Source organism: Salmo salar, chromosome ssa03 (assembly GCF_905237065.1).
Source record: "Salmo salar chromosome ssa03, Ssal_v3.1, whole genome shotgun sequence".
In the NCBI taxonomy this organism is placed as follows: domain Eukaryota; kingdom Metazoa; phylum Chordata; class Actinopteri; order Salmoniformes; family Salmonidae; genus Salmo; species Salmo salar.
In genome coordinates, this window is record NC_059444.1 from 37347825 (window position 1) to 37419913 (window position 72089).

The 72089-nt window shown below is 43.7% G+C and overlaps 1 protein-coding gene across 1 annotated transcript; it reads left to right on the forward strand.

The window, feature by feature from the left end:
* Positions 1-20458: 20458 nt before the first annotated feature.
* On the forward strand, positions 20459-59381 carry LOC106600218 (protein-glutamine gamma-glutamyltransferase K). Its single transcript, XM_014191538.2, has 14 exons — positions 20459-20685; positions 28268-28548; positions 28712-28903; positions 43340-43591; positions 45867-45985; positions 46182-46289; positions 46558-46735; positions 54644-54782; positions 55044-55236; positions 55414-55567; positions 55838-56122; positions 56410-56570; positions 57372-57508; positions 59004-59381. The coding sequence occupies exons 2-14, from the start codon at positions 28281-28283 to the stop codon at positions 59146-59148; spliced, it is 2331 nt and encodes a 776-aa protein (XP_014047013.1). The 5' UTR covers positions 20459-20685; positions 28268-28280; the 3' UTR covers positions 59149-59381.
* The last annotated feature ends 12708 nt before the right edge of the window (positions 59382-72089 follow it).

Genomic DNA, 72089 nt, shown 5'->3' on the forward strand with positions numbered 1-72089 from the left:
TTAACAGTCAAATTATTTTGTGTAAATGTTGAGAAACTTTTGTTGTTTTCCAGCTGTGTTGTTGTATAGCCTACAGTGTGCTCTGTCCCAACTGTTGTATGGAATGTTGACAGATGCTCTCGAGCAAGCAGGCTGCTTGCGTGCAGAGATCAGATTCCAATCCAAGTTTTAGCTGGAACTGATATGCCTACCTCCTTATTTAGCTACTGAAATGAAAATACAATTACTGCCACATTATGTTAATTGCTTAACCTCTAAAGGTCTAAGCCATTTTCCCTCAATAACGTAGCTGTCAGTAGAGTCGGAGCTAGAAGGTGTATAGAGAGAAAAGGAGAGGGCCTAGAACTGAGCCCTGGGGGACACCAGTAGTGTGAGTACGTGGTGCATACACAGATTGTCTCTACGTCATCTGGTAGGAACAGCCTGCCAGGTAGCATGCAATCCAAGAGTGTGCATAGCCTGAGACGCCCAGCCCTGGAAGTGTGGAGAGAAGGATCTGATGGTTCATGGGGTCAAAGGCAGCGGATAGATCTAGGATGATGAAAACAGAGGAGAGAGAGTCAGCTTTGGCAGTGCATAGAGCCTCCGTAACACAGAGAAGAGCAGTCTCGGTTGAGAGACCCGTCTTGTAGAAGATTGTTTTGAGAGAGACAATGAGAAAGTTAATCAGAGACAGCATGCTCAAGTGTTTTGAAAAGAAAGAAGGGATTCAGGTCTATCGTTTTTTGACGTCAGATGAGTCGAGTGTTGGTTTCTTGAGGAAGAAAGCAACTCAGGCCATTTTAAAGTGAGAGGGGACAGAGCCAGTGGTCAGGGATGAGTTGATGAGGGAAGAGATGAATGAGAGAATGTCTCCAGAGATGGTCTGGAGAAAGGAGGAGGGGATAGGGTCGAGCGGGCTGGTTGTCAGGTGGCCAGACCTCTCTAGTCACAGGATGTCATCTGGAGAGAGAGGGGAGAAAGAGGTCAAGCCGTAGGGTAGTTCTGCTTGAGTGAGATCACTGGACTCAATAGGCTGAGTAGCAGATGTCGTCAACCTTTTTTACAAAGTGGTTGACAAAGTCGTCCGCAGAGAGGGAGGGGGGGTGGAGGAATAAGGAGGGAGGAGAAGGTGGAAAAGAGTTTCTAGGGTTAAAGGCAGAAACTTCAAATATCGAGTGGTAGATAGTGGCTTTAGCAGCGAATACAGAGGAAGAGAAGGTAGAGAGGAGGGAGTGAAAGGATGATAGGTGTCACGTCCTGACCAGTATAAGGGTTATTTGTTATTGTAGTTTGGTCAGGACGTGGCAGAGGGTATTTGTTTTATGTGGTTCGGGGTGGTGGTTTATTTAGTATGGTGTTTGATTTATTATTTCCGGGTTTTTGGGTACTGTTCTATGTTAGTGTATTTCTATGTTCTGTCTGGTCTTTTGTATTTCTATGTCTAGTTTATTGGGGTTGGACTCTCAATTGGAGGCAGGTGTTTTCTCGTTGCTTCTGATTGAGAGTCCTATATATGGGTATGTGTTTGGTTTAGTGTTTGTGGGAGATTGTTCCATGTATAGCTTATGGCCTTACAGGACTGTTTATTCGTCGGTGTGTTTCATTTGGTGTACGTGTTTATTTTGGTTTTCCCTTCTTTCCTTAATAAAAGAAGATGAGTACACATATACCCGCTGCGTTTTGGTCTCAATCCGACGACAACCGTTACAATAGGTCCTCCGGAAATGTAGTTTTCTTCCATTTTCACTCAAATGCCCGCAGCCCTGTTCTGTAAGCTCGCAATGAGTCACTCAACCTCGGAGCAGGAGGGGAGGGCCGAGTGGAAAGGGGGAAGTGCGAGTCATAGGATGCGGAAAGGAAGGAGAGTAGGGTCGAAGAGGCAGAATCAGGAGACAGAAGGGAGACGGATTTAGGAGAAGGGAGAGATGATAGGATAGAATAGCAGAGAGCAGTGGGAGAGAGAGAGCAAAGATTGCAACGGCGCACAACGATCTGGGTAGGGGTTGAGTGGTTAGGCTTGGAGGAAAGTGAGACAGAAAAGCAAAGAAAGTAGTGATCAAATCAAATCACATTTTATTTGTCACATGCGCTGAATACAACAGGTGTAGTAGACCTTACCGTGAAATGCTTACTAGCCCTTAACCAACAATGCAGTTAAAGAAATAGAGTCAAGAAAATAAACTAAAGTATAAAAATACAATCAAAAAGTAACAAGAAAATTACATAACAATAACGAGGCTATGTACAGGGGGTACTGGTACTGAGTCAATGTACTGGGGTACAGGTTAGTCGATGTAGTTTGAACATATAGGTTCAGAATGCAGATGCCATCACATGAAGCATCAGGGAGTATTGGCGTTCCGGGTGGTATGGTGGTATCGGCTCTGGGTCGCCACCGATGGAACCGGGGGTGCCTAGCCAGCTCGTCAGGCTTCCACGCCCTAGCTGGCTCAAGAGGTTTCCTTTCCCCGGTTGGCTCGGATGGCGCCCATCCCACGTCAGGGCTCAGGCGGATCGTCAGTTCTTGTTCGCCCAGCCGGTCCAGGAGTTTCCGCCGCCGATGGAACCGGGGGTGCCTAAGCCGGCTTTCACGCCCTGGCTGGCTCGAGAGGTTTCCTTGTCTCATTTGGCGCAGCGGCTTCGCATCCCACGTCACACTCCACCGGATCTTAGGGCTCCCTCTCTGCAGCGGGATCAATAGGTGTCTTGCCTCAGCTGGATCGTCGGGCTTCCATGCCTCTCACGCTCCTGCCGGTTCGTTGGGCTTCCACGCCCCAACCGTCTTGCCCAGCGCCCATGTCTCGGCCGGTTCGCCCAGGTGGGATGCCGGATGGCGCCCCTGGGAGGGGGAGGGGGGGGTTACTGTCATGTCTGCTCCCGCTCTCCCCCCCCTGGTGCTTGAGGATGACAGGCTGCCCTGCATCACGCACTCCTATCATCCATTACGCACACCTGCCTTCCCTCATCATGCGCATCAGTGATATTGGACTCACCTGGACTCACTCATCACCTGTTATTACCTCCCCTATATTTGTCAGTTCCCCAGCTCTGTTCTCTTCTGCATTGATTGCCTTTTGTTTGTGTTACCTGTTTGCTGACGCTGTTCCTGTCTCGTTCCATGTCCGTTGTTTATTAAATGTTTTACTCCCCGTACCTGCTTCGTCTCTCCAGCGTCATTCCATGTGACAGGTAGGGGTAAAGTGACTATGCGTAGATAATAAACAGTGAGTAGCGGCAGTGTAAATAGTCCAGTTGGCCATTTGATTAATTGCTCAGCATTCTTATGGCTTGGGGGTAGGAGCTGTTAAGGAGCCTTTTGGTCCTAGACTTGGCGCTGAGAACAGTCTATGACTTGGGTGACTGGAGTCTTTGACATTTTTTGGGGCCTTCTTTTTCATAATAATAAAAATTGTTTTAAAAAATATATATAATAATCTTCACATTTTCAAACATTCAATTTAGTAAGGCCCGAGTCCTTAGAGACACATACCAGCTCTACTGGTAGTATTGCTACTACCAGGAGTACTACACCTGCACCTGTCGACGACACAAGTTGTTCTGCTTCCACGAGCACATCCAATGCTAGCATCAGTAATTCTACATTTGTTGTTAGCCCAGCTAGCATGGACACTGACAGTTGCGAATCTGATGCAGCCGAAGAGCTACAGCCCCCTTACCCGGGAAAGCACTGAACAACAGACAGGGACGTTGGACCATCGAAGAGGCGCAAATAGGATGAGAACTACATTGATTTGGGGTTCACTTGTATTGGGAGTAGTGCCTTTCCTCAGCCACAGTGTGTTATATGTGCAAAAGTACTATCTCACAACTCGATGAAGCCTTCACTCTTACGCAGACCATTTAGAAACGAAACATGCCAATTTGAAAAATAAGCCACGGGAGTTTTTTGAGCCAGAATTAAGACGACTTTCGAGTAGTAAGACATGTATAAAAGCAACAGATACCATTAATAAGAAGGGGCTAGAAGCGTCTTATCTGGTGATCTACCAAGTGGCTAGGACAGGCAAGCCCCATACTATTGTGGAGGACTTAATTATTCCTGCTGCCGCAGATATGGCTGGGACAATGCTGGGGGGAAAGGCCAAAACAACTATACAGACAATTTCTTCATCAAACAACACTGTTTCACGATGCATCAGTGACATGGCAGGAGATGTTTTGAAACAATTACTGCTTCGCATAAAACCCAGTGAATTCTATGTGTTACAGCTGGATGAGTCAACAGATGTGGCGGGCCTGGCACAGCTCCTTGTATATGTCCGTTACGTTTATGGGGGGTCAATTAAGGAGGACATCCTCTTCTGCAAACCATTGAAAACCAGGACAACAGGAGAGTATATTTTTCAAGTACTGGACAGCTTTGTGACATAAAATGGACTTTGGTGGTCAAGATGTGTTGGTAACTGTACTGATGGCGCAAAAGCCATGACAGGGAGACACAGTGGAGTGGTAACGAGGGTGCAAGCAGTTGCTCCCAACGTCACTTGGGTACACTGCAGCATGGCTCTTTCTGCCAAGGGAATGCCTGACAGCTTGAAAAACGTTTTGGACACTACAGTGAAAATGGTTAAAGCAAGGCCCCTGAACTCTCGTGTATTTTATGCACTATGCAATGATATGGGCTGCAACCATGTAACACTTTTACAACATACAGAAATGTGCTGGTTATCAAGGGGAAAAGTATTGACACATTTTTTTTAATTGAGAGATGAGCTTAAAGTTTTCTTTACTGACCATAATTTTCACTTGTCTGAATGCTTGCATGAATAACGAGTTTCTCACACGACTGGCCTATTTGGGTGATGTTTTTTCTCGCCTGAATGATCTGAATCTAGGATTACAGGGACTCTCTGCAACTATATTCAATGTGTGGGACAAAATTGAGGCTATGATTAAGAAGTTGGAGCTCTTCGCTATCTGCATTAACAAGGACAACACACAGGTCTTTCCATCATTGTATGATTTTTTGTGTGGAAATGAACTCAAGCTTACTGACAATGTCAAATGTGATATAGCGAACCACAGGAGTGAGTTGGGTGTGCAATTACACAGGTACTTTCCCGAAACGGATGACACAAACAACTTCATTCATTATCCCTTTCATGCCCTGCCCTGCCTCCAGTCCAATTTATTTCTGGATTGGGCTGCGCTCAGAGTATCTTGCCTTGGCAATCACCCTGTTCAGACACTGATGCCATTTGCAACCACATACCTATGTGAGAGTGGATTCTCGGCCCTCACTAGCATGAAAACTAAATACAGGCACAGACTGTGTGTGGAAAACAATTTAAGACTGAGACTCTCTCCAATACAACCCACAATGCAGAGTTATGAGCATCCTCTCAAGCACACCCTTCTCGTTAACCTGTGATGAGTTATTCACCATTTTCGATGAACAAATAAGGTTTTATATGTAAGATGGTTAAATAAAGAGCAAAATTATATTATTATTATATTATTATTTGTGCCCTGGTCCTATAAGAGCTCTTTGTCACTTCCCACAAGCCAGGTTGTGACAAAAACTCACATTCATTCTTATGCTTAATGAATGTATCGTATACTGTGTGTGTGGCAGGCTTACAATGATGGAAAAAACAACATTTAATAGTGTGCTGACCCTGGTGCTCGAGGGGGTATGCAGCTGGAGGTTGAATGTTTGAAGGGGTACGGGACTATAAAAGGTTTGGGAACCACTGGCCTAGTATATAGGTGCTGGATGTCAGGATGCTTGGCCCAAGTGATGTACTGGGTCGTACCCACTACCCTCTTGTAGCGTCAGATGCTGGCCAGTTGCCATACCAAGCGGTGATGCAACCGGTCAGGATGCTCTCATTGGTGCAGCTGTAGAACTTTTTGAGGATCTGGGGACCCATGCCAAATCTTTTCAGTCTCCTGAGGGGGAAATGCAGGCACGGCGCCAGGATTTTTTGTCTTCCGGGGCTAAGGGGGGGCTTGACCAATACCTGGGGGTGCTAAGAAATGTGTTGATTTTCATGACTTCAGAGTTATAAGGAAGTTCTCATTTAAAAAAAAAAAGGTTTATAGATGTCCACGAAGGAGTCTTTGTAAGGTTTAAGCATGGACAGGAACTCCAGTGTGCTGCTAACTATTTTGGCCTGTTGTTTTTTTATTTCCAAGAGCCAGCGCACTTGGTGCATCTCGGCCAGCAGATTGTCCTCTCTTATTCCATAGTGCTGTGCCATGGGCACAAGACTCTCCTTTTGAAGGAATGTGGCATGCTTGGGGTTGAGGGCTGACGTTCCCATGAGAACTGCACCTGCTTCTGTGGAAAAGCGTTGGGTAATTTCATTCACTAGTCGGTCAATGACAGGGTAGAACGAGGACATTTGGAGTTCATCCGGAGAGGACATGGATGGATATTCGGTTTGAATTGGAGCTTCAACTATAAATTCCTGTAGATGGCGAGGCTGTTGCGATTGTCTCTTCTCTTGTGGGGGTGGCGGTAGTTCTTTGGCAACACCGACCTTTGCGCACAGGGCCTCTGCCTTGCTCCATATGGGTCTCCAAGAGTCCTCCATGCACTTTTATTTTACGCTCGTGATGACCGAGGGTGCAAGGTCAGTGGCAGTCTCGAGGAAACGATCAGGGGACTGACATGAACATTGTTGTGCAGAACAGATCCTCAAACAGGATAAGGTGGAGGATGAATTCAGCATCAATGAGTGTGAGTAGTGATCGTGCATCAGTCGATCTGCCTGAATTTGGCTGAGACTTAATGTCCTTTAAAGTTGCAATGATGGCTGGGAGGGTTTTGTGCACTGCCCACAGCGAGTAGTACTGGCAGGGCCATCGCGTATCAGACAGTTTCTTGAGTTCAATGAGCTGCTGTGAAGGCTCAAGTTCCCTTTGCATCTTAATGAAATGAGCATGGACAAATGAGCCTGAGAAAAACTTGTACATGTCTTGCACAATAACAAAAAAATTCCCCGCTGGCTTCTGACACAGTCCACCAAAACAAGATTGAGACGGTGTGCGTGGCAATGAATGTGGATTGCCTGAGGGACCTCTTCTCTGAATTTCTCCTGGACCCCGTTGTGAACCCAGGTCATGATGGCCGCACCATCATAACACTGAGCAATACGGGCAGTGTGATCAGTGTTACATTTACTAAGAGTCTCTTTGATCGAAGCAAGAAGCGATTCGGAATCTAATTCGTCAGCTGGAGTGAAATGAAGAAATCCCTCTACAACTTCATAATTTTTTTACAAAGCGCACCACCACAGACACTTGTTCCGTTTTACTGAGGTCCTTACTCTCATCTACCATCAATGCAAATAGCTCAGTATCTTTGTCACGTCCTGACCCTTGTAAGATGTCATTTTCTATCGTAGAGTAGGTTAGGGTGTGACAGAGGGTGTTTTTGGGTGGTTTTCTGGTTATCTGTTTCTATGTGGGTTTCTAGGTTTCTATTTCTATGTTGGGGTTGTTGGGATGATCTCCAATTAGAGGCAGCCGGTTCTCATTGTCTCTAATTGGAGATCATATTTATGTAGGGGTTTTTTCCACTTGTGTTTGTGGGTTGTTAATTTGTGAGTAGTGTGTATTCTCTCTGCGTCACGGTTTTGTTGTTTTGTTATTTCAAGTATTTGGTGTATTGCAACATTTCACGATAATAATAAATATGTGGAACTACAAACACGCTGCGCCTTGGTCCGATCCTTTAAACAGCCGTGACAATCTTGTATTTCACCACTTATCTGATCCCTAATCATATTTGCCATAATGTCTAGTATTTCATTCTGTATATCATGATGTGTGTACTTAGCATTTCTAGGATTATCTGAGATTTTCTGTGCAACTATTTTGTCGAATTTATGACCTGTAAAAGTTCAAGGAATTTTCCCTGGTTGACAGCTATGTCGTTTTCTATGTCTCCTCTCTATGAAAGTCCCTGGTATGCAGTGTAACGCAATGACTCCACAACTGCTCTCATATACTCTGTCATTGCATATTTATGCTCCACACTAGCATTGTGTGTCTTGAACGAACTTGTCGCCTTCTTCCAGTTCTGGTAGCCATCGTGGGTAAATGCTCCTTCTCTCCACCATGGTTTCCTGGACTTTGAAAGTGGTTGCATGTAAAGCAGAAAACAAGGTCCTTTGAAATAGAATATTCCAGCCATTTGTAATTCTCATACCATCTACGATTGAAGTAGCGATCCTGCTGTCCAACTTTTGTGGCTGGATAACGCCAAAGAAGAGGGCGCCTTGGTACTTCAACAGGTGACTGGCTTAATTCATTGTGAGCGATGGCTGTGCTGACAGTGCAGCTAATGGTGGCTGTGGAGCAGCTAGCAATGACTAACTGCTCTGGTGCTCCCTCACATCGTGGCTCACAAGTTTCTCTCTCTCCGACTCATCTTTCTTATCTCCCTCTTCTTCTTTGGCCCCCTCGGAGACAGGGTCTGGGTTTTGATTTTCAATTTCTACCCGCACTCTTCTCTTGATCAGAAAATGGTCCATTGCAATGGTGCAAGATGGGCGACTAGCTAGCTAGAAGTTAGCTCACAGAACTTAGCCTAACGTGCATGAGCACACACACACACACACACACACACACACACATACACACACACACACACACACACACACACACGACATAGGGTACACGCATGGCACAAGCATGCAGCCAGGGATCAGATTGGGGACAGAATGGCTGGTTATTAACTTTTACATATTTCTTTATTTAAAAATAAAAAAATACTAAAATGCTTGAGGGGGCTTAACTGGGGCTATGCAGATTTGTGACGGTGCTATAGCCCCCCTAGCCCCGGTGTAGCTCCGTGCATAGGGAAAGGTGTTGTCGTGCCCTCTTCACGACTGTCTTGGTGTGTTTGGACCATGATAGTTTGTTGGTGATGTGGACACCAAGGAACTTGAAACTCTCGACCCACTCCACTACAGCCCCTTCGATGTTAATGGGGGCCTGTTCAGCCCACCTTTTCCTGTAGTCCACGATCAGATCCTTTGTCTTGCTCACATTGAGGGAGAGGTTGTTCTCACAGCACAAGACTGCCAGGTGTACTTATCACTCCTGGAGATATCAAGAGTCCTCTAGTTATAGAATGAAGCACTTTAGGTATCCCCCAAAAATATTTTACAATTTGATAATAGTTTGAAATTGGCCTTTATAGCCCATAGAAAAATATTGAATAACACATTCATAAATGAAAAAAAATACAGTCCGTCCAAAAATAAATCATAAGAATAAGGTTTTTGAAGTCTCTTTCCTATATATAGGATATATAAGCGCAGGGAATATATATATATATATATATATATATATATATTTTGCACATATTTATCCCCTTACTTTTGTTGGCACAAAATGATCTCCATACTTCCATTCGTTTTTATGGGTTAAAGAACACCATTTGTAGGCCAGACCGTTTGGACACTACAGACGTTTTTGTGAGAAGACCGATTTTCGGAATGTCTGACAAACACCTCTGTAGCTCGACCACCTTCCACCGCAGATGTGGAAGGCCAACATAAACAGCTGCGGTCAATTGAGATGCAGACACTTCTCAACATCAACTGTTCAGAGGAGACTAGAAAGATGTGTCGGCATCGATTAATTGTCTCTGGCCCCCTCCCAGTTAGGGGGAGTGATGAGCTCTACAGCAGAGTCTCACAACTCAATCGCTGGTTGAAAACTGTTTTCTGCCCCTCCCAAAAGATAGAATTTGTAGATAATTGGCCCTCTTTCTGGGACTCACCCACAAACAGGACCAAGCCTGGCCTGTTGAGGAGTGACGGACTCCATCCTAGCTGGAGGGGTGCTCTCATCTTATCTACGAACATAGACAGGGCTCTAACTCCTCTAGCTCCACAATGAAATAGGGTGCAGGCCAGGCAGCAGGCTGTTAGCCAGCCTGCCAGCTTAGTGGAGTCTGCCACTAGCACAGTCAGCGTAGTCAGCTCAGCTTTCCCCATTGAGACCGTGTCTGTGCCTCGATCTAGGTTGGGCAAAATTAAAAATGGCGGTGTTCGCTTTAGCAATCTCACTAGTATAAAGACCTCCTCCATTCCTGCCATTATTGAAAGAGATTGTGATACCTCACATCTCAAAATTGGGTTACTTAATGTTAGATCCCTCACTTCCAAGGCAGTTATAGTCAATGAACTAATCACTGATAATAATCTTGATGTGATTGGCCTGACTGAAACATGGCTTAAGCCTGATGAATTTACTGTGTTAAATGAGGCCTCACCCCTGGTTACATTAGTGACCATACCCCCGTGCATCCGGCAAAGGCGGAGGTGTTGCTAACATTTACGATAGCAAATTTCAATTTACAAAAAAAAAACAACAATGACGTTTTCGTCTTTTGAGCTTCTAGTCATGAAATCTATGCAGCCTACTCACTCACTTTTTATAGCTACTGTTTATAGGCCTCCTGGGCCATATGCAGTGTTCCTCACTGAGTTCCCTGAATTCCTATTGGATCTTGTAGTCATAGCAGATAATATTGTAATTTTTGGTGACTTTAACATTCACATGGAAAAGTCCACAGACCCACTCCAAAAGGCTTTCGGAGCCATCATCGACTCAGTGGGTTTTGTCCAACATGTCTCTGGACCTACTCACTGCCACAGTCATACTCTGGACCTAGTTTTGTCCCATGGAATAAATGTTGTGGATCTAAATGTTTTTCCTCATAATCCTGGACTATCGGACCACCATTTTATTACGTTTGCAATTGCAACAAATAATCTGCTCAGACCCCAACCAAGGAGCATTAAAAGTCGTGCTATAAATTCTCAGACAACCCAAAGATTCCTTGATGCCCTTCCAGACTGCCTCTGCCTACCCAAGGACGTCAGAGGACAAAAATCAGTTAACCACCTAACCGAGGAACTCAATTTAACCTTGCGCAATACCCTAGATGCAGTTGCACCCCTAAAAACTAAAAACATCTGTCATAAGAAACTAGCTCCCTGGTATACAGAAAATACACGAGCTCTGAAGCAAGCTTCCAGAAAATTGGAACGGAAATGGCGCCACACCAAACTGGAAGTCTTCCGACTAGCTTGGAAAGACAGTACCGTGCAGTATCGAAGAGCCCTTACTGCTGCTCGATCATCCTATTTTTCCAACTTAATTGAGGAAAATAAGAACAATACGAAATTTCTTTTTGATACTGTCGCAAAGTTAACTAAAAAGCAGCCTTCGCAAATGGAGGATGGCTTTCACTTCAGCAGTAATAAATTTATGAACTTCTTTGAGGAAAAGATCATGATCATTAGAAAGCAAATTACAGACTCCTCTTTAAATCTGGGTATTCCTCCAAAGCTCCATTGTCCTGAGTCTGCACAACTCTGCCAGGACCTAGGATCAAGGGAGATACTAAAGTGTTTTATGGCCTCCAAACCCTCAAGCTGCATACTGGACCCTATTCCAACTAAACTACTGAAAGAGCTTCTTCCTGTGCTTGGCCCTCCTATGTTGAACATAATAAACGGCTCTCTATCCACCGGATGTGTACCAAGCTCACTAAAAGTGGCAGTAATAAAGCCTCTCTTGAAAAACCCGAATCTTGATCCAGAAATTATAAAAAACTATCGGCCTATATCGAATCTTCCATTCCTCTCAAAAATTTTAGAAAAAGCTGTTGCACAGCAACTCACTGCCTTCCTGAAGACAAACAATGTATACGAAACGCTTCAGTCTGGTTTTAGACCCCATCATAGCACTGAGACTGCACTTGTGAAGGTGGTAAATGACCTTTTAATGACGTCAGACCGAGGCTCTGCATCTGTCCTCGTGCTCCTAGATCTTAGTGCCGCTTTTGATACCATCGATCACCACATTCTTTTTGAGAGATTGGAAACCCAAATTGGTCTACATGGACAAGTTCTGGCCTGGTTTAGATCTTATCTGTCGGAAAGATATCAGTTTGTCTCTGTGAATGGTTTGTCCTCTGACAAATCAATTGTAAATTTCGGTGTTCCTCAAGGTTCCGTTTTAGGACCCCTATTGTTTTCACTATATATTTTACCTCTTGGGGGATGTCATTCGAAAACATAATGTTAAATTTCACTGCTATGCGGACGACACACAGCTGTACATTTCAATGAAACATGGTGAAGCCCCAAAATTGCCCTCGCTAGAAGCCTGTGTTTCAGACATAAAGAAGTGGATGGCTGCAAACTTTCTACTTTTAAACTCGGACAAAACAGAGATGCTTGTTCTAGGTCCCAAGAAACAAAGAGATCTTCTGTTGAATCTGACAATTAATCTGGATGGTTGTACAGTCGTCTCAAATAAAACTGTGAAGGACCTCGGCGTTACTCTGGTCCCTGATCTCTCTTTTGAAGAACATATCAAGACTGTTTCAAGGACAGCTTTTTTCCATCTACGTAACATTGCAAAAATCAGAAATTTTCTGTCCAAAAATGACGCAGAAAAATGTATCCATGCTTTTCTTACTTCTAGGCTGGACTACTGCAATGCTCTACTTTCCGGCTACCCGGATAAAGCACTAAATAAACTTCAGTTAGTGCTAAATACGGCTGCTAGAATCCTGACTAGAACGAAAAAATTTGATCATATTACTCCAGCCTCCCTACACTGGCTTCCTGTTAAGGCAAGGGCTGATTTCAAGGTTTTACTGCTAACCTACAAAGCATTACATGGGCTTGCTCCTACCTATCTTTCCGATTTGGTCCTGCCGTACATACCTACACGTACGCTACGGTCACAAGACGCAGGCCTCCTAATTGTCCCTAGAATTTCTAAGCAAACGGCTGGAGGTAGGGCTTTCTCCTATAGAGCTCCATTTTTATGGAATGGTCTGCCTACCAATGTGAGAGACGCAGACTCAGTCTCAACCTTTAAGTCTTTACTGAATACTTATCTCTTCAGTAGGTCCTATGATTAAGTATAGTCTGGCCCAGGAGTGTGAAGGTGAACGGAAAGGCTGGAGCAACGAACCGCCCTTGCTGTCTCTGCCTTGCCGGTTCCCCTCTTTCCACTGGGATTCTCTGCCTCTAACCCTTTTACAGGGGCTGAGTCACTGGCCTACTGGTGTTCTTCCATGCCGTCCATGGGAGGGGTGCGTCACTTGAGTGAGTTGAGTCACTGACGTGGTCTTCCTGTCTGGGTTGGCGCCCCCCCCTTGGGTTGTGCCATGGCGGAGATCGTTGTGGGCTATACTCGGCCTTGTCTTAGGACGGTAAGTTGGTGGTTGGAGACATCCCTCTAGTGGTGTGGGGGCTGTGCTTTGGCAAAGTGGGTGGGGTTATATCCTGCCTGTTTGGCCCTGTCCGGGGGTATCATCGGATGGGGCCACAGTGTCTTCTGATCCCTCCTGTCTCAGCCTCCAGTATTTATGCTGCAGTAGTTTATGTGTCGGGGGGCTAGGGTCAGTCTGTTACATCTGGAGTATTTCTCTTGTCTTATCCGGTGTCCTGTGTGTATTTAAATATGCTCTCTCTAATTCTCTCTTTCTCTCTTTCTGTCTTTCTCTCGGAGGACCTGAGCCCTAGGACCATGCCTCAGGACTACCTGGTATGATGACTCCTTGCTGTCCCCAGTCCACCTGGCCGTGCTGCTGCTCCAGTTTCAACTGTTCTGCCTGCGGCTATGGAACCCTGACCTGTTCACCGGACGTGCTTGTTGCACCCTCGACAACTACTATGATTATTATTATTTGACCATGCTGGTCATTTATGAACATTTTAACATTTTAACATTTTGACCATGTTCTGTTATAATATCCACCCTGCACAGCCAGAAGAGGACTGGCCACCCCTCATAGCCTGGTTCCTCTCTAGGTTTCTTCCTAGGTTTTTGGCCTTTCTAGGGAGTTTTTCCTAGGGAGTTTTTCCTAGCCACCGTGCTTCTTTCACATGCTTTGCTTGCTGTTTGGGGTTTTAGGCTGGGTTTCTGTACAGCACTTTGAGAATATCAGCTGATGTACGAAGGGCTATATAAAAATAAATTTGATTTGATTGATTTGAGACTGCGTGAATCAGGCCTTCATGGTCAAATTGCTGCAAAGAAACCACTACTAAAAGACAACAACAATAAGAAGAGACTTGCTTGGGCCAAGAAACACGAGCAATGGACATTAGACCGGTGGAAATCTGTCCTTTGGTCTGATGAGTCCAAATTTGAGATTTTTGGTCCCAACCACCGTGTCTTTGTGAGACGCAGAGTGGGTGATCTCGGATGATCTCTGCATGTGTAGTTCCCACCATGAAGCATGGAGGAGGAGGTGTGATGGTGTGGGGGTGCTTTGCTGGTGACACTGTCTGTGATTTATTTAGAATTCAAGGCATACTTAACCAGCATGGCTACCACAGCATTCTGCAGCAATATGCCATCCCATCTGGTTTGTGCTTAGTGGGACTATCATTTGTTTTTCAACAGGACAATGACCCAACACACCTCCAGACTGTGTAAGGGCTATTTGACCAAGAAGGAGAGTGATGGAGTGCTGCATCAGATGATCTGGCCTCTACAATCACCTGACCTCAACCCAATTGAGATGGTTTGGGATGACCGCAGAGTGAAGGAAAAGCAGCCAACAAGTGCTCAGCATATGTGGGAACTCCTTACTTTTGGAAAAGCATTCCAGGTGAAGCTGGTTGAGAGAATGCCAAGAGTGTGCAAAGCTGTCATCAAGGTAATGGGTGGCTACTTTGAAGAATCTAAAATCTAAAATATATTTTGATTTGTTTAACACTTTTTGGTTACTACATTATTCCATATGTGTTATTTAATAGTTGTGATGTCTTCACTATTATTCTACAATGTAGAAAATAGTAGAAAATATAGAAAAATCCTTGAATGAGTAGGTGTGTCCAAACTTCTGACTGGTACTGTATATATACATTTATGCCATAAATGTATGGCATAATTCTACTATTTGTATTCATTTGCATCACTGTCAATGCCATACTTTTATTTTGAAGGCAAACCACAAATTCCACTATTGTGCCTAATCCTTATTGTGGCTAGCTTCACAACACATGACCCGGTCCGGTCGAGCGTCACAAGCCAGATGAAGCTAGCTGGCTGCTTATAACTACACACTAGGACAAGGGCTAACATAAGACTGCCCCTGCGGTATGGGGACTATGTCCCTTAAAAAGATGGATTCTTTTTTTTAAAATCTTAAATACTTTCTTTTTTTTAAAGGGTGTTGATAATGTAAATAGGTATTTTCACTGTGGTATTAAAATGGTATGAAGTGCTCGAGCTAATTTTATATAAAAAGGAAGCTGTTAAGATAATGGGCATAATGCAAACCCAGAGATGGCGCTAGTGGGGCACCTATCTAGGATATATAAACAGGTGCATTATGAGTGTCTGATTGGGATGTCGTGACCTGTTACACCTGAGTAAAGGATTATACTTGAACTTTACCAAACTCTCCGAGGTGAGTTATTCACATACACATAAAAACACCCTGTTCTTTGTGGTTGAATCTGTGTTTCACTGCTTGACTGATGGACCTTACAGATAATTGTATGTTTGTGGTACAGAGATGAGGTAGTCTTTCAAAAATCATGTTAAACACAGAGTGAGTCCATGCAACTTATTATGTGACTTGTTAAATCTTCTTAGGGATAGACGTCCCGCTAGCGACAACATCCGGTGAAATTGGAGGGTGCGTAATTTAAATAAATCGTAATATTAAACATTCATGAACATACAAGCATCTTATATCATTTAAAAGCTTAAATTATTGTTAATCTAACTACGTTGTCCGATTTACAATAGGCTTTACAGCGAAAGCATACCATGCGATTGTTTGAGGACAGCGCCCCACATCAACATATTTTTCAACCAGCACAGGCTTCATAAAATCACAAATAGTGAATAAATAAATCACTTACTTTTGAAAATCTTCCTCTGTTTCCAATTCCAAGGGTCCCAGCTACAAAATGAATGGTCGTTTTGTTAGATAAAATCCTTCTTTATATCCCAAAAAGTCTGTTTAGTTGGCGCCATCGATTTCAGTAATCCACTCGTTCAACGTGCAGACAAAGGAGTCCAAAAAGCTACCGCTAAACTTTGTTCAAACAAGTCAAACTACGTTTTTATTTAATCCTCAGGTATCCTAAAATGTAAATAAACTCTAATATTTCATACGGGAAAAAAGTATGTTCAATAGAAAAGTAAAATTAGTAAGTGCGCATCCTCTTCACCGCGCGCCAACAGACTGATTTTGAAATGGGAGCCTTTGTACAAAAACTCAAAATTCTTGCTTGTTCTTGAAGAAACAAGCCTGACAATGAACATCGACTGTTGACATCTAGTGGAAGCCATAGGAATTTCAATCTGGGAGCTGGAATTACAAAGAACCCATAGCTTTCCATTACATAGTTGAAGTCGGAAGTTTACGTACACTTAGGTTGGAGTCATTAAAACTCGTTTTTCAACCACTCCACAAAGTTCTTGTTAACAAACTATAGTTTTGACAAGTCGGTTAGGACATCTAATTTGTGCATGACACAAGTAATTTTTTCAACAATTCTTTACATACAGATTATTTCACTTATGATTAACTGTATCACAATTCCAGTGGGTCAGAAGTTTACATACATTAAGTTGATCGTGCCTTTAAACAGCTGGTAAAATTCAAGAAAATTATATCATGGCTTCAGAAGCTTCTGATAGGCTAATTGACATAATTTGAGTCAATTGGAGGTGTACCTATGGATGTATTTCAAGGCCTACCTTCAAACTCAGTGCCTCTTTTCTTGACATAATGGGAAAATCAAAAGAAATCAGTCTCAATCAAAAGAAAGACCTCAGGAAAAAAATTGTAGACCTCCACAAGTCTGGTTCATCCTTGGGAGCAATTTCCAAACGCATGAAGGTACCACATTCATCTGTACAAACAATAGTGTGCAAGTATAAACACCATGGAACCACGCAGCCGTCATACCGCTCAGGAAGGAGATGCGTTCTGTCTCATAGAGATGAACGTACTTTGGTGCGAAAAGTGCAAATAAATCCCAGAACAACAGCAAAGGAGCTTGTGAAGATGCTGGAGGAAACAGGTACAAAAGTATCTATATCCACAGTAAAACAAGTCCTATATCGACATAACCTGAATGGCCGCTAATTAAGGAAGAAGCCACTGCTCCAAAACCACCATAAAAAAGCCAGACAACGGTTTGCAACTGCACATGGGGACAAAGATCCTACTTTTTGGAGAAATGTCCTGTGATCTGATGAAACAAAAATAGAACTGTTTGGCCATGATGACCATCGTTATGTTTGGAGGAAAAAGGGGGAGGCTTGCAAGCTGAAGAACACCATCCCAACCGTGAAGCACATGGGTGGCAGCATCATGTTGTGGGGGTGCTTTGCTGCAGGAGGGACTGGTGCACTTCACAAAATAGATGGCATCATGGGGGAGGAAAATTATGTGGATATATTGAAGCAACATCTCAAGACATCAGTCAGGAAGTTAAAGCTTGGTCGCAAAATGGGTCTTCCAAATGGACAATGACCCCAAGCATAGTTCCAAAGTTGTGTCAAAATGGTTTAAGGGCAACAAAGTCAAGGTATTGGAGTGGCAATCACAAAGCCATGACCTCATTCCTATAGAAAATGTGTGTGCAGAACTGAAAAAGTATGTGCGAGCAAGGAGGCCTACAAACCTGACTCAGTTACACCAGCTCTGTCAGGAGGAATGGGCAAAAATGCACCCAACTTATTGTGGGAAGCTTGTGGAAGGCTTCTCAAAACGTTTGACCCAAGGTAAACAATTTAAAGGCAATGCTACCAATACTACCAATACTAATTGAGTGTATGTAAACTTCTGACCCACTGGGAATGTGATGAAAGAAATAAAAGCTGAAATAAAGCATTCTCTCTACTATTATTCTGACATTTCACATTCTTAAAATAAAGTGGTGATCCTAATTGGCCTAAGACAGGGAATTTTTACTATGATTAAATGTCAGGAATTGTGAAAAACTGAGTTTAAATGTATTTGGCTAAGGTGTATGTAAACTTCCGACTGTAAGAGCCTGGGAGCTCAAAAACCCCAAATTTCTGGTTGGTTTTTCATTGGAATTTCGCCTGCCATATCAATTGTGTTATAGTCTCAGACATTGTTTTAACATTTCTAGAAACTTAAAAGTGTTTTCTATCCAATATTACCAATTATATGCATATCCTGGCTTCTGGGCCTGAGTAACAGGCAGTTTACTTTGGGCACGTCAGTCAGGCGGAAATTCAGGAAAATTAGAAGTTTTTAAGAAAAATGTTACTCCTGAGCTTATTTAGGCTTGCCATAACAAAGGGGTTGAATACGTATTGACTCAAGACATTTCATCTTTTCATTTTTTATTAATTTGTGAAAATGTCTAAAAACATAATTCCATTTTCACATGATGGGGTATTGTGTGTAGGCCAGTGAAACAAAATCTCAATGTAACCCATTTAAAATGCAGGCTGTAACACAACTAAATGTGTAAAAACTCATGCTTTCTGAAGGCACTGTAGATGGCAATGATTTTAATGGAGCTAAGGGTCTCCTTGCCCCCCAGCACCCAAATCAAATGTTTTGTGATGTGTTATTGAAAACCATCCTATAGAACAGTGACTGTGTGTATGTTTTCACAGAAATGTATGGAGCCAGCACATGGAGACTTGCAAGATGATGTGATGAAGTCCAGACGTACAGACAGGCTTGATACTATTGTCTTAAAATTGAGAGACCTGGCACTCGGCATCATTTTTTTTAATAGACACAAATTGTTCTTGTATTGTCTTTTTTTATTATTGATTGAATGGTATCAGTCAATATGGGGAGGTAGAAACCTGGTTTATCAGGAAACTATACATCAGGCGGTGTCAGAGGAAAGCCTGAAAAATTGCCAAAGACTCCAGCCAACCAAGCCATAGACTGTTACTCTGGTCCCGTCCTGCAAACGGTACTGGAACATTGGCTCTCAGACCAACAGGCTCCGAAACAGCTGCTACCCCAAAGCCATAAGACTGCTAAATAGTCAGACAGCTAAATAGTCAACTAGTGGTACTCAAACTATCTGCACTGACTATCTTGCACTGACCCAATGAACAATCACTAGAATTGATATACACACTCACACACACACACACTACACTGTCACTCTCACACATTCAAACAGTACATACGCACACACACACACACACACACACGCATACCGACACAACACAAACAAACATACATACATACACACGCGCACACTCACACACACACTTTTAATTTGCTGCTGCTTCTCTGTTCTTTATTTTGCTCTTATTATTATCTATCCGGATGTGAGTCACTTTACCCTGCCTTCATGTACATATCTACCTCAAGTACCTCGTACCTCTGCACATTGTTCTGGTACTGCCTGTATGTAGCTCCATTCTTGTGTACTTTATTCCTCGTGTTAGTTACTTTAAAATTTGTATCATTCTTTTTTAAACTTTGCATCGTTGGGAAAGGTTCTTAAGCAAGCATTTCACACTTAAAGTCTAGACCAGTTGTACTCGTCGCATGTGATAAATGAAATTAGATTTTGATTTGATTTTGTATACGGGACAGCACACAGGAAGGTATGACCACTGAAATGTTTGCCAAGAAAAAAAATGGATTCTACCATGTGATGTCACAGAAAAGCATTTTTTTAGGACCTTCATTTTTTAACCACAGACAGAGAAACGCACAGTTTTTCTAACGCCCTGGCCATAGAGAGGGTTTTTTGTTCTCTATTTTTTGTTAGGCCAGGGTGTAACATGGGTGGGCGTTCTAGGTTTCTTTTTCTATGTTGGTGGTTATCTTTGTTTCGGCCGTGTATGGCTCTCAATCAGGAACAGATGTAGATCGTTGTTGCTGATTGAGAGTCATACATAGGCAGCCTGTTTTTCCTTTGGGGTTTGTGGGTGAATAATTTCTGTTTAGTGTTTGCAACTGACAGTACTGTTTGGCTGTCGGTTTCTTGTTTTTTGTCTAACGTGTTCTTTCTTGAATAAATTCATTTAAGATGAACACATCCTCCGCTACACCTTGGTCTCATTCTGACGACGGCCGTTACAGTTTTCATGTATGTAGACCTTGGTTTGGTGCTGAAGATGATGAATATGAAGTTGAAAAGTGGCGGAAATGCCCTTTAATTTCTCTCCACCCCATGGTACAATTAGTAGAATTGCATGAAATTTGTTATAATTTCTTTTTCTCTCTTTTTGCCGCATGGCAAAATTTCTAAAATTGCAAATTAACTTTAAAATGTACATTTTTCTCTTTGCCATCAAGAGGGTTGCCACCAAAAAAGTGCCTGCTTGGTTTCCACTGCTTTCTGCATTAGAAACTAACGCGCCTGTTATTGCGTAACCTGCGGGTTTGCTATGTATGCTGTCTGCTGCAGTGCCTTGATGCTCCACACAGGATGTCCTCTATAGGGGGCTATGGTTTATTAGATGTCATAATGGGGGGGGGAGCAGGGTGGAACTGTCTGAGGCAGAGGGTGTGTCAAGTCAAGTCCCGTTTGCATTCGCAAGAGGAGCATAGGCTAAACCTTATCCAAGAAGCGTCTGTTAGAGACAGAAGAACTGGCATGAGCTGAAACTTTTGAAGCTGATAATACACGAACGGATATATATTACAAACTTTCAAAAGTCACTCAAACTTTTTCGTTGAATAAAGAAGCCATCACTCAACACAAAGTAAGGAATTGTTCATTTCATTCTTACAACTCTTGACAGTTAGTTACACTGTGGTACGATACTCAAGTAAAGAACTTTCGCAAATTTCGCAAGTGAGTAGCCTATAGGCTGAAAGCTTGCAACTAGAAGCCTGCATCCACCACATGTAGCTTATCAACTTGGCATGAGAGGCAGACAAAGGAAAGTGCTTATGTAGCCAATGGAAAAATCAAAACACCAGGCACTTTGAAATGGTAGATAGTTATTAGCTCAGCTGGGTGAACAATATTACGTTTCATTTGGCCATTGAATTACTGAACACTGAATTGCTCTCTCTCTCACACACACACACACACACACACACACACACACACACACACACACACACACACACACACACACACACAGGGTGATGGGTGTTATTGGCTCCAGTGGTACCAGGCTCTGCTCATGAAGTGAGGGATTCCCAATTGCCAACACCTTTCCACATAAATATTTTAGATACCATGCTGATAAAAACATGGAACACATTTTCTCTCCCTCCAGAAAAGTTTTCCTGTTCCCTCACATAATGTTGTGCGTCGACAACCAATGGAAATATGAGGCATTTTTTGCCTTTCTTATATATACATACAGTACCAGTCAAAAGTTTGGAGACATCCACTCATTCAAGGGTTTTTCTTTATTTTGTACTATTTTCTACATTGTAGAATAATAGTGAAGACATCAAAACTATGAAATAACACATATGGAATCATGTAGTAACCAAAAAAGTGTTAAACAAATCAAAATATTTATTTTATATTTGAGATTCTTCAAAGTAGCCACCCTTTGCCTTGATGGCAGCTTTGCACATTCTTGGCTTTCTCTCAACCAGCTTCGTGAGGTAGTCACCTGGAATGCATTTCAATTAACAGGTGTGCCTTGTTAAAAGTTAATTTTTATAATTTCTTTCCTTCATTATGCGTTTGAGGCAAGCTGTGTTGTGACAAGGTAGGAGTGGTACACAGAAGATAGCCCTATTTGGTAAGAGACAAAGTCCATATTATGGCAAGAAAAGCTCAAATAAGCAAAGAGAAACATGTCTCATTACCTTAAGACATGAAGGTCAGTCAAACCAGAAAATTTCAAGTACTTTAAAGGTTTTTCAAGTGCAGTCGCAAAAACCATCAATGAAAATGACTCTCATGAGGACCACCACAGGAAAGGAAGACCCAGAGTTACCTCTGCTCCAGAGGATTAGCTCATTAGAGTTAACTACACCTCAGAAATGTCAGCCCAAATAAATCCTTCACAGAGTTCAAGTAACAGACACATTTCAACATCAACTGTTCAGAGGAGACTGCGTGAATCAGGCCTTCATGGTCAAATTGCTGCAAAGAAACCACTACTAAGGGACACCAATAATAAGAAGATACTTGCCAAGAAACACGAGCAATGGACATTAGACCGGTGGAAATCTGTCCTTTGGTCTGATGAGTCCAAATTTGAAATGATTGGTTCCAACCGCCGTGCTTTTGTGAGATGCGAAGTAGGTGAACAGATGATCTTCGCATATGTGGTTCCCACCGTGAAGCATGGAGGAGGAGGTGTGATGGCGCTTTACTGGTGACACTGGAGGCCTGATTCAGTTTCAACTGTTCTGCCTGTGGCTATGGAACCCTGACCTGTTCACCGGACGTGCTACCTTGTCCCGGACCTGCTGTTTTTGACTCTCTATCTCTACCGCACCTGCTGTCTCTAACTCTAACTCTGTCTCTAACTATGAAAAGCCAACTGACATTTAATCCTGAGGTGCTGACCTGTTGCACCCTCTACAACCACTGTGATTATTATTATTTGACCCCGTTGGTCATCTATGAACATTTGAACATCTTGCGCATGCACTGTTATAATCTCCACCCGGCACAGCCAGAAGAGGACTGGCCACCCCTCAGAGGCTGGTTCCTCTCTATGTTTCTTCCTAGGTTCCTGCCTTTCTAGGGAGTTTTTCCTAGCAACCGTGCTTTGACATCTGCATTGCTTGCTGTTTGGGGTTTTAGGCTGGGTTTCTGTATAGCACTTTGTGACATCGGCTGACGTAAAAAGGACTTTAGAAATAAATTTGATTGATTTATGTAGAATTCAAGACCACTTAACGATCATGGCTACCACAGCATTCTGCAGCGATACGCCATCCCATCTGGTTAGCGCTTAGTGGGACTATCATTTGTTTTTCAACAGGACAATGACCCAACACACCTCCAGGCTGTGTAAGGGCTATTTGACCAAGAAGGAGAGTGATGGAGTGCTGCATCAGATTGCCTGGCCTCCACATAATTCATTTTTCAAGTTATTATTAGACATTTCATGATTTACAATTTCAGTGTGCATTGTTCAAAGGCAGTGCTTCTCAATCCTGGTCCCGGAGACCCAAAGAGGCACACACCCCCACCCTCACTCCCACACACCTAACCCCATTCAGAGACTTGATGGTGAGTTGAATAGTTGAATAAAGGGCAAGATCAAAATTAGAACCCAAAAATAAATGAATAGCCAAGTTATATATTTAATGTTGTACCCTTTCACCTGTGACACACACATGTGTACCCCCAAAGCACACACATCCATGGGTTGCTCCTCTTTTCAGTTCGCTGCAGCTAGCGACTGGAACGAGCTGCAACAAACACTCAAACTGGACAGTTTCGTCTCAATCTCTTAATTCAAAGACTCAAACATGGACACTCTTACTGACAGTTGTGGCTGCTTTGTGTTGTCTCTACCTTATTGACCTTTGTGCTGTTGTCTGTGCCCAATAATGTTTGTACCATGTTTTGTGCTGATACCATGTTGTGTTGCTACCATGTTGTTGTGATGTTGTGTTGCTACCATGCTGTGTTGTCATGTGTTGCTGCCTTGCTGTGTTGTGGTCTTCGGTCTCTCTTTATGTAGTGTTGTGTTGTCGCTCTTGTTGTGATGTTTTGCCTTTTGGTAGGCCGTCATTGTAAATAAGAATTTGTTCTTAACTGACTTGCCTAGTTAAATAAAGGTCATGTGGTCTAAGGACCTTTCCTGTCAAATAAGAGGGGATAAGCTACATTTTAGGATTTTTAGACCATATCACCTAGACTCAATTTTTTTCAAAGTTATGGGCGATTCACAATATATATCTCGATTATTGTATAATTAAATGTAAAATACTAATCTAATGCATTTAGGGCTTGTGAAGTTATACCTAGGCTAAATATAAGCCTTCCACAATTAAACAGTCAGCAATAATCTAATGATCTCAGGGCTTGTGAAGTTATACCTAGGCTAAATATAAGCCTTCCACAATTAAACAGTCAGCAATAATCTAATGATCTCAGGGCTTGTGAAGTTATACCTAGGCTAAATATAAGCCTTCCACAACCATAAGATCCACTACTAATTGAATGAGTTTATCAAAATAGTTTAACCTGCTTTTTTGTGCAATAATCACTGATCTGGCTTTCAAGTCTGTCTATGAAAATTCCCTTTTTTGTTACAAATTTAACTAGAACCATGCATAATGTACATTCACTGATAATGACAAACTTCTTGGAGCAGGCATTAGGCTATAGAAAATGAACACAGGTCTCAACAATCTCTCAAGCCCACGCGCTAGTGATAGCCAAGATAATCTTTATATTTTAAGTTCTTGAAATCAAGTGGCCTACCTTATTTCTCAGAATGAGAACAAGTTGCCAATTCCTTATATAATTGTGTTTTATGTTTATTGCAAATGTATAAAACACAATTAAAAAAAGACTAGACAGCTAGTATAACAGTCTTTGGCTGAAATACTGCTAGCGATACATGGTACCCCAATGTCGCGCACGACAAACTGAGCATTCATTTTCCAGAAATCGATGTTCATTTGATACTCTTGTTTTACTAGTGTCTGCTCTGTGCGCAACTGAGTAGTTGAGACATAAAAAGGGTATCGATTGAAAAGTTTATTTCTCCTCTATTACAGTAAAATAATGTCTCAATGTGTTCTGGTGTCCATATGGCCAATTCTGAGAGGAAAGCGCTTGGTATGTGTGTAAACCACATAGAAAGAGGCAAGGTGAGAGGTTTCACTCTTGCTCAAATCTGTCCAAAATAAGGCCAATGCGTTTCAATGGGAATATTTTGGGCCTAAGCTTGTCGCCTGCCTTCTTGCCTTTGGGACAACGACTCCCATTGTTAGGACGGAGACAGATCTCTGGTGTAAATGGAAAGGTGCACACAGCACAGAGGAGCGAAGGAGACGAGACCAAAAACACAACGAGAACAAGCGGACATAAACGCTCATAAAAACGAAAAATAACAAAACAGTGATTCTTGCGATACAGGAATTTGGAATATCGCACAAAAACATGAATTCGAATTAATCAGTCGTACTATAGGTTGCATGTTGTATGCCATTTAATTTGCAAACAAATGCTGATAGTGGGTGTTTTCTACATCTGGCATCAATTTGAGTGACTTTTTATATGTGTGTTGGTGAAGCAGCCTTCAACCCATAGCATTTAAAGTGTGGGTGTTGTTGTTGGGAAACTGCATTGAATTAAAGGCTCTTATCTCAGTGACCCATGTGCATTCCAACGGTGCTTGCATGGTGCTAGCTGCCAAAACAAACGCTCATAAAAACGAAAAATAACAAAACAGTGATTCTTGCGATACAGGAATTTGGAATATCGCACAAAAACATGAATTCGAATTAATCAGTCGTACTATAGGTTGCATGTTGTATGCCATTTAATTTGCAAACAAATGCTGATAGTGGGTGTTTTCTACATCTGGCATCAATTTGAGTGACTTTTTATATGTGTGTTGGTGAAGCAGCCTTCAACCCATAGCATTTAAAGTGTGGGTGTTGTTGTTGGGAAACTGCATTGAATTAAAGGCTCTTATCTCAGTGACCCATGTGCATTCCAACGGTGCTTGCATGGTGCTAGCTGCCAAAACAAACTTACTGGGCAGGAGAGAAACAGGGAGAGAGACACAGGTTTATCATCATTGGACCAGCATATAGACTGACAAGTTTCTAAATCACACACACACACACACACACACACACACACACACACACACACACACACACACACACACACACACACACACACACACACACACACACAGCTATAGTTGCTAAACCCACCATGTACAACACACCCCTCTTCTTCACCCAGCTGTTTTCTTTCCTCCCTCTGAGCTGTCACAGAACTATCTTACCATTTGTTATTATCAAAAGGTTTGTGCATAGAAGTCATTTAGCTCGTCTGGTAGGCTTGCTTCACTGGGCATCTCGCGGCTGGGCTTCCCTTTGTAGTGCGTAATAGTTTGCGAGCTCTGCAACATCTGACGAGCGTCAGAGCCGGTGCAGTGGGATACAATCTTAGTCCAGTATTTGGTTTGATGGTTCGTCTGAGGGCATAGCGGGATTTCTTATAAGCATCCGGGTTAGAGTCCCGCTCCTTGAAAGCAGCAGCTCTAGCCTTTAGCTCAGTGTGGATGTTGCCTGTAATCCATTGTGGTGGCAATTCCCTATGAAAAGCCACTGGCACCAGAGAGAGCTGTCCATAACACCTTTCCAAACGTTACTCTTTTGGTGTGAAGTTCCCATTTATTGCACATATAAAATATGGATAGCTCCAAAACACATATTCGTATACAAAAAGGTAGAGAGAGATGCATTCTATAAGCTATATCTGTGATATGGTAAGAACTGTATGCCCTCTCCTCTCACCTGTTCTATCCCTTCCTGGTTACCTATATACACATGTGATCAGTGACCCATGACCCCAACATATAGTGCCCTCTAGTGTACAAAACAAGTAAAAATAACACTTGATAGACAACATATACACATCACATAAACAGGCCAAAACAGCTCCCACACATGGCTTCTGGTTTGGGTATGTATGTACGGTCACTGTGGGGGACAACGTCCTCGATGCACTTATTGATGAAGCCGGTGACTGATGTGGTATACTCCTCAATGGGATCGGATGAGTCCCAGAACATATTCCAGTCTGTGCTAGCCAAACAGCCCTGTAGCTTAGCATCTGCATCATCTGACCACTTCTGTACTGAGTGAGCCACTGGTACTTCCTGCTTTAGTTTTTGCTTGTAAGCAGGAATCAGGAGGATATAATTATGGTCAGATTTGCCAAATGGAGGGCGAGGGAGAGCTTTGTATGCGTGTCTGTATGTGGGGTAAAGGTGGTCTAGAGTTTTTTTCCCCCTCTGGTTGCACATGTGACACGCTGGTGGAAATGAGGTAAAATGGATTTAAGTTTCCCTGCATTAAAGTCCCCGGTCACTAGGAGCACCGCCTCTGGATGAGCATTTTCTTGTTTGCTTATGGCTTTATGCAGCTCGTTGAATGTGGTCTTAGAAGAAAACTCTCTTGGTAAATAGTGTGGTCTACAGGTTATCATGAGATACTCTACCTCAGGCGAGCAAAACCTCAAGACTAATATTTGATTTTGCGCACCAGCTGTTATTGACAAATAGACACAGACCGCCACCCCGTGTCTTACCAGAGGCAGCTGTTCTGTCTTGCCAATGCAAATTATAAAAGTAAACATAATTGTTTACAACTGCTTTTATTTCTCCTAACTATGTGCAGGGCTTATGGCTCATTAGGGCAGTGAGTGTATTACAAAAGGGATTCATCAGACCAAACTGACTCCACAGGGACTTCATTGTTTGGGTCCTTGGAGAGAACCCAGGCCTGAGCCAAACTGGCTTTTTTGTTTAGACACAGCCGAAAGAAACAGTACAGATGGAGACCATGGTTGGAAACTTATCTTGGTCTTCTTGTAAACATGCCTCATGTGCTTGTTTTTACCTCTCCTGACCTTTGACATTTGACCTTTGATCCCCCATTATGTTTAGATGTGTAGCCTGGACTCTAGCGTGGTAGCCTGGATCCAGAGTTTCATAGTCTCATGGTTTGCTTAACCTTGCAGTTTGATGAATGGTGGTATAAACAGATGAACTAGACTAACTGAATAATTAAGCATTTTGCATTGTCATGACAATATGATAAATGGTCCCCATCATGTATAGAGATTACACACACATCTGTGGCTGGGTGGGGCTATAAGGTCAGGTATCAGTCAAGAGGAATGTTGGGGTGTTTGGGGAATTTGGGAACAGCATGCTTTGGGAACAGCAGGCTGTTGTAAAGAGTGTGAGTCAAGAATGGGGTAATTGTAGGAAAAGTTTAAAAAGAAAACAAGCTGGCTTCAGGAATGGAGGGAGGAAAAGAGGTGGAGAAGAAATGTAAGCAGCGAGAACATGCAGAAGAGAGGTTTACATTGGGGAAATACAGGCTGAACTATAGGAGTAGTAATGTTAACAGTCTTTCTCAGTAGACAATTGTGCGCTGTGTTGTCCGACTGACATGTGTGCACTTAACCTCTCTCACATTGAATTGTTGACATGCTTTTGCATCTTCATTTGATGTTATTTCATAGATTAATCTCAGTCAATTGGGCACTCCTCATTATGCATCATTATTATTTATCTCTGACTGTCTGCATGACCAATCTTACAGTTTCTTACAATCTCAATCTTACTATCTCATCTCTAACTTTATCTTTTGTAGCACCCCTTTCACAATGCCAGGAGAACGATTGACAGCGAGCGGTTCTGATGTGGGCCGTTTCCATGGCAATGCCCTGACCATAGTGGAGGCAATCAACCAGGAGGAGGCAGAGTCTAAGGAGCAGGTGGGCTGTCTCCAGTGTTTTCAGAAGATATTCTGCTGCTCGCCACGCCATAGCAGCTTGTATGACGTCCCAGATACAGTTGTCACGGACGAAGTGGTGAAACCGGACCCGCTTCCTGAGCCCCCTCAGCCCCATGCTGGAGACAACAAGCTGGAAGGTATAGTCGCAGTGAAGTTAATTAGTTCATAATGGTAAGCCCATGTAGATGGGAAAAAATACTGGCCCTACCTTTAAGCAATGACCATTGCATTAACTTTTTCAATTTCTCTCTCTCTCTCTCTCTCTCTCTCTCTCTCTCTCTCTCTCTCTCTCTCTCTCAGAGTTGATGTTGTCAGTGTACTCGGTGGATCTACTGAGCTCTAAAACGGGTCAGAACCGCATGGAGCATCACACCGACCGTTACCATGGCAACGAGCTCATCATCCGACGTGGCCAGACCTTCCAGATAGAACTGGACCTGTCGCGACCTTTCAACTCCAACACAGACAAACTCCACCTGGACCTCAAGACAGGTAAGTCTGACCTTGATGTCTGTCACAAAAAGGCTATTGTGTTATATTCCTTGGTACAGTATGCTCTTTGCATACAACATTATATCATACAGTGTGGAGTAGTAGGACATATGTGTCCAGCAGTTTCCCAGGCTCCCCGAAACAGGGAGGGAACACAGGCTGAAGCAGCTGTGACACATGAGAATTGTTCACATTATTCACATTGCTTACACACACTCGCACAAACACGCACCCACACACAGGCACGCACACATGCACATACACAAAAGCCCCAACCCAACATGCACAACCCCTCACCCAAGACACACAGTTGATGGAAATGTGTTCAGTGCTGTGTTTGATTAGTGAGAGGCTGTGACTGTGGTCTTCACACTCTAAACCTCCGTAGTAATGAGGTCCAGGCAAGAGGACACTAACAGAGACACTGGAGAGCATGGGCTCCTGGGCTCCTGAGTTCTTCTGCAAAAATATAGAATTAGAGTTGGATAAATATAGATAAACTATATATTTTTTTCACTAGGACTTATGCAGGATACTAACCTCAACATCAAAACCTTTAATCCAAATCACAATTCCATACCTAAAACCTTGATTTTGGACAAAATTACCTGAATGGACTATTACTACCAAGGACTATAAAGAGTACCCCATGGATATTAAAAATAACAATACGTGGATAGAATAAGTACAAAAAAAGCTCTTCAATTACAATCCAGAGACACTATTTGCTGACTGCTACGAAGAGCAACTATGTAAGCAACTTCATTTTCCACACAGACCATCCCCTGGCATGGCACAGTGCTATAAGAGCACACTACCTCTATGTCATTAGAGAGGGTATTGGCCCAGGGTGGAAACTTAGAATACGAGACATTGAGGAAATTCAAACAACCTCTGTCAATTTCTTATTTTTTTTGAATTCTTATTTTTTTTACCTTTATTTATACAGGTTTATTCTCATTGAGATAAATATCTCTTTTCCAAGAGAGACCTGATCCAATAGCAGCAAGGGGAACAACGTTTCAGACAAACCAAATTTCATACACTCACACAACATTAAACAAAACTGTACATTTACAGCGACTTACAAATTGGTGCATTCACCTTATGATATCCAGTGGAACAACCACTTTACAATAGTGCATCTAAATCTTTTAAGGGGGGGGGGGGTTAGAAGGATTACTTTATCCTATCCTAAGTATTCCTTAAAGAGGTGGGGTTTCAGGTGTCTCCGGAAGGTGGTGATTGACTCCGCTGTCCTGGCGTCGTGAGGGAGCTTGTTCCACCATTGGGGTGCCAGAGCAGCGAACAGTTTTGACTGGGCTGAGCGGGAACTGTGCTTCCTCAGAGGTAGGGGGCCAGCAGGCCAGAGGTGGATGAACGCAGTGCCCTTGTTTGGGTGTAGGGCCTGATCAGAGCCTGAAGGTATGGAGGTGCCGTTCCCTTCACAGCTCCGTAGGCAATCACCATGGTCTTGTAGCGGATGCGAGCATCAACTGGAAGCCAGTGGAGAGAGCGGAGGAGCGGGGTGACGTGAGAGAACTTGGGAAGGTTGAACACCAGACGGGCTGCGGCGTTCTGGATGAGTTGTAGGGGTTTAATGGCACAGGCAGGGAGCCCAGCCAACAGCAAGTTGCAGTAATCCAGACAGGAGATGACAAGTGCCTGGATTAGGACCTGCGCCGCTTCCTGTGTGAGGCAGGGTCGTACTCTGCGAATGTTGTAGAGCATGAACCTACAGGATTGGGTCACCGCCTTGATGTTAGTGGAGAACGACAGGGTGTTGTCCAGGATCACGCCAAGGTTCTTAGCACTCTGGGAGGAGGACACAAGGGAGTTGTCAACCGTGATGGCGAGATCATGGAACGGGCAGTCCTTCCCCGGGAGGAAGAGCAGCTCCGTCTTGCCGAGGTTCAGCTTGAGGTGGTGATCCGTCATCCACACTGATATGTCTGACAGACATGCAGAGATGCGATTCACCGCCTGGTTATCAGAAGGGGGAAAGGAGAAGATTAATTGTGTGTCGTCTGCATAGCAATGATAGGAGAGACCATGTGAGGATATGACAGAGCCAAGTGACTTGGTGTATAGCGAGAATAGGAGAGGGCCTAGAACAGAGCCCTGGGGGACACCAGTGGTGAGAGCGCATGGTGCGGAGACAGATTCTCGCCACGCCACCTGGTAGGAGCGACCTGCCAGGTAGGACGCAATCCAAGGGTGGGCCGCTCTGGAGATGCCCAACTCGGAGAGGGTGGAGAGGAGGATCTGATGGTTCACAGTATCAAAGGCAGCAGATAGGTCTAGAAGGATGAGAGCAGAGGAGAGAGAGTTAGCTTTAGCAGTGCGGAGAGCCTCCGTGACACAGAGAAGAGCAGTCTCAGTTGAATGCCCAGTCTTGAAACCTGACTGATTAGGATCAAGAAGGTCATTCTGAGAGAGATAGCAGGAGAGCTGGCCAAGGACGGCACGTTCAAGAGTTTTGGAGAGAAAAGAAAGAAGGGATACTGGTCTGTAGTTGTTGACATCGGTGGGATCGAGTGTAGGTTTTTTCAGAAGGGGTGCAACTCTCGCTCTCTTGAAGACGGAAGGGACGTAGCCAGCGGTCAAGGATGAGTTGATGAGCGAGGTGAGGTAGGGGAGAAGGTCTCCGGAAATGGTCTGGAGAAGACAAAAACTGTAAACACACATACAGTACAACAAAAACATATTACATTTAAAAACACAAACATCTTGACTAAAAACAGCTGGCCTAAACAATTACACTCTTCTATAATATATACATCGATCAAGTGTTTAAACTCCGCCAACGAAACTAGATCATCACATTTTAAAATGTTCAAGAGAGAATTCCAGGACCACGGAGCTGAGTAACTAAAACTATTCCTACCATGACCTGTTCTAATTTTTGGTACTGTTAGAAGCAAATCAGAATGGGACCGTAATTGATACTTATTTACTGACCAAACTAAAAAAGAACAGAGATAAAATGGCATTTTACCCAATATGGCCTTATAAATCAGTGTATACCAGTGTTTAAGCCTACGGAAGGTCAATGACGACCAGCCAACAGCGCTGTAGAGATCACAATGATGTGTTAGACGTTTCTGATTTGTAATGAACCTGAGAGCTGCATGATACACTGAATCAAGTGCTCTCAGGGTAGTGGCTGTGCCTGCATATATATAACATCACTCAAATCTAAAACCGACAGTAATGTACATCGTACCAGCTCCTTCCTGGCCTCAAAAGAATAGCAAGCCTTATGCCGGTAATAAAATCCTATTTTCAGCTTGGTAAGGAATTATCAGCTTGATAAGGAATTCAGCTTCCTTATCAAGTTGTCTACATGCACAGTGAAGCTCAGCTTATCATCAACCCACACACCCAAATATTTGTATACTTTAACTTGCTCTATATTATGTCCAGCCAATGTAGCAATGACATGATTTGTAACATGCCTGGCATTTGAAAATACCATGCATTTTGATTTACTCAAATTTAGAATCAGCTTTAAATCGTACAGATTCTGTTGTATGATGTTAAATGCTCTTTGGGCATTTTCAAAAGCTAAAGATAAACTACTACCACTTGAATAAAGAACAGTATCATCTGCATAAAAATGAACATCCTCTGTTTCAATAAGATCCCCAATGTTGTTGATATACAAAATGAACAACAGTGGGCCCAAAATAGAACCTTGCGGAACACCTGAGCACACCTCTATGAACTCAGATTTGGAACCATCCGCCATTACACATTGTGTACGATTTGATAGGTAATTTATAAACTAATTTAGACCATGACCAGTAATTCCACAACATTTTAACCTTTGCACTAACACAGCATGGTCCACGGTGTCAAAAGCCTTCGACAAATCAATAAAAACAGACACACAATGTAACTTCTTATCAAGAGCACAGTGGATGTAATTTAAAACCTTCAATGTTGCTGAAACAGTGCTGTGGCCAGACCTAAAACCTGATTGCATTCCATTTAAAATATTGTTTTCTTGGAAGTAGGTCTTTAGCTGCCTACTAACTAAGTACTCCAGTACCTTTGATAGTACAGACAATTTTGAAATGGGTCGATAGTTGTCAAGTAGCGAGGGATCTCCACCTTTCAGGAGAGGCAGTACAAAAGCAGATTTCCATAACTTGGGGATTTCCTTAACATCAAGCGTAAGGTTAAAAATACATGTTAAGGGGGGAGCAATGATGTCAGCGACTAGGTGTAGGAGGCGGGGGTCTAGTTCATCAGGTCCAGGGGATTTTTTTATATCAATTTCTTTCAGGGCTTTACACACTTCCGAAACAGAGAAGGATGAAAAGGAAAACATGGTGGAGGAGTGCACAGGGGTGTCAGGTAAATTTATAGGGGGCTCAATTTTACCTTTGACCTTTTCAAATAAACTGCCTGCATCTATCAATGTCTACAAGTCTGGGACAGTAATGGTGCAGGACATGGCTGCGCAAATTAAAAATATATATATTTTTTTTATTTATTTCACCTTTATTTAACCAGGTAGGCTAGTTGAGAACAAGTTCTCATTTACAACTGCGACCTGGCCAAGATAAAGCAAAGCAGTGCGACACAAACAACAACACAGAGTTACACATGGAATAAACAAGCATACAGTCAATAACACAATATAAAATAAATAAATAAGCATGGCATGAGAAGGTAAGGCAATAAATAGGCCATAGTAGCGAAGTAATTACAATTTAGCAAATGTGCAAAAGAGCAGAAAAGTAAATAAAAAAAACAATATGGGGATGAGGTAGGTAGATTGGATGGGCTATTTACAGATGGGCTATGTACAGCTGCAGCGATTGGTTAGCTGCTCAAATAGCTGAGAGAGCTAGTCCACACAATACAGACAGAACAAACCCACAAAATAGTCCAGCAAGACTGTGCCTCAAAACCTAATGTCTTCCTGGCCCACCACTCCACCCTGGACTTGAACAGCCTTTACGACCAGGTTCGCCTCTACAAGGCAGCAATCACAACTTTTGCCAGGACCCTCAACCATAGCCGCAGCACCTCACACAGGAACAACAGAGCAATGGACACCCCGCCCAGACCAGCGAGACACCCTCGCAGACTTGCAAGACCCCCTCCTAAATGACCTGCACTGAGAGAACCCACGTCAAGAGGACCTACACCCAGACCACTGCATCAACAGCCATACCCCAACCAGCTAAGACCACCCCAAGCAAACCCTGGCCACACTCTATATAGCCCCCCCCCCCATATCAGACCTATGCTCCTTCTGCCCAACCCATGCCCCCCGCCCCTGCAGCAAGGACCTCAACATGACAGCAGGACATATGTCCAGGCCATGAGCAGAGCAACAGGCCCAACCCCCACTATTACACCTGCCAAAGCCCCATCCTGCGACCTAAGAGGTATGTATCACATGCTCAACATGCTCTGCTCACACCTACTGTAATGGTTTGGACCTAAACCACACAAAATCAACACTGGACACTATGGAACACAAATCTTTTACAATCTCATCCTGGAATATACAAGGTCTGAGGTCATCTTTTGGCCTAAAGAGCAGGAACCCAGACTTCATCAAAGAAATTGAAAATAAAGACATTGTCATCCTACAATAAACATGGTATAAAGGAGATGGAACCACTGGTTTCCCTCTAGGTTAAAGAGAGCTGGTAGTCCCATCCACCAAACTACCATGTGTGGAACAGGGAAGAGACTCAGGGGGTATGATAATTTGGTATATAGCAGACCTAACCCACTCTATTAAATTAGTCAAAACAGGATTTACTTAAACAGGCAAGTCAGTTAAGAACAAATTCTTATTTACAATGACAGCGGGTTAACTGCCTTGTTCACGGGCAGAACAACACATTTTTATCTTGTCAGCTCAGGGATTTGATCTAGCAACCTTGCAGTTACTGGTCCAACGCTCTAACCACTAGGCTACCTGCCAGCCCAAATGAACAGTGCCAATTATAGGAATTAATAAGGAAATTATCTCAACATAAAAAAATGACCTCTTGTGCTACCTGTATCCCCCCAATGTAATCCCCATACTATATATATATATATATATATATACTGCTCAAAAAAATAAAGGGAACACTTAAACAACACAATGTAACTCCAAGTCAATCACACTTCTGTGAAATCAAACTGTCCACTTAGGAAGCAACACTGATTGACAATAAATTTCACATGCTGTTGTGCAAATGGAATAGACAACAGGTGGAAATTATAGGCAATTAGCAAGACACCCCCAATAAAGGAGTGGTTCTGCAGGTGGGGACCACAGACCACTTCTCAGTTCCTATGCTTCCTGGCTGATGTTTTGGTCACTTGTGAATGCTGGCGGTGCTTTCACTCTAGTGGTAGCATGAGACGGAGTTTACAACCCACACAAGTGGCTCAGGTAGTGCAGCTCATCCAGGATGGCACATCAATGCGAGCTGTGGCAAGAAGGTTTGCTGTGTCTGTCAGCATAGTGTCCAGAGCATGGAGGCGCTACCAGGAGACAGGCCAGTACATCAGGAGACGTGGAGGAGGCCGTAGGAGGGCAACAACCCAGCAGCAGGACCGCTACCTCCGCCTTTATGCAAGGAGGAGCAGGAGGAGCAGTGCCAGAGCCCTGCAAAATGACCTCCAGCAGGCCACAAATGTGCATGTGTCTGCTCAAACGGTCAGAAACAGACTCCATGAGGGTGGTATGAGGGCCTGACATCCACAGGTGGGGGTTGTGATTACAGCCCAACACCGTGCAGGACGTTTGGCATTTGCCAGAGAACACCAAGATTGGCAAATTCGCCACTGGCGCCCTGTGCTCTTCACAGATGAAAGCAGGTTCATTTCTTTGGGGGACCGCACAGCCCTCCATGTGCTCGCCAGAGGTAGCCTGACTGCCATTAGGTACCGAGATGAGATCCTCAGACCCCTTGTGAGACCATATGCTGGTGCGGTTGGCCCTGGGTTCCTCCTAATGCAAGACAATGCTAGACCTCATGTGGCTGGAGTGTGTCAGCAGTTCCTGCAAGAGGAAGGCATTGATGCTATGGACTGGCCCGCCCGTTCCCCAGACCTGAATCCAATTGAGCACATCTAGGACATCATGTCTCGCTCCATCCACCAACGTCACGTTGCACCACAGACTGTCCAGGAGTTGGCGGATGCTTTAGTCCAGGTCTGGGACGAGATCCCTCAGGAGACCATCCGCCACCTCATCAGGAGCATGCCCAGGCGTTGTAGGGAGGTCATGCAGGCACGTGGAGGCCACACACACTACTGAGCCTCATTTTGACTTGTTTTAAGGACATTACATCAAAGTTGGATCAGCCTGTAGTGTGGTTTTCCACTTTCATTTTGAGTGTGACTCCAAATCCAGACCTCCATGGGTTGATAAATTGGATTTCCATTGATTATTTCATTCATTCAGATCTAGGATGTGTTATTTTAGTGTTCCCTTTATTTTTTTGAGCAGGGTATTTATAACTGGGGACTGAAGCACCAGACCATCAGCAAACAGTAGACATTTGACTTCAGGTTCTAGTAGGGTGAGGCTGGGTGCTGCAGACTGTTCTACTGCCCTTGCCAATTGTGTGTATATATATATATATATACACAATTGGCAAGGGCAGTAGAACAGTCTGCAGCACCCAGCCTCACCCTACTAGAACCTGAAGTCAAATGTCTACTGTTTGCTGATGGTCTGGTGCTTCAGTCCCCAGCCAAGGAGGGCCTACAGCAGCACCTAGATCTTCTGCAAAGATTCTGTCAGACCTGGGCCCTGACAGTAAATCTCAGTACACAAAAATAATGGTGTTCCAAAAAAGGTCCAGTTCCCAGGACCACGAATACAAATTACATCTAGACACCGTTGCCCTAAAGTATACAAAACCTATGCATACCTCAGCCTAAACATCAGCGCCACAGGTAACTTCCACAAAGATGTGAACGATCTGAGAGACAAGGCAAGAAGGGCCTTCTGTGCCATCAAAAGGAACATAAAATTTGACATAGGTAGCAACGTGAAAATCGTTGTGGAAATCTGTTGCAGCTGAAGTCGACTACTAAAACCATAATGCAATGCTCTCTCACTGGGCTGGCTGGCTAACTAGCTAGGTAGCTAGCTAGCTGACAAATGTAACTACATACAATAATACCAAAGTCAATATCAGCATGTGAAGTAGATGGGTAGCTGTAAAATCACCTAAACAAACTGTACTATCAATTTACGAGTCTTTCTAACAAGTTCAACTTGCAGTTCATCTCTTCCCAGGGCGAGTGCAGAATACGTGGCCACAGATAGATCAATGAGACAGATATTTTACTGGGTGTATCAATGTGAAGCATCCGCTTAGCGTTTCCACTCAGTGGAAGCCCACTGTCCGGCAGTGCGAGAAGATGAAATTACATGGATTTGGCCGATTTTCTACACATTTGAAATGTTTGATCTCAATACAGTTTTCTGTTCCCACAACTACAATCTGTTATGAAAAGAGTGGACTAAATGTTGTAGACTTTATCCTTTGTAAAAAATTGCATTGTTTATAATGAGTGCAAAGGCGAATTGAGTTATGGTACACACGCACTTCACAAAGTAGGCGTTCCCTAGAAGAAATATGCAGATGATGCTAGAACGCACCAACAGGATCTCGCTAGCTCGTGCTTGGCTCTGCCCACCTCCTTGCTTGTTCTGCCCACTTCCTTGCTTGTTCTGCCCAGGCTGTGGTCTATCTTGGTTTAGATATAAAAAAAATCTTTGATGTGGCTATGGCGACAATGGCCCTTTCCCACATTTCCCACAGACACACAGGGCAGGCGCATTGCGAGATGGTACTTGAAAGAGAAACTGAGTTGAATAATTTGGTACACTTTAGATGGAGCACATCTAAGCAAAATATAAACTTTGTCATTACGATGTGAACGGATGGATGTGTTCTAGACAAGTATTCCCATACCATGTATAGGCCATTGGAGGCTCCTCAGATGAGGAAGGGGAGGACCATCTTCCTCCAGTGAATTTCATAAAAATAAAAATTGTGAAACATTTATAAACTATACTAAATATATTCACGTCAACAAATAATTTATTAAAACACACTGTTTTGCAATGAAGGTCTACAGTGGCCTCAACAGCACTCTGTAGGATAGCACCATGGTGTAGCCGAAGGACAGCTAGCTTTCGTCCTCCTCTGGGTCTGTTGACTTCAATACAAAACCTGGGAGGCTCATGGTTCTCACCCCCTTCCATAGACAGTAATTATTATAACTTCCGGAGGATGTCCTCCAACCTATCAGAGCTCTTGCAGCATGAACTGACATGCTGTCCACACAGTCAAAGGATCAGAGAATGAATCTAGTACTGAAAGCATAATCTACAGCTAGCTAGCACCGCAATGAATGAAATGTGGTGAGTCGCTGACTCAAAGAGAGGAAGACAATAGTTGAACAGTTTTGAACAAATACATTTCTTTAAAAATTAAGGAGAAGCAAGAGAGCGAAAGAGAGATGCTTTTTTTGTACATACTTAGCTAGCATATGCAGCTAGCTAGTTTAGCCTACTCGAACACCTGGCTCAAGCAGAGGGATGCTATGTTAGCTAGCTGGCTATGACTATCCAACACAACACTGGAACTCTTCTAAGTCAAGGTAAGCTATTGGTTTTATAAATGTACTGCCACCAGTGCCTGCCGGTGTAACTGCTAAACTGCTTACTGACTGTATACTGTATCTCATGATTGTTATGATATGGTTTGGCTTGGGAAGTTTTTTTCGCTTGGTCACATACAGCTTATGTGTTGTGCATTAAAGTACACAAGGGAAGGGAAAAGGTGAGAGGAATGAATGAAATGCAATTGAGATTCTCCCCTTGTTTCCTCCATTGCTCAACTCCCTCTCAAAGCACATTGGGCTCCAATGCACTTTCAAGGAAAGGAGTGGAGGAAACAAGGACAGAGGAAGCAAGAACATGATGTCTAGTTTTCACACACAAACACTGCTTGAAGAGTTTACTGATTATAATGATTTCATTATTTGTTATTATTGTCAATGATTTTGTTGACAGAACCCTTAATATATATATATATATATATATATATATATATATATATATATATATATTTAAATAGGTTTAGGCATGTCTATAATTGATAGAGAAGTTGACTAAAGCACAAACAGCCCTGGCTACGAGGCATGACAAAGAATATGTTTCATGTGACATTTTGAATGACATGTAGATGATTTGTTGTTGCTAGGAGTTACAGTATGGTCTCATTGTGCCTATATCTAGACTCTTATTCCTGTAACTACACATGTGAAGCTACAAGAAAATCATATTTAAATGTATATCAAACCATTTTGAAATGTTGACTCTGATGTCACATATTGGTCCCTTTATTTATAGAAAGACTCTTATGCATTCTCATTTCAACGTCAAACCCACCACTGCTGTGCATGGCCAAAGAGCTCTATTTTCATGTCATCCAACAAATGTAAACACCTGGAGTTTGCTACACAGCATTGGCACTTGGGTGGAAACCAGTGCTATGGTCAGATTACATGAAAATAGAGCTCTTTGGCCACGCACACCAGTGGTGGGTTTAACGTTGAAATCAGGATGCATAAGAAGAAAATAACCCCATACCTACTGTAAAATATGGTGGTGGATCTTTAATGTTACCAGTAGCTGTGAGTGGGTAAAATCACTGAGGAAGAAAAGCCAGGAAAAAATATATATATTACAACCTATGTGTTGTGATAATTGCATTGTTTGCTCTATTTTTTTAACCTATTCTTTATTTAACTAGTCAAGAAGACATTCTTATTTACAATAACGGCCAAACCCGGACTACACTCGGCCAATTGTGTGCAGCCCTACGGGACTCCCAATCACAGCCGGATGTGATGCAGCCTGGATTCGTACCAGGTACTGCAGTGACACCTCCTGTATTGAGATGTAGTGTCTTAGACCACTGCGCCACTCTATAACCTGTTAGTTCATATGCCTTGCCACCGTGATATATAAGCCTAAGGCCGAGACAATAAGAAGACATAGCGGCAGAATAAATTCAACGACACCTTTTTCATCACAAAACCGGAGAGCAACATCTGTTCGCTGGAGTCTACAAAACATATTGCATTTAATCAAACAGTTACATGACCTACAGCATGGTCAATCAAGTTAATGTTTGCTCGCTAGCCTAACTTCCTTTCATGGGCAATGATGGGCCAGCTAGTTAACATTAGCCTACTATGGCCTCCTGAGGGCGCAGCGGTCTAAGACAGTGCTAGCTGTGTCTCTTCAGATGCTGGTTTGATCCCAGGCTGTGTTGCAGCTGGCTGTGAGGCAGCACACAATTGGCCAGCATCGTCCGGGTTAGAGGAGGGTTTGGCTGGCTGGGTTGTCCTTGTCTCATCATGCTCTAGCCACTCCTGTGGTGGGCCGGGCGCAATGCGTACATGGTCGCCAGGTGTACGGTGTTTTCTCCGACACATTGATGTGGCTGGCTTCCTGGTTAAATGAGCATTGTGTCAAGAAGCAGTGCAGCTTGGCTGGGTTGTGTTTCAGAGGACACACAACTCTTGACCTTTGCCTCTCCCGAGTCCAATTACCAATTGAATATTGCAAAAATAAATATTTGTTATTTATTTATTTCACCTTTATTTAACCAGTTGAGAACAAGTTCTAATTTACAACTGCGACCTGGCAAAGATAAAGCAAAGCAGTGCACACATAAACAAACGTACAGTCAATATCACAATAGAAAAATATATGTACAGTGTGTGAAAATGTAGAAGAGTAGGGAGGTAAGGCAATAAATAGGCCATAGAGGCAAAATAATTAAAATTACTAGAGTGATAGATGTGCAGATGATGATGTGCATGTAGAGATACTGGGGTGCGAAATAGCAAGAGGACAAGTAACAATATGGGGATGAGGTAGTTGGGTGGGCTATTTGCAGATTGGCTGTGTACAGGTACAGTGATCGGTTAGCTGCTCTGACAGCTGATGCTTAAAGTTAGAGAGGGAGATATAAGACTCCAGCTTCAGGGATTTTTGAAATTAGTTCCAGTCATTGGCAATAGAGAACTGGAAGGAAAGGCGACCAATGTAAGTTGGGTTGGGTTTGGGGATGACCAGTGAAATATACCTGCTGGAGCGCGTGCTACGGGTGGGTGTTGCTATGGTGACCAGTGAGCTGAGATAAGGCGGGGCTTTACCTAGCAAGGACTTATAGATGACCTGGAACCAGTGGGTTTGGCGACGAATATGTAGTGAGGGCCAGCCAACGAGAGCATACAGGTCGCAGTGGTGGATAGTATATGGGGCTTTGGTGACAAAATGGATGGCACTGTGATAGACTACATCCAAATATAAGCATTAGCCTACTACATATAGCTACATATTGAACTTCCATCCTCTCAAGCCAGAGGCACAATGTATGAATTTATGGTTGGATCAGAATTGCAATCATAATCATTGGCCAGAACGGAGAATTAAGTAAAACCACAAGTCCAAATCTCTATCTCCATCCATGGCTAATTTAGGAAAGGGCCAATTTTAGCTAGCTAGCCATCAAAGGACAACAACACAGCGAGTTGCAATAATAAAAAATTAAAAATATGTCAATGACGTATGGCTTTTGATGTGATGTGATTGGTGTGAAGCTAAATCCAAATGGGCTTCCCTTGACCCTTTTTTTGGTGCGCCAGAACCATTCACAGTTGAGCTCAGTTTAGCTCAACACTGATTGGCTATTATTTTATAAAGGGAGGCCAAATGCTCGCTGGCTTTCCTTGCATTCAATGCTACAGGCGGCAACAATGCCATACTCTTTTTGACCAGACAGCATCCGATAGATGGGATACACATACAGAGACAGTGGGAAGTTGTTTCGCTCACTTAGATGCTTTTTCTGGTGAGATACATTCAGCCTCTTGCGAATTGAAGGAGAATTATGAAACACAGAGAGACAAAATATATTTTTTAACATTTCTTGGTACATTTTTGGGGGAAGTCTGGCTTCCCTTGGCAACCATGAATACACACCACTGGATGTTATGGGACTATTTTGCTTCCACTGGTCCTGGGGCCCTTGTTAAGGTCAACAGCATTGTGAACTTTGCCTCTGCCAGGAAACTTGGCCGCAAGTGGGTCTTCCAGCAAGACCATAACCCCAAGCACACATCAAAATCCACAAAGAAATGGTTGACCACAAAATCAACATTTTGCAATTGCCATTTCTTAAATCCCATTGAAAACCTCTGGTTTGAATTGAAGAGGACAGTCGGTAAGCACAGACGAAGATTATCAAAATGAGTACTTGATAAACAAAATCTCTTTCTCTGAGCAGTTGTATTAGTATAAAATAATATATTCTCCCATATGTTTTGAGCATACAACATAGCTCAGTATTTCAATTATTCATTTGATACGGCCAATTTTGGCTCGTCTTTATCAAGGGGTGTCAATAACTTCAGACCCCACTGTATGTGTGAAGACGTTCTGTGTATTTGCTCTCAGTGGAGTTTTCACAGTACTAAGCTCTGTTTACCTAAGCTGAACTGAACTGCATAACAGTGACACACTTGTGGTTTACATTTGGTTTTGGCACTGTCACTCTCTGGCACAACAGGCTCTGAATTACAGTGGTGTGGATACTGTGGTTTCCTCACTTTCCTGCACAGCAGACTACACGTTACCTTTAAAGGCTGCTCGTTGTCATTCCACTATCTTACCTTTATTTCAACTCTTTTAAGGTCAATTCAATACAAGACAGTGTTTAACTGGTATAGTTTGCAGAGCTTTTTCTTGCTGTTTCACACATGCAATTACATGCAATTACACACACATTCACTCTGTATAAATAGTCAGCATTGGCATTTGCCAAGTGGAGTGTGACGGTATTGGAATTTCCATCCCTCTGGTTATGTGAAGAATGTGATTCCTGCCTCTGCAATAGAATGTGTGTGCCAGTCAAGTGTAGCTGTTAGCTGTGTGTGTGCATGTGTGCATACACTAGTGTGTGTGTATGGTGTATTTTACTGAAAGCAGGTTTCAATTATTGCGTGTGTATTGTGGACCTTTTCTGTGTGAAGGGTGAGGGCTTAAGTCCAAGAAAGGTGCAGTAGGAATTCGATGTGGGTTGGTACGGTTTCCATCAGAGATAAGAGAACAATCAATCTTTACGGCGATCTTTTGGAGTAACACAATGGTCCTGAACACTGCATAGTTTGTTGAGATGGGTTTCAGGCACCACTACACTGTTATTACAATGATATTCCACCAATATTACACTGCTTCAATCCCCCTGAAGCTTTACCTGAAATGGCCCCTCTATTCCCTATAGTGCACTACACTATATAAGGGCACCATTTGGCACAAGCTTATGATGACCATAAATGATAACCTGACAAACCGTTTACTAATGTGTCTGACAGGACCCCTCCCCATGGTGTCAAAGAACACGCACGTCATCATTCAGTTGGTGGAAGAGTTGGAAGACGACCGCTGGGAGGCCAAGATAGTGGAGCGGAACGGCAACAGGATCAAGCTGTCCGTCAACTCGCATGCCAAAGCTGTGATTGGCCAGTACAAGCTCACCGTGACCGTGGAGTCTCCGAAGGGCGAGTCTGCAACCACACACGACACCAGGAAAGACATCGTCATGCTGTTCAACCCCTGGTGTGAAGGTAAAGACTGTTGGGAAATGAGGGAGGAAGGAATGAGAGAGAAGGGGGAGAAAAATAAATATTGGTCTGCACGTTAAGAACCATACCATTGCCACTGAAGTGCCAACCCCAACCCCCGTGCTCACCTAAAGTTGACACAGTGGGTCAAACAAAGGTATTCCATTGTATCACAGTTCAGCTTCAATGCTGTATATAAGTCTAATGTTTCAATGTTGTTATTCCATTGCTATAGGAACAGACTTATGGCCCAATCTAAACACCAGGACTAAGTGACAGATCACAGAGTAGACGTAGAGTTCAAAAGAGCTAGGGTTTACACACTGAGTGTACAAAACATTAGGGACACCTTCCCAATATTGAGTTGCACCCCCTTTTGCCCTGAGAACAGCCTCAATAAGTCGGGGCATGGTGTACAAGGAGTCGAAAGAGTTCCATCGGGATGCTAGCCCATGTTAACTCTAATGCTTCCCACGGTTATGTCAAGTTGGCTGGATGTCCTTTGGGTGGTGGATCATTCTTGTTATTCATGGGAAACTGTTGAGCATGAAAAACCCAGATGCGTTGCAGTTCTTGACACAAACTGGTGCGCCTGGAACCTACTGCCATACCAAAGGCACTTAAATCTTCTTTCTTGCCCATTCACCCTCTGAATGCCACACACACAATCCATGTCTCAATTGTCTCAAGGATTAAAAATCCTTTAACCTGTCTCCTCTCCTTCATCTACACAGATTGAAGTGGATTAAACAGGTGACATCAATGAGGGATCATAGCTTTCACCTGGATTCACCTTCTATGTCATGGAAAGACCAGTCGTTCCTAATGTTGTGTACCCTCAGTGTCTAACAGAGGCTGGCTCTAGGACTGTGCTCTATTTAGCCTCTTGGTCTCTCAGAGAAGCGCTAATGTAAATTTGCACATAGGCGGGAAACTCAGCTCACTGCCCAATAATGTGCTGCTATCCATCATAAAGTTACAGCTTGACCCAGTGTGACCCAGAATGTTTGTTTCATTCTCTGGTTGCACGTCAAGACAACACGTACATTTGCTTGGGACTATGGTCTTTGCCAATTGACATGTTGGCCTGCTTGGCCTGTTTTCCCTTATGTTGCTATATTGTCTTTTCAATCAATCCTGTATTTTGAGGTTTCTGGAGTTAGAACAAGAGAACTTCTGCGCAATTCCTGTACAAACTGCCTTGCGCCGTAGGGAGAATATGACAGTAATACAGCTGCTGGAGGCAATCTGCTCTCCCTCCCTTGCTCTCCCTCCCTTGCTCTCTCTCTCTCTCTCTCTCTCTCTCTCTCTCTCTCTCTCTCTCTCTCTCTCTCTCTCCACGTGCTGTAGATGTTTATTAAGGAGTAAAGCCAGCCAAATCTCAGCTGCTAGATCCTGCAATAAAACCTCTACACAACCTCTGCCCTTCCTCCCTTCCTCCTTGCGATTCTACCACTCCCTCTTTATAGCGTCCTCTCCCTCCATTAGTTTGTGGAGCCTTTTTGTACCTCTTCCTTCCCACATCCCATTTTGACCACTGCTCCCAAGCATGTCGTTTCCTCTCTGCCCCTTCTGCTAGTTCTCCCTCCCTCCGTCCCCCCTCTAGCTTTTTCCTCTGCCTCCCTTTCTTCTTGTCCCTCCTCCCAAACAGCTTTCTCCTGTTTCACAGTGTCTCACACAGATAATCACGTCCATGTGGTCAGTAAAGACAACAAACGGATGGAAAAGAGAGAACCAGATATTCCCAGAGGGTCCTTACTCCACTGTATTATCCCTTTACGATGATTTCACACAATCCAGCCCTTTTCCTCTAAATGAGCAAGGCCCCTCAGTGAGCGCAAGGCCCCTCACTGTGCTAGCAACATTTAAACTTATTCTGGTCTCTAGTACTAGTAAACACTCTCCATGCTTTGTGTAGTCCAGACATTTTGCTAGTAGTGATTAACCCTCTCCTGGCTACACTCACTCTCCATCCTTTGTGAAGTCCAGACATTTTGCTAGTAGTGATTAACCCTCTCCTGGCTACTCTCACTCTCCATGCTTTGTATGGTCCAGATATTCAGCAAATAACAGTGAACCCTATCCTGGCCTCTCTGTCTGATTCTCCCCGGTGTTTATCAAAATAGTTATTTGTGGCAGATTTGACTGTGTTGTGGACTTTACACCAGATTACATTTCAGAAATGTTAAGAAAAACTATAAATTAAACTAATAATTTTTGCAATGCATAACTGATAAATGTATACCTAATCTTTGTCCCCCTTCCCACTCCCCCTAAGATGACACAGTGTACATGGATGATGAGGAGGAGAAGAAGGAGTATGTGCTGAATGACACAGGAAGACTCTACTACGGCACAGAGAAACAGATTGGAGGTCGCACGTGGAACTACGGACAAGTACGAGACAGGGAGGGAATTAAAAATCAAGTGTGGTTGCGATGAAGTATTTCTGTGAATTCCAGTCATTCCGAAAACCACAGTCGTTCAAGTCATTTATGAACCACAGAATAACAGTCATTTATTCATTGGTTGACCCCTATCATGTCTTCCATCTCTGCCTGTCTGTCTGTTTCCCACTCTCTGTGCTGTTCAGTTCCTTGAGGGGATGCTGGAGGCCTGTCTCTATGTGCTGGAGAAGAGTGAGATCCCTCCGCCTGGTAGAGGGGACCCTGTCAACGTGGTCAGAGTCATATCTGCCATGGTGAGTTACCTGTCAACTTATATGACCTCCAGTAGTGAGCATATTTCTTATTTCTCATACTCCACATACTTTCCCGTTTATCTATTCCTGGCGTATGTTCATTGATCTGAAATATGTTGAGGTATGTTGATGTTCATTTCATGACCATTACTATAACGTTAAGGTAAAAAAAAAAAAAGTGACCTACCTGGTTAAATAAAAACAACCACATGCTGCTGTATTTTATCTTATTGAAAATAAAACTGTCTCTCCCTTTGTTGCGTTCCAGATCAACTCCCAAGATGACAACGGGGTCCTGGCAGGGAATTGGTCAGGGAACTATGTAGGAGGAGTTTCCCCTACAGCCTGGAATGGCAGTGTGGAGATCCTGAAGAAGTACCAAAAGGAGGGAGGCCTGCCTGTCAAATACGGACAGTGCTGGGTCTTCTCTGGGGTCACCACCACAGGTGTGTCAAATCAAATCAAATCACATTTTATTTGTCACATGCGCCGGTAAGGTGTAGACCTTACCGTGAAATGCTTACTTACAAGCCCTTAACCAACAATGCAGTTTTAAAAATAAGAGTTAAGAAAATATAATATTTTTATTATTATAATATAATAAAGTAAAAATGGTAACACAATAGAATAACAATAATGAGGCTATATACAGGGGGTACTGGTACCGAGTAAATGTGTGTTGTTATAGGTTATTCAAGGTAATTAAGGCAATATGAACATGTAGGTAGGGATAAAGTGAATATGCATAGATAATAAACAGCGAGTAGCAGCAGTGTAAAAAAATGCAAACAGTCCGGGTAGCCATTTTATTAATTGTTCAGCTGTCTTATGGCTTGGGGGTAGAAGCTTTTAAGGAGCCTTTTTGGACCTAGACTTGGCGCTCCTGGGCCGCATGCCATGCGGTAGCAGAGAACAGTCTATAACTTGGGTGGCTGGAGTCTTCTGGGCCATAGGCACTACCCTCTGTAGCGCCTTGCAGTCGGATGCAGAGCAGTTGCCATACCAGGCGGTGATGCACCCCGTCAGGATGCTCTCGATGGTGCAGCTATATAATTGTTTGTGGATCTAGGGACCCATGCCAAATCTTTTCAGTCTCCTGAGGGAGAATATGTGTTATCATGCCCTCTTCATGACAGTCTTGGTGTATTCGAGCCATGATAGTTTGTTGGTGATGTAGACACCAAGGAACTTGAAGATCTCGACCCGCTCCGCTACAGCCCCGTCGATGTGAATGGGGGCGTGCTCGACCCTACTTTTCCAGTGGGCCACGATCGGCTCCTTTGTCTTGCTTACGTTGAGGGAGAGGTTATTGTCCTGGCACCACACTGCCAGGTCTATGACTTCCTCCCTATAGGCTGTCTCTTCGTTGTCGGTGATCAGGCCTACCACCATTGTGTTGTCAGCAAACTTAATGATGGTGTTGGCTTGGCCATGCAGTCTTGGGTGAACAAGAAGTACAGGAGAGGACTAAGCATGCACTCCTGAAGGACCTCCGTGTTGCGGATCAGCGTGGCAGATGTGTTGTTGCCTACCCTTACCACCTGGGGGCGGCCCGTCAGGAAGTCCAGGATCCAGTTGCAGATGAGTTTAGTCCCAGGGTCCTTAGCTTAGTGATGAGCTTTGTGGGCACTATGGTGTTCAACACTAAGCTGTAGTCAATAAACAGCATTCTCACATAGTGTGTTCCTTTTGTCCAGGTGGGAAAGGGTAGTGCGGAGTGCAATTGAGATTGCGTCATCTGTGGATCTGTTGGGGCGTTATGCGAATTGTAGTGAGTCTAGGGTTTCCAGGATGATGGTGTTGATGGGAGCCATGACCATACTTTCAAAGCACTTCATTGCTACAGACGTGAGTTCTACAGGGAGGTAGTCATTTAGGCGGGTTACCTTGGCGTTCTTGGGCACAGGGACTATGGTGGTCTACTTGAAACATGTAGGTATTACAGACTCGGTCAGGGAGAGGTTGAAAATGTCAGTGAAGACACTCTCCAGTTGATCCGCACATGCTCTGAGTATACGTCCTGGTAATCCGTCTGGCCCCTACGGAGAGCGTGATCATACAGTTGTCTAGAACAGCTGGTGCTCTCATGCATGCTTCAGTGTTCCTTGCCTCAAAACGAGCATAAAAGGCATTCAGGTCATCTGGTAGGCTTGCTTCACTGGGCACCTTGCGGCTGGGTTTCCCTTTGTAATCTGTAATAGTTTGCAAGCCTTGCCACACCCAACGAGTGTCAGAGGCGGTCTAGTAAGATTCAATCTTTGTCCTGTATTGACGCTTTGCCTGTTTGATGGTTCGTGTGAGGGAATTTCGGGATTTCTTATAAGCGTCCGGATTAATCCAGCAGCTCTAGCCTTTAGCTCATTGCGGCTGTTGCCTGTAATCCATGGCTTATGGTTGGGGTATGTACATACGGTCAATGTGTGAACAACGTCATCGATGCACTTATTGATGAAGCCGTTGACTGTTGTGGTATACTCCTCAATGCCATCGGATGAATCCCAGAACATATTCCAGTCTGTGCTAGCAAAACAGTACTGTAGCTTAGCATCCCTTTCATCTGACCACTTCTGTATTGAGCGAGTCACTGGTACTTCCTGCTTTAGTTTTTGCTTGTAAGCAGGAATCAGGGGGCTATAATTATGGTCAGATTTGCCAAATGGAGGGCGAGGGAGAGCTTTGTACACGTCTCTTTGTGTGGAGTAAAGGTGGTCTAGAATTTTTTTCCTCTGGTTGCACATGTGACATGCTGGTAGAAATGAGGTAGACACAGTAACAATATCATTATCCATCACATCAGGTTGGCCCTCACTCGGTAGCTGACCCCAGAGCAGCACATAGCAGTGCCTCTGATAGGGTCCCACAACTGATATCTACCCAAAATACCCCGACAGCATTCCTCTCATTCCTAACAATTTTGTCACAGACACACAGGCACATTTGTTGCTGACTCTCTGGCAGTGGTGGAAAAAGTACCAAATTGTCATACTTGAGTAAAAGTAAAGATACCTTAATAGAAAATGACTCAAGTAAAAGTGAAAGTCACCCAGTAAAATAATACTTGAGTATTTGGTTTTAAATATACTTAAGTATCAAAAGTAAATGTAATTGCTAAAATTGTATTTAGTATCAAAAGTTCCAGAGTGTCCAACGACAGTGCCCCGTCCAGAGTGTCCGGCGACAGTACCCCGTCTCTGAGTGTTGGAGCGTACCCCTGGCTCTCCGTAAATAAAAGGGAAAAAGAAAATGGGGCTGTCTGGTTTGCTTAACATAATTTCAAATTCTTTATGTTAAGCAAACCAGACAGCACCATTTTCTTTTTTCCTTTTATTTACGGAGAGCCAGGGGTACGCTCCAACACTCAGAGATATCTACAAATGAAGCATTTGTGTTTAGTATGTTCTCTTGATAAGTGCAGGAATTTGACAATTTTCCTGTCCTTGTCACGTCCTGACCAGTATAGGGGTTATTTGTTGGTCAGGACGTGGCAGGGGGTGTTTGTTTTATGTGGTTCAGGGTGTGTTTTGTGTATGTGTTTAGGTAGAGGGGTATTTGATTTATTATTTATTAGTCGGGTTTGTTAGTCATTTTTCTATGTTAGTATATTTCTATGTTCTATCTAGTCTTTTGTGTTTCTATGTTTAGTTAATTGGGGTTGGACCTTCAATTGGAGGCAGCTGGTTATTGTTGCCTCTGATTGAGGGTCCTACAATTAGGAGTTTGTTTTTCATGGGTTTTTGTGGGAGATTGTTCTTGTTTAGCTGTTTTGCCTGACAAGACTGTCAAGTTCGTTTTGTTTTGTATACGTTTATGTGTTTTCCTTCTTCACCTAATAAAAAGAAGATGAGTGTACATTTTCCCGCTGCGTCTTGGTCTCTACCCTACGACATCCGTGACAGAATCTCCCACCAAACACGGACCAAGCAGCGGAGGAGGGAGCCGCAACAGATGGACTACAAGGAGTACTGGAGTTGGGAGGACATCTTGGAGGGGAAAGGATCCTACACATGGGAGGAGATCCAAGCTGGAATGGATCGCCTGCCATGGAAACAGGTGGAGACAGCGAGGGAGGAACGTCGTAAATGGAGCGAGGAGAAGAGAAACAGTTACAGGGGAACACGGTTGGCGTTCAAACCGGAGAGGCAGCCCCAATAAATTTTTTTGGGGGGGCACACGGGTAGTTTGGCTGGGCGAAGATTAAGCCCCAAGCCAAATCCCCGTGCTTTTGTTAAACAACCTTTGACTGGACAGGTCCCGTGCTTCGGGTAATTGCGTACTGTGGCAAGGCCAAGTGTTTTTAGGCCGGTGTGCGCAGTGCCAGCGCCCCGCATTTGCCAGGGGGAATTGGGCACCCAGCCAGTACGGGCGGTGCCAGTCCTGCGCTCGAGACCGCCAGTGCGCCTCTACGGTCCAGTGCATCAGCCCAGTCCAGTATGTCCTGTTCCCGCTCCTCGCACTAGTCTTGAAGTGCGTGTCTCCAGTCTGATACCTCCAGTACCAGCCCCACGCACTAGGCTTCCAGTGCGTCAGCCCGGTCCAGTACATCCTGTTCCCGCTCCTCACACTAGCCTTGAGGTGCGTATCCATAGTCTGGCGTCTCCTAAACCAGCACCACACACCAGGCTTCCAGTGCGTCAGCCCAGTCCAACTCGGCCTGTTCCTGCTCCTCGCACTAGCCTTGAGGTGCGTGTCTTCAGTCTGGTACCTCCACTACCAGCCCCACGCATTAGGCTTCCAGTGCGTCAGCCCAGTCCCGAGCTTCCGACGACAGTGCCCTGTCCAGAGTGTCCGGCAACTGTACCCTGTCCAGAGTGTCCGACGACAGTGCCCCGTCCAGAGTATCCGACGACAGTGCCCCGTCCAGAGTGTCCGACGACAGTGCCCCGTCCAGAGTGTCCGACGACAGTGCCCCGTCCAGAGTGTCCGACGACAGTGCCCCGTCCAGAGTATCCGGCGACAGTGCCCCGTCCAGAGTATCCGGCGACAGTGCCCCGTCCAGAGTATCCGGCGACAGTACCCGTGCAGATCCGAACCGCGTGAGTATCCGGCAACAGTGTACAGTCCGGAACCGAGTGAGACGGCCTACAGTCCGGAACCGAGTGAGACGGCCTACAGTCCGGAACCGAGTGAGACGGCCTACAGTCTGGAACCGAGTGAGACGGCCTACAGTCCGGAACCGAGTGAGACGGTCTACAGTCCGGAACCGAGTGAGACGGCCTACAGTCCGGAACCGAGTGAGACGGCCTACAGTCCGGAACCGAGTGAGTCGGCCTACAGTCCGGAACCGAGTGAGTCTGCCTACAGTCCGGAGCTCCCAGAGGACAGTCCAGGGTCTTCAGTGACTGGCCTCGGGCAAAGGTATGCAGTGGGGGTGGTTTGGTCAGGTAGGGGATTAAGGCCTGAGCCTAAGCCACCTCCACTGTAGGAGGTTTGGGGAGGGGGGGTGTAGCACAGGAGCCGTCGGTGACTGCAGCCACCCTCCCTTCCCTCCCTTTAGTTTTGGGATTTATTTTGTTTTGTTGGTTTATTTTGGTTATTTGTGTGAGGTGCATCCGGGGTCTGCACCTTTGGGGGGGTTACTGTCACGTCCTGACCAGTATAGGGGTTATTTGTTATTGTAGTTTGGTCAGGACGTGGCAGGGGGTGTTTGTTTTATGTGGTTCAGGGTGTGTTTTGTGTATGTGTTTAGGTAGAGGGGTATTTGATTTATTAGTCCCTGGTTTGTTAGTCATTGTTCTATGTTAGTATATTTCTATGTTCTATCTAGTCTTTTGTATTTCTATGTTTAGTTAATTGGGGTTGGACCTTCAATTGGAGGCAGCTGGTTATTGTTGCCTCTGATTGAGGGTCCTATAATTAGGAGTTTGTTTTTCATGGGTTTTTGTGGGAGATTGTTCTTGTTTAGCTGTTTTGCCTGACAAGACTGTCAAGTTCATTTTGTTTTGTATACGTTTATGTGTTTTCCTTCTTCACCTAATAAAAAGATGGGTGTACATTTTCCCGCTGCGTCTTGGTCTCTACCCTATGACATCCGTGACAGTCCTGCTAAGCATTCAAAATGTAACGAATACTTTTAGGTGTCAGGGAAAATGTGTAGAGTAAAAAGTACATTCTTTTATTTAGGAATGTAGTGAAATAAAAGTAAAACTTGACAAAAAAAGTTAAGTAAAGTACAGATACCCAAAAATCTACTCAAGTGTCAAAACTCCCTAGGAGAGGTGGGGGGGGTTTGAAGTCAGGCGCAGGAGACTAAATATACAGAGAAAGCATTTATTCCAGAGTCCTTCAAAATAAACAGGCACAGGACCAGAACAAGCGGTCCACACAAATGGTCCGGAACGCAGTCCAGAAAATACACCTGTCTAAATGAGCCAAAGACATAAAACGCTACCCAAAACCACGACAGGGAAAACAAAACAATCCCGCACGAATCCAAACTGGTAGGGCGAGAATAAATACCTTACTAATGAACCTAAACAAGAAACAGGTGTAACACAAGACAGACCAAACCAAACGAAAAGGAAAAGGGATCGGTGGCAGCTAGTAGACCGACGACGACGACCGCCGAGCGCTGCCCGAAGAGGAAGAGGAGCCACCTTCAGTAGAAGTCGTGACATCAAGTAGTACTTTAAAGTATTTTACTTAACCCTTGTGTTGTCTTAAGGGTAAAACATGTTTAACAGCAGAGAAAACCCCCTAAATTATATTTTTTCAATAACATTAGAAAAAGTGAAACATCGCCTTTGTTCATATTTCCATGAAAGCTGTACACCACCAGGGTACAAAGATTGTGTTAGGGTCATTTTTGACCCGGCAGTTATAAAATCATTTACACACCACATAAACCACAAAGACACACACACACAATGAAAAATTGAGATTATGTGTGCTACTGATTGAACTCAGCCAGCAGCTCCTGAAGAGGAAGATCACCATGGTTGGCACAGTTAGAAAGAACAAGCCTGAGCTCCCCCCTGCACTCCTCGCAACAAGGGGGAGCGAGGCCTTCATCAAAGTTTGCCTTCACCCCTGCCACCAATATAGTTTCTTATCTCCCAAAGACGAACAAGAATGTGGTCCTCCTAAGCACACTGCACAAAACGGCTGAGATCAGTGATTGTGAGGACAGGAAGCCAGCCATCCTGGACTACAACCACAAAGGAGGCATGGACAACCTGGACAAGGTGATTGGAACTTACAGCTGCAGGAGGACGACTTCCCGCTGGCCCCTGGTCATCTTCCATAACATCATCTTGTCCAGGTTGTCCATAACATCGTTGATGTGTCCTCATACAATGTCTTTGTGATATGGAACAAGATCAAACCTACCTGGATGCCTGATAAGCGGAACAAGAGGAGTGTGTTCCTGGAGCAGCTGGGAAAGGCTCTTATAACCCCACACATTCAAAGAATGCACAGCAGCCTCTGCAGCACTTGTGAAAGCTGTTCAGGGGGCTGATTCTTGTCCTGATCCACCTGAGGCTGCAGCTGGGGCAGGTAAGAGGAGGAGATGCCAATTCTGCCCCCCAAAGAAGGACTGTGAAACAAATACTACGTGCTGCACATGTGAGAAATACATCTGCAAAGTCCATGCACACACACTTGCATACTATCCTACATGTGCTAATTAGAGTATCTTATTTTATTCTTATATATTGTTGTTGTTTATACACCTTGTGGGGGGGGGGGGCAATGGTTAAAAAAAATGGGAGAAGACTAGTATTTTGTAGTTGAATTCCTCATTGTACAGTATATAAGAATATATCACTATGTTGCCAAAAATGTTCAAGACTGTTATTGTTTCCCTTCAATAAAATGCATTCAAAACTACTTTCTGCACATTTCTGCAACTTTCTTAGGCTTTACAAGTGGTATCTCTTGCTAAAAAAATTGTTTACACCTATTCAGTACCTTAGCAATAATAATAATAATAATAAACCTCTACTTTAGTAAAGAAAACAATTATGACACGTGTTGTAATAAAAATGAGTGGTGTCCACTGATTAAATGCAGTATTTCTGCATTGTGCAGAGGGAAAACCCAGATATTCACAAAGTCTGTGATGAATGACAGGTTGCTTCTTCATGCAAAATAGATTTGGGGTTTAAAATTCAATTAAGCTGCTTTTATATTAGGGGTTTAGTGAAGGCAGGTCATTTTTGACCCTTAGGACAAGGGGAGTATACAGAATGTTAAGACTACACAAGGGTTTACTTAAGTACTTTACACCACTGCTCTCTGTGCGATCTCTCTCCTTTGCTTGCTTTTCATATCTGTGTCAATTTTGTTCATGCCTTGCCTTATTTGTGGTCCTCGCTCCCCCTCCCCCTCCTTTTCATTTTCTCTCCATCTCTCAGTGCTCAGGTGCTTGGGTATACCGTGCCGTAGTGTAACAAACTTCCAGTCGGCCCACGACACAGACGTCTCACTCACCACAGACATGTATTTTGATGAGAATATGGAGCCGTTCGACGAACTCAACACTGACTCTGTTTGGTGAGTTATCATCCACTTTAAGTAGGGCCCGGTTTTCCTGGTCACATCAAATGCATCTAATCTGCCACAAGTTTAAAGTGTGCCACTTTAAATACCCATTGCCTTGCCACACAAATCATTCTCTATAAAAAGGCCTAGGAGATTCTCCTGACCATGTGACTGGATCAAGAAAAACACCAGGCTCTAGTTATATAAATACATGTCTATGGTCAAACTCCTGGTCCTAACTATGTAATCTCAAACCCCTCCTCCTCTCTGTAGGAATTTCCATGTATGGAACGACTGTTGGATGGCCAGGCCAGACCTTCCTCCTGGTAACGGCGGCTGGCAGGCATTAGACGCCACCCCCCAGGAGACCAGCCAGGGGACCTTCCGCTGTGGCCCTGCTTCTGTCACCGCCATCCGCACAGGCCAGGTCTACCTCAAATACGACACACCATTCATCTTTGCTGAGGTGAGTACTATGGGAATGAGATGGTCGAAAATCTAGGATCAGTTTTTCAGTTTAACTATCCCAAATCTCAAAATAGAAAGGGAACGTCAAAACTGACCTTGGACAACTACATAGGTTTTATCAAAGATTGCACACTTTCCATATTTCTCCTGTCTGTCTCTGTGTGTGTCTGGTCAGGTGAACAGTGATAAGATCTACTGGCAGAGGAACCTGGATGGTATCTTCACTCAGATCCAATGTGAAAAGAAGGCCGTGGGCCACTGCATCAGCACCAAGGCTGTGGGCTCTGACGAACGTGATGACATCACACACCTGTACAAACACACCGAAGGTACAGTCATGTCATCATACACTTCAACACACTGTCAGAGGGTAGCTTGGCAACCATACACACACATAAAAACACTACGTTTCGGATGGTTACCTGTACGAAGACAGTAATATCAGAGTTCACATCTGAGGCTCTGAGGAAACATACTATTAACATACTATTCATGTATTAACAGTGCAGACATCGGGGATAGATATTTACACACCAAAGTTTCCAGCAGAATACTCTCTCCTCACCCCCTTCCCTCTCTCACCACTCTCCCCCCACCAGGATCAGAGGAGGAGCGTATCGCCGTGGAGACGGCCAGTCGTTATGGCACCAAGCCTGACGTGTACTCTACATCCAGAGCGGAGGACGTGAGCTTGGAGGTGAAGTTGGAGGGAGAGGGGCCTCGTATGGGGGCTGACGCCCAGCTGACCATCGTGATGACCAATTTGAGCTCCCAGACCCGCAAGACCACGCTACACATCCAGGTGGCAGTCATGTACTACACCGGGGTGCTGAAGGGCACCGTCAAGAAGGACAAGATGCCTGTGGCGCTCAAGCCCAATGAAGGTTAGTAAGCAAGGGGAGTGGCTGGAGGTGGAGGGTGTCCTTAACCCCTGCTACAGGATCAGATATTTGTCATACTCCTAATGGTTAAGGTTAGGATTGGGGTAGGGTAATCTGATCCTAGATCTGGAGTTAAGGGCAACTAAAATCTCAAGCAAACAGAAGCCAGCAGCTAGCCCCACTGCCACCATTTCAGCTCAGTCACCGTAATATCAAAAATTGTCTCCAACGTGCATCCTCTCAAATGGTTCCTGTAGAATGTGTAGTAATCTCTCTCTGTTCCTCCTCAGTGAAGACCATGGAGTGGGTCCTGCCCTACCATAGCTACCAGGACCAGCTGGTGGACCAGGCTGCTCTAATGCTGACTCTGTCTGGACGGGTCAGTGAGACCCAACAGGTCCTGGCCACTCAGACCAGCTTCAGGCTACGCACACCCGACCTCAGGATCGAGGTAAGACACAGTTTAGCATTAACACAATCTGTTACTGGGATTCAGGATATACCTTTTCCATCTTTTGTAAATTTGATGGTCAATAAAGCTGTTTAAAATTGAATTTCAAACAGTGTAGAGACCATTTTTTTTAAATCAATGGTATACAATACGCTGGTTATGTTCATTTCTATCAGAATTTTTTTTCCCCTCAGTCTCTATTAATAACATGTACTGTACAAAAATATAAAACGCAACATGCAACAATTTCTACGATTTTACGGAGTTAAAGTTCATATAAGGAAATCAGTCAATTGAAATAAATTCATTAGACTGGGCAGGGGCGCTTGGTAAACTGGCCCACCCACTGGGGAGCAAGGCCAGCTAATCAGAATGAGAGTTTTTCCCCACAAAAGGTCTTTATTACAGACTGAATTACTCCTCAGTTTCATCAGCTGTCTGTGTGGCTGGTCTCAGATGATCCCGCAGGTGAAGAAGCCGGATGTGGAGGTCCTGGGCTGGCCTGGTTACGCGTGGCCTGCAGTCGAGGCCGGTTGGACGTACTGCCAAACCCAACAATTGAGAGAAATAAGCTTTTTGTACATATGGAACATTTCTGGGATCTTTTATTTCAGCTCATGAAATTATGGGACCAACACTTTCCATGTTGCGTTTATATTTTTGTTCAGTATCCCAAACCAAATGTAATGCCACAGAAATGAAGTACTGATGTCTTGACTCAGGACCATGGCACAGACTGCATACAGATGTCACTGCACAGATAAACAACACTGAAAATAATGATTGTGTTTGTTTCCTCAGGCTATAGGGGAGGCGGTGGTAGGTAAGAAGATGACAGCCAAGATCACGTTCACCAACCCTCTGCCACGTACACTGAGGGGTGTGGTGCTCAGGGTGGAGGGGCTGGGCCTGCAGGAGATCAAAGAGGTGGTTGTGGGGTAAGACACTAATCACCTCTATTAGCTTGTTATTACACTGCTCTCTCCTCTCTCTTTCACTTTATCTCTGTCAATTACAGTAATGATATTCCTTTCGATCTCTCTCCGTATGAATATCAACTCCTCTGTTTCTCTCCGTCCCTCTTCCAGTTACTCTTAGTCAGGGATGGGCAAAGGGCGTACACACAAGCCGCATGCACATAGATCAATTTCCCTCCCTCCCTCAATTTTTTTAATTTTTAATAATTTGGGAACTCAACTTACTGTTGAGAGTTATAATCAATTTTGAAATGTGGTTGTCCATCAGCAGTTTTTTTTATTTTCTTTCACTCAATTAGCTCATGTCAGCAATTTATTTATTTAATCATAAGTTAGTCTAGCCAGTGCCGTGGAAATGTCAGTACTGAGAGAGGCTTGGACAGTTATTCAAGCAATCACCTTTATTTAACATCGATTAATTATTGCAATAATGAAAGCGTTGACCCCACACTCCAAAGTGTGTTGCCGAGTGCTTAACTGATCATGAAAAAAACAATCTTATATAGGCCCTAAAAAATGCTTAGTCAATCATTTCTACCATTTCCATAAGCCTCCTTGGTCCATCTCCTGGTTTGCTTCACGGGATGTTGTTTTACTTCCAACCCGGCTTAGTTTCCCAGATGCCAGGAAGATGAGGCATTGTTCTGAACTCCAGGCTCTCTCTATCTCGGGTCACACACACCACATCTTGTCTATAGAATGACAGTTTTTAGGTTTTTAATCACCAAGTCATTGTCAGCTCAAGCTATCTCTAGCAAAACACATTTGCTTGACCATAAGTCCAGACTAGCTGCAGGAAGCTGGAGTGGAAACCATCTCTTTAACACAGCATTGGTAGGACAGAAAATACCTTAAGTAAATCATTTTTAAATATCCAACAAATGAGGTAAATACGTAATTTCTGTCACGCCAGCTATCTAAACTTGTAGTAATCATGGTAACTATAAGGTTACTACAACTGGGGGGCCCCCATTGATTTTGTTAGTCACTCTCACTCAGATATATTAAAAACTGAAAACATTTCTCTCTATCTTATGGCAGAATGTGTAGAATTGCAGGAAATTAGCTTTAAAACGTCACATTTTTTTCTCTCCGTCCCATGGCAAAATGACTAGAATTGCATAAAATTACTTATAAAATTGCTAAATCTTCTATCCGCCTCATGGCAAAATGTGTAGAATTGCAACAAAATTCCTTTAAAACTGCAACATATTCTCTAAGACGCTCCATGACAATGTGTAGAATTGCAGGAAATTAACTCTAAAAGTTTCTCTCTCCGCTGTCGGGAGGGCGAATGTTTCACTTAGAGCTCTGACTACATGTGTGGGTATGGATGTTGTTACCCAGACCCTTGAGCCACTGCGGCCCCTCATGATGAGTTCAGATTTTTTGTGGTCCCCCATCAGTTGCTCATCCCTGCTTTAAGTAGTAACTCTTGTCTCTCTCCTCTCTCAAGTGATGTTGGGAGCCACTCTACGGTGTCTCGGACAGAACACTTCATACCCACCCAGGCTGGACACAGGAAGCTGGTAGCAGCTCTGGACTGTAAACAGCTGACACAGGTGCACGGGGTTGCTGACATCGTTGTCCAGGACCAATGAGAGGGAGCCTTCAACTGCTCTCTCCTGTCCACTTATCTGGTGTTTCATTCAAGTCTCCTAAAAGAAAATGGGAAGCCTTTTATTCAGTTTTCCCTATGATTTGAGTATAATACATATTTTTTTCATGCTGACATGTAATTATGGAAATACCCTGATCTTTGGATGAAGTTGTACACTAAATTGTTTTACCAGTGTTAATGTTTTTAATACTCATGCCATGTTTTTCAAATCAATCAAGTGTATTTGTCACATGCTTCGTAAACAACAGGTGTAGACTAACAGTGAAATGATTTCTGACGGGCCCTTCCCAACAATGCAGAGAGAGAAAAAGCATAAATAGAAAAATAATAATTCGAGGAATAAATACACAATGAGTAACGATAACTTGGCTATATACACGGGGTACCCGAGTCAATGTGCTAGGGTACGAGGTAATTGAGGTAGATACAGTAGGTAGGGATAAAGTGACTAGGCAACAGGATAGACAATAAACAGCAGTAGCGTAAGTGATGAACAAAAATAGTTAACCAATAGCTACCTGGACTAACTATTTAGCAGTCTTATGGCTTGGGGGTAGAAGTTGTTCAGAGTCCTGTTGGTCCCAGACTTGGTGCATCGATACCACTTGCCGTGTGGTATCAGAACAAACATTCTATTATTTGGGAGGTTGGCTGGCCTTTCTCTGACACCGCCTGGTAGGCTCGGCCCCAGTGATGTACTGGGCCATACGCACTACCCTCTGTAGGGCATTGCGGTCAAATTCCAAGCAGTTGCCAAACCAAGTGGTGATGCAGCCAGTCAAGATGCTCTCAACGGCACAGCTATATAACTTTTTGAGGATCTGAGGGCCCATGCATAATCTTTTTAGCCATTGAGGGGGAAGAGGCATTATCGTGCCTTCTTCAGGACTGTGTTGGTGTGTGTGGATCATGATAATGCCTTAGTGATGTGGAAACAGAATCTTGTAGCTCTAGGCTCCGTCCACTGCAGCCCTGTCGATGTGGATGGGGGCGTGCTCGGCCCTCCTTTTCCTGTAGTCCACGATCTGCTTCTTTGTCTTGCTGACATTGACATCGAGGTTCACTCTCTCCACTGGCTTCCAGTTGAAGCTCGCATCCGCTACAAGACCATGGTGATTGCCTACGGAGCTGTGAAGGGAACGGCACCTCCATACCTTCAGGCTCTGATCAGGCCCTACACCCAAACAAGGGCACTGCGTTCATCCACCACTGGCCTGCTGGCCCCCCTACCTCTGAGGAAGCACAGTTCCCGCTCAGCCCAGTCAAAACTGTTCGCTGCTCTGGCACCCCAATGGTGGAACAAGCTCCCTCACGACGCCAGGACAGCGGAGTCAATCACCACCTTCCGGAGACACCTGAAACCCCACCTCTTTAAGGAATACCTAGGATAGGATAAAGTAATCCTTCTAACCCCCCCCCCCCTTAAAAGATTTAGATGCACTATTGTAAAGTGGTTGTTCCACTGGATATCATAAGGTGAATGCACCATTTTGTAAGTCGCTGTAAATGTACAGTTTTGTTTAATGCGTCTGCTAAATGACTTAAATGTAATGTAATGTAATGAGGTTGTTGTCCTGGCACCATACTGCCAGGTCACTGACTTCCATATAAGCTGTCTCATCATGGTGATCAGGCCAAACACCGTCGTGTCATCAGCAAACGTAATGATGGTGTTGGAGTCATGCACTGCCACGCAGTCGTGGGTGAACAGGGAGTACAAGAGGGGACTAAGCACGCACCCGAGGGGCCCGTGTTGACGGTCACCGTGTCGGATGTGTTGTTGCCTATCCTCACCACCTGCGAGCGGCCCATCAGGAAGTCAAAGATCCAGTTTCACAGGGAGGTGTTCAGTCCCAGGGTCCTGAAATTATTGACGAGCGTGGAGGGCACAATGGTGTTGAATGCTGAGCTATAGTCAATGAGCTATAGTCAATTATATTCCAGATCTGGTTTGTTCTTAGTGGGACTGGCGTATCGCTGCAGAATGATGTGATAGCCATGCTGGTAAAGTGGCGATTTATTTAGAATTCAAGGCAGACAGTGTCACCAGCAAAGCACCTCCACACATCACATCTCCTCCTCTGTGCTTAAGATACCCTAGGATAGGGGGCGCCACAGCGCATTTTGAAAAAAATTCGTTCCCATTTTCAACGGCCTACTAATCAAACTCAGAAGCTAGGACATGCATATACTCTAAAACTGTTTGAATGGTGTCTGTGAGTATAACAGAACTCCTATGGCAGTCAAAACCCCGAGACCCATTGAAACAGGAAGTGGAATTCAGAATTGTGGACTCGACTTCTCATCTTTCCCTATTAATCACACCGTTAACAATGGTTCAGTGAGCACTTCCTATTGCTTCCACTAGATGTCGCCAGTCTTTTCACAGTGGTTTGAACCTTATACAGTCGAAACTCAGTGAATGAGACGCGTTGGAAATTGGTCACAGTGATGGGCCATCACCATTATGACGCCGGCGGCCATGTCTACCCCCACCTTTGTAAACGGTTTGAAACACAATGAAATCATCCCCCTCGAATCTTATTGGCTCTCTTGGTGTTACAGGCCCTGAAGATTAATGTTTTACAACGTTTGACATGTTTGAACGAACCTAAATGGGAAAAAAACGTTTTATTTCGAAACGGCTGTGCCGCGCCCGGCAGAGTATTTGGATACAGCATTCAGACGCGCTAACAACAGAAAGCTAATGGAACATAAATTATGGACTTTTTCGACCGAAAATACATCTGTTGTGGACCTGGGATTCCTGGAAGTGCTTTCTGATGAAGACAACTAAAGGTAGGCGATTATTGACAATATTATACAAGATGAGATGTGACATGCGATTGTTCCAAGATGGCGCCGAGCTCGGTTTATTAGCTCATTTTCTGTGTATCGCATCTCCTTTTATCGCAAAGTGTGATTACCCAGTAAAGTTAATTTAAAATTTGGTATGACAGGTGTTCTCAAGAGATATTCATCTATAAATGTTAGATTGACAATATAAATTTAAAAAATCGTTTTCGAATAGTAATAAATGGAATTATGCGCTGTTTCCCGGGACGCATTTGAGGGGAAAATAGTCAGTCAACGTTACGCGCCGATGTAAAATGCTGTTTTTATATATAAATATGACCTTTATTGAACAAAAGAATGCATGCATTGTATAACATGATGTCCTAGGTGTGTCATCTGATGAAGTTTGTAAAAGGTTAGTGCTGCATTTAGCTGTTTTTTGGTTATTTGTGATGCAAGTGGTTGGTCGGAAAATGGCTATGTTGCTGCTTTTTACGATGGACTCATCTAACATAATCTAATGATTTGCTTTTCCTGTAAAACCTTTTTGAAATCGGACGACGTGGGTCGATTCAGGAGAGGTGTATCTATAAAAATATATATATATATATATATTTTTTTTTTATTTTTTTTAATGATTTTTTTATGCTAATTGGCAATATGATTTTTCGCTGGATTTTGATCCCGCTAACGGGATCAGACGCTGGAGAGGTTAACGGTGGAAACCACATGCGAAGATCATCCAAGAAACACAAGCAATGGACATTAGACCAGTGGAAATCTGTCCTTTGGTCTGATGTGTCCACATTTTAGGTTTTTGGTTCCAACCGCTGAGTCTTTGTGTGATGCAGAGTAGGTGAACGGATGATCTCCGCATGTGTGGTTCCCACCGTGAAGCATGGAGGAAGTGTGATGGTATGGGGGTGCTTTGCTGGTGACACCATCTATGATTTATTTAGAATTCAAGGTACACTTAACCAGCATAGCTACCACAGCATTCTGCAGCGATACACCATCCCATCTGGATTGCGCTTAGTGGGACTATCATTTGTTTTTCAACAGGACAATGACCCAAAACATACCTCCAGGCTGTCTAAGAGCTATTTGACCAAGAAGAAGAGTGATGGAGTGCTGCATCAGATAACCTGGCCTCCACAATCCCCCGACCTCAACCCAACGGAGATGGTTTGGGATGAGTTTGACCGCAGAGTGAAGGAAAAACAGCAAACAAGTGCTCAGCATATGTGGGAACTCCTTCAAGCATTTCAGGTGACTAACTCATGAAGCTGGTTGAGATAATGCCAAGAGTGTGCAAAAGCAAAAGGTGTCTACTTTGAAGAATCTCAAATATAAAATATATTTGTTTAACACTTTTATTGGTAACTACGTGTTATTTCATAGTTTTGATGTCTTCACTATTATTCCACAATGTAGAAAATAGTAAAAATAAAGAAACACCTTTTTTCACCTTTATTTAACCAGGTAAGCTAATTGAGAACAAGTTCTCATTTACAACTGCGACCTGGCCAACATAAAGCAAAGCAGTGTGAAACAAACAACAACACAGAGTTACACATGGAATAAACAAGCGTGCAGTCAATAACACAATAGAGAAAAAAGAAAGTCTATATGCTGTGTGTGCAAATGGCGTGAGGAGGTAAGGCAATAAATAGGCCATAGTAGCAAAGTAATTACAATTTAGCAGATTAACACTGGAGTGATAGATGAGCAGATGAGGATGTGCAAGTAGTGATACTGGTGTGCAAAAGAGCAGAAAAGTAAATAAAAACAATATGGGGATGAGGTAGGTAGATTGGGTGGGCTATTTACAGATGGACTATGTGCAGCTGCAGCGATCGGTTAGCTGCTCAGATAGCTGATGTTTAAAGTTAGTGAGGGAAATATAAGTCTCCAGCTTTTAGCGATTTTTAAAAATTTGTTCCAGTCACTGGCAGCAGAGAACTGGAAGGAAAGGCGGCCAAAGCAGGTGTTGGCTTTGGGGATGACCAGTGAGATATACCTGCTGGAGCGCGGGTGGGTGTTGTTATCATGACCAGTGAGCTGAGGTAAGGCAGAGTTTTACCTAGTATAGACTTATAGATGACCTGGAGCCAGTGGATCTGGCGATGAAAATAGGTAGCGAGGGCTAGCCGACTATAGCAAACAGGTTGCAGTGGTGGGTGGTATAAGGGGCTTTGGTAACAAAACGGATGGCACTGTGATAGACTGCATCCAGTTTGCTGAGTAGAGTATTGGAAGCTATTTTGTAGATGACATCGCCGAAGTCGAGGATCGGTAGGACAGTCAGTTTTACTAGGGTAAGTTTGGCGGCGTGAGTGAAAGAGGCTTTGTTGCGAAATAGAAAGCCGATTCTAGATTTGATTTTGGATTGGAGATGTTTGATATGAGTCTGGAAGGATAGTTTACAGTCTAGCCAGACACCTAGGTATTTGTAGTTGTCCACCTATTCTAGGTCAGAACCGTCCAGAGTAGTGATGCTAGTCAGGCAGGCGGGTGCGGGCAGTGAACGGTTGAAAAGCATGCATTTGGATTTACTAGCGTTTAAGAGCAGTTGGAGGCCACAGAAGGAGTGTTGTATGGCATTGAAGCTCATTTGGAGGTTAGTTAACACAGTGTCCAAAGAATGGCCAGATGTATACAGAATGGTGTCGTCTGCGTAGAGGTGGATCAGGGAATCACCCACAGCAAGAGCGACATCGTTGATATATACAGAGAAAAGAGTCGGCCCGAGAATTGAACCCTGTGGTACCGCCATGGAGACTGCCAGAGGTCCGGACAACAGGCCCTCCGATTTGACACACTGAACACTGAACTTTCTGCGAAGTAGTTGGTGAATCAGGCGAGGCAGTCATTTGAGAAACCAAGGCAATTGAGTCTGCCGATAAGAATACGGGGATTGACAGAGTCGAAAGCCTTGGCCAGGTCAATGAAGACGGCTACACAGTACTGTCTTTTATCGATGACGGTTATGATATCATTTAGTACGTTGAGCGTGGCTGAGGTGCACCCATGACCAGCTCGGAAACCGGATTGCACAGCGGGATTCGAAATGGTCAGTGAACTTTTTATTAACTTGGCTTCCGAAGACTTTAGAAAGGCAGGGCAGGATGGATATAGGTCTATAACAGTTTGGGTCTAGAGTGTCACCCCTTTTGACGAGGGGTATGACCGCGGCAGCTTTCCAATCTTTAGGGATCTCGGACGATACGAAAGAGAGGTTGAACAGACTGGTAATAGGGGTTGCAACAATGGCGGTGGATAATTTTAGAAAGAGAGGGTCCAGATTGTCTAGCCCAGCTGATTTGTATGGGTCCAGGTTTTGCAGCGCTTTCAGAACATCTGCTATCTGGATTTGGGTGAAGGAGAAGCTGGGGAGGCTCGGGCAAGTAGCTGCGGGGGGTGCGGAGCTGTTGGCCGAGGTAGGGGTAGCCAGGAGGAAAGAATGGCCAGCCGTAGAGAAATTCTTATTGAAATTTTAGATTATCATGGATTTATTGGTGGTCACCGTGTTACCTAGCCTCAGTGCAGTGGACAGCTGGGAGGAGGTGCTCTTGTTCTCCATGGACTTTACAGTGTCCCAAAACTTTTTGGAGTTAGAGCTACAGGATGCAAATTTCTGTTTGAAAAAGCTAGCCTTTGCTTTCCTGACTGACTGCGTGTATTGGTTCCTGACTTCCCTGAACAGTTGCATATCGCGGGGACTATTCGATGCGATTGCAGTCCCCCACAGGATGTTTTTGTGCTGGTCAAGGGCAGTCAGATCTGGAGTGAACCAAGGGCTATATCTGTTCTTAGTTCTACATTTTTTGAAAGGGGCATGCTTATTTAAGACGGTGAGGAAATTACTTTTAAAGAATAACCAGGCACCCTCGACTGACGGGATGAGGTCAATATTCCATGATACCCGGGCCAGGTCGATTAGAAAGGCCTGCTCGCAGAAGTGTTTTAGGGAGCGTTTGACAGTGATGAGAGGTGGTCGTTTGACCGCGGACCCATAGCGGATGCAGGCAATGAGGCAGTGATCGCTGAGATCCTGATTGAAAACAGCAGAGGTGTATTTGGAGGGCAAGTTAGTCAGGATAATATCTATGAGGGTGCCCATGTTTACGGATTTAGGGTTGTACCTGGTGGGTTCCTTGACAATTTGTGTGAGATTGAGGGTATCTAGCTTAGATTGTAGGACTGCTGGGGTGTTAAGCATATCCCAGATTAGGTCACCTAACAGAACGAACTCTGAAGATAGATGGGGGGCAATGAATTCACATATGGTGTCCAGGGCACAGCTGAGAGCTGAGGGGGGTCTATAACAGGCGGAGACTGTTAGAGACAGTGAGAGACTTATTTCTGGAGAGATTCATTTTTTTCATTAAAAGCTCGAACTGTTTGGGCATAGACCTGGAAAGTATGACAGAACTTGAATCAGTAGGTGTCCAAGCTTTTGACTGGTACTGTATATTATTCACATCCTTGTTCAACCACGACTCTGAGAAACATGGGATATTACAGTTCTTCAGGTCCTGTTGATAGGATAGTCTCGAACGGAGCTCGTCCAGTTTGTTCTCTAGGGATTGTACGTTCACCAATAGAACGGAGGGTAGAGGCGGTTTAGTTACTTGGCGACGTAGTCTTGTCAGGGAGCCCACTCGTTTGCCTCTCTTGAGGAGAGCAGTACACCCACAACTGCCGACTCGTTGAAGTAGAAATCTTCATCCGAATCGAGGTTAGTGATCGCTGTTCTGATATCCAGAAGCTGTTTTCGGTCATAGGAAATGATGGCGTGAATATTATGTAAAAAAAAAAAGAAAACACACATAGCAGAATTGGTCAACAATAATTGTTGTCAGGACCCCGTAAGACGGCATCTATCCATCTCTGCAGCGCCGTCATGATCAATATCCACTAGATTCACCAGTTTGCCTTGCTCTGAAATGGATTTGCCATTACTGTTAGGGTCGTCCACACTAATGAAGAAGAAACAGAAACAATTATTGTTAGGGCCATTGAAATGCTTTATGAAAAATACTGTGGTATATTTTATTATCTAGATATACATGATCTAACGTTACTGTATTTTCAGTAGAATGTACTGAACAAATGATGTCAAGCTTCTGTCATCAAAATATTTTATTAATACACTGTAAAAGCATAAGAGTATCCAATGATGTTATTATTCAAGATGTATGCATTGTACATTGTTGGATATACTGTATGTAGCGTAACATGCTTTATTTGAAGGTGAAGCGCTTCAGTTTGATTTTATGAGGCTTATGCCTAAAGAAGTCCTTCTCAATGTGTTTGTTTATTTTTATATGAAAGAATTGTTTTGCTAATAGTGCTTCCTTGCCATAAAGTGCTCTTATGAAATCACTGTTCCAAACAGCAGTCACCTCCTGAGAGTTTACAGTTGTATCCATGGCCCTTGTTGACCTTGGTCTGCTCTCATAGTTTGTGAGTTTTTATACCCCTGGACTTTAAAATACAAGAAAGGAAACTGTTTTAACGCATTACATTTAGATTGTATTAATTCATCTATATACATGTTTTTTTTTCAATTGTCAATGTATTTGTTAATAAACAATGTTCCCTGTTAAACTGCCCGGTGAAAATCTCCCTTTAAAAGTTCATTTTCTGTTAACTCATACCCAAATAATGTTGCCGACTCAGCCTATACTCGTATTTGTGGTCAAAGCATTAATTGGAGAAAAAAAAAACACTTTATAAACCCCACCTCAAACCAACCGTTTAAAAAGTATTACTATTTCCTCATGTCATCCTGAGGAGGATGAGCTGGCCAATCAGCGGTCTACTCGCATAAATATTTTTAATGACTTGTATATGCACCCACACCATTCCAACACAAAAAGCTGCTTTTTAACATACTTAATTACTATTTCATGAAAGGAAAACTATTTCACTCTTAATGTAATTATTTATAGGTCATATTTCATAGAAATGTTGAAACACTGGAAAGTTACTTTTAAGTTAAGTTATTTGCATGATGACTCCCTGTAGGACAAAAAGGTGTGAATAGATCAGAAAGATGACATTGTTCAATGTAACAGAGTAGCAAGTACATACCTCTAGTAGCCAAACTTTCCCTCCCTGGCGCACTTATTTCAAAATCCAGAATTATAAGTTTATACACCCTTGGCTTCCTCATTAACCTGTTATTATCTATTCAAATTGTGTAGCGTCAGGCAAAGGTGTGTCTTGCACAATTTAACCTGAGGAAATGGAAAATCTCATGCATATAATTCAGTGGAGGCTGCTGAGGGGAGGACGGCTCATAATAATGGCTGTAACGGAGCGAATGGAATGGCATCAAAACACATGGAAACCATGTGTTTGATGATGTTGATACCTTTCCACCTATTCCACTCCAGCCGTTACCACATGCCCGACCTCCCCAACTAAAGTGCCACCAACCTCCTGTGATATAATTTGATCTCTACAGTACAGTTGGCATGAATGGGATCTGTGTGGCTCATCCACACGTCCCTTAAAGGTAGTGCACAGGCCTACGTGGAAACACCCCAAACATACTCCATAGAACAGGAACTTAACCTCTATGGGCTAGGTGGGATGCTTGCATCCCACCTACTCAACAGCCAGTGTAATCCCGTGGCGCGTTATTCAAATTCCTCAAAAATGCAAAAACTTCAATTTTTCAAACATATGACTTTCAAAAAGGCTTTACAACGAAAGCAAAACATTAGATTATGTCAGCAGAGTACCCAGCCAGAAATAATCAGACACCCATTTTTCAAGCTAGCATATAATCTCACATAAACCCAAACCACAGCTAAATGTAGCACTAACCTTTGATGATCTTCATCAGATGACAACCCTAGGACATTATGTTATACAATACATGCATGTTTTGTTCAATCAAGTTCATATTTATATCAAAAACCAGCTTTTTACATTAGCATGTGACTAGCATGTGACTAGCATTCCCACCGAACACTGCCGGTGAATTTACTAAATTACTCACGATAAACGTTCACAAAAAGCATAACAATTATTTTAAGAATTATAGATACAGAACTCCTCTATGCACTCGATATGTCCGATTTTAAAATAGCCTTTCGGTGAAAGCACATTTTGCAATATTCTCAGTAGATAGCCCGGCATCACAGGGCTAGCTATTTAGACACCCAGCAAGTTTAGCACTCACCAAAGTCAGATTTACTATAAGAAAAATGTTATTACCTTTGCTGTCTTCCTCAGAATGCACTCCCAGGACTTCTAATTCAATAACAAATGTTGGTTTGGTTCAAAATAATCCATAGTTATATCCAAATAGCGGTGTTTTGTTCGTGCGTTCAAGACACTATCCGAAAGGGTAAATAAGGGTGACGAGCGTGGCGCAATTTGTGACAAAAAAATTCTAAATATTCCATTACCGTACTTCGAAGCATGTCAACCGCTGTTTAAAATCAATTTTTATGCCATTTTTCTCATAAAAAAGCGATAATATTCCGACCGGGAATCTGCTTTTAGGTAAACAGACGAAAGAAAATAAAGCATGGGGTCGACTCGGGCACGCGCCTAAGCCCATAGTACTCTGATCGGCCACTTGCCAAACGCGATAAAGTGTTTCAGCCAGAGGCTGCCTCGATATCGTTCAGCTTTTTCCCGGGCTCTGAGAGCTTATGGGAGCCGTAGGAAGTGTCACGTTATAGCAAAGATCCTCAGTCTTCAATAAAAAGAGCCAAGATGAAACACAACTTGTCAGACAGGCCACTTTCTGCATGGAATCTTCTCAGGTTTTGGCCTGCCATATGAGTTCTGTTATACTCACAGACACCATTCAAACAGTTTTAGAAACTTTAGGGTGTTTTCTATCCAAATATACTAATTATATGCATATTCTAGTTTCTGGGCAAGAGTAGTAACCAGATTAAATCGGGTATGTTATTTTCACCCGGTCGTGAAAATAGCCCTAGCCCTAACAGGTTAAAGGCACACTTAGTGTATGTAAACTTCTGACCCACTAGAATTATGATACAGTGAATTATAAGTGAAATAATCTGTCTGTAAACAATTGTTGTAAAAATTACTTGTGTCATGCACAAAGTAGATGTCCTAACCGACTTGCCAAAACTATAGTTTGTTAACAAAATTTGTGGAGTGGTTGAAAAACGAGTTTTAATGACTCCAACATAAGTGTATGTAAACTTCCGACATCAACTGTATATACAAAGACTTGAAATCATTGACCACTTTAATAAATGGAACACTAGTCACTTTGTTTACATATCTTGCATTACTCATCTCATATATTCTATTCTTAGTCTATGCCGCTCTGACATTGCTCGTCCACATTCCTTTACTTAGATTTGTATGTATTGGGTATATGTTGTGAAATTGTTAGGTATTACTTGTTAGATAATGCTGTACTGTCGGAACGAGAAGCACAAGCATTTCACTACACCCACAATAACATCTGCTCAACACGTGTATGTGACCAATAAAAAGTGATTTAGTTGTGTTAGGCTTTGAAACAACATCCACAACGACCATGTTCTGCACTCAGTTTCAACCTGTTGTTGAACTTCTTTCTTCAAATTGATCAATCACAGTGAGGTGAGTTTTAAAAGCACATACTGTTTTTGATGTGATTTTCAATTGCCTTTGCATTGATGTCAGAGTGTTTAGAGGGACAATAGAGCCCTGAGAACCAGACCATTAGTGACCTGATGGTCATTAGTGAGTTGGGTACTACTAACGCATGTCCAGAGTGCATAAGAAAATATTACCGGGACTCAACGGTCACGTAGAATTTTACTGCGGTCATGACTGCCAGTGTGGCAGTAATATGGTCAACACAACAGCCCTAGTGTACACATGTTTGCACTGTCAATGTATATCAAGCATTAGCTTTAAGGCAATACCATAATAAATACTGACATCACCATGAGTGAACAATAACATGGCCTCTCACCTAGAAGGGTGCTGGATGATGTAAGACGTTGCCAGCTATCCACCCAGACTATGTCCCAGTAGGATCATGTTCAAGGCCTACTGATTGCCTCTACAGCTCCTCGGGCAGGGCAGCATCTGTGGGGAAGGGGGGGTGGAGAGCTCTGGCCGAACCCCAGGAGGTCAAACGCATAGACTTTCCGAGAGCGATTCAAAGCATCCAGGTTACAGATCCACAGACCTACTCCTCCTCCTCCATCTACACACAATACCCCATAATGACAAACCAAAAACAGGTTTTTAGAAATCTTTGCACAATAATTAAAAATAAAACGTATTCAGAACTCAGATCCTTTACTCAGTACTTTGTTGAAGAACCTTCGGCAGCGATTACAGCATCAAGTCTTCTTGGGTATGACGCTACAATCTTGGCACACCTGTATTTGGGAAGTCGCTCCCATTCTTCTCTGCAGATCCTCTTAAGCTCTGTCAGGTTGGATGGGGAGTGTCGCAGCACGGCTATTTCCAGGTCTCTCCAGAGATGTTAGATCAGGTTCGGGCTCTGGCTGGGCCGCTCAAGGACATTCAGAGACTTGTCCGGAAGCCACTCCTGCATTGTCTTGGCTGTGTGCTTAGGGTCGTTGTCCTGTTGGAAGGTGAACCTTCACCCCAGTCTGAGGTCCTGAGCGCTCTGTACTTTGCTCCGTTCATCTTTCCTTCGATCCTGACTAGTCTCCCAGTCCCTGCCGCTGAAAAACATCCCCACAGAATTCTGCAACCACCACCATGCTTCACCATAGGGATGGTGCCATGTTTCCTCCAGACGTGACGCTTGGCATTCAGGCCAAAGAGTTCAATCTTAGTTTCATCAGACCAGAGAATCTTGTTTCTCAAGGTCTGAGAGTCTTTTAGGTGCCTTTTGACAAACTCCAAGCGGGCTGTCATGTGCCTTTTACTGTGCAGTGGCTTCTGTCTGGCCACTCTACCATAAAGGCCTGAACGGTGGAGCGCTGCAGAGAAACAATATGTCCACTGAAAAGAGACAAATTTAAGATCTAAAGACATTAACATGGTCTTACAGGTGAGGATTTTGGCCTCTGTGCTCTTCAGGAAGGACATGGAGGACCAGCTGCCCCACCCCAAATTTGGCCTGGGGGGAGAGAGAGAAGATTATGTTCC

What these genes read in the sequence shown, in the direction of transcription:
- LOC106600218 (XM_014191538.2), top strand. Translation starts at nt 28,281, where the DNA reads ATGCCAGGAGAACGATTGACAGCGAGCGGTTCTGATGTGGGCCGTTTC. An exon ending in CTCTGGGGTCACCACCACAG is followed by an intron (nt 46,736 to 54,643) that starts GTGTGTCAAATC and finishes TCCATCTCTCAG; the next exon opens with TGCTCAGGTGCTTGGGTATA. An exon ending in CACCATTCATCTTTGCTGAG is followed by an intron (nt 55,237 to 55,413) that starts GTGAGTACTATG and finishes GTGTCTGGTCAG; the next exon opens with GTGAACAGTGATAAGATCTA.